Raw genomic sequence first — 72,089 nt, 5'->3', positions numbered from 1 at the left:
GGAAGCCCATGAACTGTGGACTGGTGGCTGTGGAGCCCCCATGGGACTGGACTAGGCCCTCTGGATATGGAAGATGGTTGTTTGGCTCGAACTGTTTGGGGGGCACCCAGGCAGGGGGATCGAGATCTGTCCCTGGTGCATGGGCAGGCTTCTGGGAATCTGGTGCCTGTGGTGTGATGCCTTGCACAGCCTTGATGCAGTGGGAAGGGCCTTGGACCTGCCTAGGCTCAGTGTGCTGGGCTCTGCTGACTCCATATGGGAGACCTTGATTTGGGGGATGTGGGAATGCGGGGTGGCTTGGGAGAGAAGGCTGGGGGTGGGAGAAGGGAGGATGTAGAGTGAGTAGAAAATTTCTTTTTTTTTTTCTTGTCTCATTCCTAGGGATTTTTTTTTTTTTGAAGAAAAGATTTATTTTATTGTACTTTCAGGACATAGTCCACCTTTTATCAGGTGACGAACTCAAGGCAGGAACCAGGAAGCAGGAACTGACACAGAGACCATGGAGGAATGCTGCTTACTGCCTTTCTCCCTCTGACTTGTGCTCAGCCCATTTTCTTTCTTTCTTTCTTTCTTTTTTTTATTTTGCAATACAGTTCAGTTCTATATATCAGCCACGGATTCCCTTGTTCTCCCCTCTCCCGCCCCTCTCACCTTCCCCCCAGCCCTCCCCCCATTCCCATCTCCTCCAGGGCAAAGCCTCCCCCGAGGACTGAGTTCAACCTGGTAGACTCAGTCCAGGCAGGTCCAGTCCCCTCCTCACAGGCCGAGCCAAGCGACCCTGCATAGGCCCCAGGTTTCAAACAGCCAACTCATGCAATGAGCACAGGACCTGGTCCCACTGCCTGGATGCCTCCCAAACAGATCAAGCCAATCAACTGTCTCACCCATTCAGAGGGCCTGATCCAGTTGGGGACCCCTCAGCCATTGGTTCACAGTTCATGTGTTTCCATTCATTTGGCTCTTTGTCCCTGTGCTTTATCCAACCTTGGTCTCAACAATTCTCGCTCATATAAACCCTCCTCATTCTCGCTAATTGGACTCCCAGAGCTCCACCCGGGGCCTAGCCATGGATCTCTGCATCCAGATCCCTCAGTCGTTGGATGGGGTTTCTAGCACGACAATTAGGGTGTTTGGCCATTCTATCACCAGAATAGGTCATGCTCAATCATACCACAAGAGCACTTGTTCAGCTATGTTCATATCAGCTATGTTCATAAAGAAAAATGAAAAAAAAGAAGCAGAGCCAACCAGCAAAAAAAAAAAAAACAAAACAAAAACAAAAACAAAAACAAAAAACCCTACATCGAGTTACATCAATCTTTGCAGTTTCTCAGATCATACATTTTGCAATAGGCCAGTGTTTTCAGACAGAACTTCAAATTAGCTGGAAATGTAAGAAAACATTTTCTAGCCAAAAAAAAAAATAGTGATAGGATAAAATTGATTGCCCTACCTCATTTAGTAGCTCTGTGACTTCTAACAGCTACATATTTCTAGGTTTTTCCTCTTTATGATGAGAATTTTTGAGATTACTAATCACATGTATTGCTGGAGAGACGAATATGACAGTCATTCAAAACCACATCTTATTACCTAGTTGATAATAAGTGTTCAATAAATACTGTGGTTTAGTAGAATAGCTTTATTCAAAATTTATTAGTTCTCATCTTCCATGTTCCATTTCCTTCTCCCAAACTGAGAGCACAGATAGAGTCAAACAGAAAAAAAAGACTCTAATCACATCATGATCTGTAGTTGTCATGGTTAGCTCTTAAATGAGAGTAGAGTTCTTCTATCATGCTTCCAGTCTCATTTGTTCACATTGGTTGAAGTTGCCCTTGTGAGCCTACTCAACACTGCTGTGGTTTTCTATTACTATCAATCAGAGCAACACATGTTAATTAAGTGCTTTGCTGTTTTTGCGCTTGATTTATTGCAGCTCTTCTCATTAATATGTTTGATTAAAATAGAAAAGTAATTAAATGGAGAACAGTAGTAGTAACACATGCCCAGCATCAGTTATTAAATACAAAGGTTCTTAAGATGAGAATCTTATCATTTGTCCTTAAGCCATGTGGGGATCATTAACTAGTAACAAGTCATCTGAACTATTATTACCTCTAATTCATAGATTCACTGTTTGTAGTCAGAAGTTTTCCTGCTTCCCACCTGGCTCCTGTGGCCCTGTAGTCCTGCAGCTGCTCAGACCCAAATAACACACAGAGGCTTATATTAATGTTAACTTATGGCCATGGCAGGCTTCTTGCTAGCTAGCTCTTATATCTTTAATTAACCAATTTCTATAAATCTATACTTTGCCACGTGGCTTGTGGCTTACTAGTATCTTTATGTCTTGCTTCTCATGGCAGCAGCTAGCAGTGTCTCCCTGCTCTGTCTTCTTACTTCCTCTCTCTCTCTTTAGAATGTCCCACCTAACCTTATTCTGCCTCACCATTGGCCAAACAGCTTTATTTATCAACCAATCAGAGCAGCACATTTTCACAGCATTCAGAATGACATAACCCATCAACTGTTCTTTGAAGAATGCTAAAGGGAAATAGAATTTGATATTTATAGTCAAAATACCAGCAGCTGTAAAAGGATGACTGGAATGGCACAATCTTTTCTTTATTCCTAATCATTGAAAATCAGTAAAACTCCTCTCTAGTCAGAAACCTGTGATTTGTCCCTTAAATATCAGTAATATGACTTTGTAGGATAGACTTCTCAGCAAATATCAGTGCACATTTGAAAGGTGAAAAGCAGCCCACTTTAAGAGAAAAAATAAATCTACATTGTATCTTTCTCAAATAACTTGTTTTCCTAATGAATGGATTCAGAACAAGTTGGAAGGCGACATTAAAGGTCATTCTATGTAACCCTCATTTTTCTATACAAGGTTATAAACAAAACCTTCTAGAATTTTCAATAAAAGCATCCAACATGAAGACCATTATTCAAGTTCTAAGATTAATATTGCCATGCTGATGAATCTGTGCAATGAAGGTCATCATCTCCTACTCTCAAAGATATTAATATACTTTTGGTTTTCAATATTTTAATGCCAATGAGTTATAATTTTGGAGTCAATTTAAGGACATTTAGACAGTCATCATAAATTATATTTTGAACAAGGTAGGGTAAAAAGATACAAATAGTTGGATACTGCTATCAAGAAATAGAAAGGTAAAATAATAATTCATCTTTAGACTATTATGATAACAAAAATACATCTCACTATAATAATGAATCTTATTTTTAACCTTGCAATTTACTACTAATTTTATTTACTAGCTCCATTATTCTACCTTTCATTAGAAAAAAATTTCAAGCAAAGGTTGTTAAAAATTGGCCCAAAATATCCAGGTGGTGGCATGAACCTTTAATCCCAGCACTCGGGAGCCAGAGCCAGGCAGATCTCTGTGAGTTCCAGGCCAGCTTGGTCTACAGATTGAGATCCAGGAGAGGCACCAAGACTACACAGAAAAACCCTGTCTCAAAAAACAAAACAACAACAACAAAATGGCCCAAAATGAAAAGGTAGCATTGCCATAAGCAAATTGGAATATGAAACAAACTAAATGAGAAAGACAAATCTTGACTTAAAATGAAAAAAAAAGTTAATTCATGAAACACTTTCAAAATATCAATGGTTGTGAAATTCCTGATTATAAATTTTTATGCTGCTATTAAGCCTTCAAATCATATCCTACAATAAAAGGGTATTGACCTTGAAATTATATAAATGGAAGTTTTTAAAATCAGATTTCTATAAAGTTGAAACAGTAACAAATTAAAAATAATGTTACTCTCCATCTTTTTAAAGTGGGGTTTCAACTTATTCTATAATTAATTTTTGTAACAGGTGATACTATGTTAAAATTGAAACTAGTTCTAAAAACATCTACTTTTCCAGAATAATCTCTGTTGAATCTAGTATGATTCTCCTAACAAAAATGGTCTATATCAAATGAGTTTTGAGAATATATCCAAAGATAATTATCTATACTGAAAGAGACTTCACCTAAAGAATTCAAGAAGCCTGATACTAGTGAAACGTGTATAAGTATATTTAACCAAATATCTACCTATCCATTTGGCCATGGGCAACAATTTCCTACATAACTCCACTTAACCATCCTGTCACACTTTAGAAAACCCTTACCTGGATCAATTCTCTAAAACATTCACATAGCTGTAGCCCCAGATCCAATGGCATTGAAACTCAGATACCCTGACTCCTTGCTAGGTGTTCCTTTTTATTATTTACAAATATTCAACACCTTCACTAGAGTATCAGGAGGTGCCCATTTTTTCCCTTCTGTATTCATCCAAGTTACTTTCTTCGTGTCAAGAAAACAGAGCAGAATTAACTATCATGGCACAGATTTTGTAACTCCTGTACTAAAAAATCTGAAGCAGGAGGTGTGTCACGAATCTGAGTTTGTTTGAACTACAGTGAAATAGCAAGATTCTGTTGCAAAAAGAGAGAAAGTGATGGGGGAAGAAATAAAGAAAGAAGGGAGGAAGGAAAGAGGGGAGGACAGGAGGAGAGAGAAAAAGGAAGAAAGTGAAAGGGAGAGAAGGAAGGAGGAAGGGAAGGAGAAGCAAAAAAGTAGTCACAGGAAAAATTCCTTTAACATTTCCTCCCCTGATTCAAGTCCACCTAATACTGGTGCACTCTAACACTGATGTATCCTCCTGCCTTGGAACATTTGGATATTTGGATGATTATGAACAGACTTGTGCTCATCAACTGACCCACTTAAGAAGGAAAATTCTGTGTCTTTGCACTGGCATAAAAACAACAACAACAACAAAAAAAAACAATGACATCATGAAATTTGCAGGCAAATGGAAGGAACAAGAAAATATCATCCTGAGTGAGGTAACTCAGACTCAAAAAGTCAAACATGGTATGTACTCACTCATAAGTGGATACTAGATGTAAAGCAAAGGATAACCAGACTACAACCCACAGCTCCAGAGAAGCTGTAACAAGGAGAACCCTAAGTGTGATGCATGGATCTCCCTGGGAAGGAGAAATAAATAAGATCTCCTGAGTAAACTGGGGATGGGGTGGGCAATAGAGGGTAGGGTATGGGGAATGAGAGCATAAGGGAATGGGATGGGTGATCTAGAACAGGGACATAGTGAGAAAACAATGAAGGAGATATCTTCACAGAGAGAGACAACATGGAGATAGGGAGAAACCTGGTGCTAGGGAAGTTCCCAGGAACCCACAAGGATGACCCCAGCTTAGACTACTAGTAATAGTGGAGAGGGTGTCTGAGTTGGCCTATGCCAGTAATCAGATTGGTGAATGCCCTAACTGTCATTATAGAGCCTTCATCCAGTAACTGATGGAAACAGATGCAGAGATCCATAGCCAAGCAACCCAGAAGTCCAGTCGAAGAGAGAGAAGAGGGATTCTATGAGCAAGGGACATCAAGATCGTGATGGGGAAACTTACAGATATAACCGATTCAATCTAGTGGCAACTCATGAACTTTAGACCAACTAGCTGTGGAGCCTGCATGGGACTGGACTAGGCCCTCTGCATAAGGAAGATAGTTGTGTAGCTTGATCAGCTTAAGAGGCCCCCTGGCAGTGAGAATAGGATCTATCTCTGGTACATGAACTGGCTTTTTGCAGCCCATTACCTATGGTGGGACACCTTACACAGCCTTGATGCAAGGGGAGGGGCTTGGATCTGCCTCAACTGAATGTACCTTGCTTTGCTGACTCCCCATGGGAAGTCTTACCCTTTTGGAAGAGGGGATGGGGGTGGGGTGGAGGGTGGGGAGTAATAGGAGGAAGGATGAAAGAGGGATCTGTAGTTGGTATGTAAAATGAATTAAAAAAGAAGGAAAAGTCTGCCTTGCCAATTTCTATTCCCATTCCTGTTAATTTGAAATGCCTTCAATAACCTTGAGGTAAAGGATTTTTTTGTCTTAACACTAATGCCTCTTGAAGGCCATTTATGTCACACTTCAGGAGTCTTTTCTCATTATCTGAGGAACCATGAGGGAGTGAAAAATCTCTATCCTTATGGGAACTGAAATGGAATGTATGTTGAGAACATTGACTGTTTATCTCACCTAGTTCTAATGTTTTTTTTTATTGTAAACAGTATTGGAACTCCAACATAATCTACTTCCAATTTGTAGAGTTTGTCCAGTGATAGGAAACTATTTGCTCACTTACTGAACCAGTTTGATATAGTTTAAAAATCCAGACCATCACATATTTCTTCCATTACCCAGTTTCTTTCTCTTTTTACTTTTCCTAATAGTCTAAGATACTTAAGGTTTAGTTAGCATTTCTGTATGACAATATAGCCCTCCTTGTATTATGGTTTTTGGCTATCACTTTGAGAGTAAGAAATGTAGAATCTAAGGTCCCACCCGGTCTGAGATGAACTCCATTTTAATATGATCCCCATGTGATTTGTATAACCATAGAATTAGAGAAGCAATGACAGTGGATACGTTACAAGGCAGTAATGTATTTGGTGAGACAGAGGCTAAAATTAATCACCCTATTTTGTTTTGGAACATACATCAAAGATAATGTATTGGACATTTGTGCTTTTACTTTGAGGAAATAGAAACCAAACTAGAGATTTTTAGAAACATCTCCAAAGGAACATCAAAATATAGCTCACATAACTAAATGAGTCCATTTGTAACTAACTATTTGTAATTGTTATTAGCTGACAGACAGACTTCAATAGGAACTGACAGCCAAATCAGGGAATAAAGCTAAGCATCACTCGGAGTAATATAGAGTTGTAGATGGCATTTACAGAACCATCCTGGGTAAGTCATTAATATGCAGAAAAGAGATGAAAACAGAGCCTAGCTTCAGCCTTCTTGGATATTTCCACCTGATTTCTTTGCAGCTAGTTTCTTGAGACTAAGCAAGGGATGAGAATCAAGTTTTTAATATGTTCTTGATATAAACAAAGTGCGATTATTCTTGGGATACTAAAGAGGTGGTGTATGCAACTCTGCACTAATCTTATTTGATAAGGCTTCGATTGATTTCTTTTTCTGTGCATTTTGAAGTGCTGTATCTTATCAGTAGCTTTCTCTGAGGAGACTTACCAGAGAAGCTCATTACACCACACACATAAAAAAAAAAAAAAAACCTTCCAGTGAGGTAAAGGGATCAATGCTTATTATGCTCAGTCTTAGAGCTGATGGGCATCCATGCGTAGAGAGAGCTACACATGGTAAGTTGAATTTGAGACTACTTGTTCCTTGATAAACACCCTAGGGAGCCCTGCACCCAAACTCCATTTTTTCAGATTTTTTGGAAATTGACTTATTAGTTTTATTCATTTTGTCATCATGTAGTCCTAAGCATTCTCAGTTTAAAACAGAGTAGATGCATACAAAGAAACTATGAGGATGTATTAGTCAAAACAAAGTAATAAACAACTTTCTCATACTCTGATAAATTATATTTATAAAAATCAGTCAATAGGTTTTTCTTTGGAGGAGAAAAGAGCTATCAGTATCTAATTTCTGTCTTAGAGTTCATCAACACACTATTACTAGCTCTTAATTTACACTTGTTCATTTGTGGACAGTGGACATCTCTACATGCTGAACTCTGCACTTAGTGTGGGGACTGCTGATTTTCCCATTAATGTATAGTTAATTTGAAGAGAATGGATATTGTCACACTTATTTCACAGAGCATATTTGTACTTTACCTGGGAACCTCTAAATGCTTAATTTAAAGTAGTGTCTCTTTTGTGGGATTCTTGATTCTCAAAATATAGAAGAACATGAGGCAAGGAGGTTTTGGATTCCTTCACACCATTTAGACAACTGCCACTTCTAACTGTTAAGAATAAGGCTTTCATCAAGTAGAAGATTCTTAAGAGTTTGAGATCCAATTTTTCTCATATCAATGATGGTATATCAGTTTATTAAATCCTGACATTTTTGATACTCTAACTACTAAAGAAGACATAGGCTCAAAGTACATCATATAAACCTACAGAATTTCTAAAGAATAAATGAGAATATTATTAAAAAGAAGACAAGTATTTTAAAATTAGAATTTATTCAAAGAAATATACAAAAGAATTATAGTAATATGCCCAAAGATTTGAAAATTTACATAATTGGAACATTTTCTAAGAAAGTAAAAGTTATTAAATTTGACATGAGTAGAGTTAGAATGACTTAATAGAGCATTAAAGAGTTTTTTGTTCTCAAAATTCTCTTCCCTTTCATAAGCCATTATGACTAGATAATTCTTAGTATTAAGGCTATCAAATCTTTAAAGTAATATCCAGTCTATCCAAGCAGTCCCAACGCTAAGAAAAAGATAAAAGTCCAAATCTACTTCTAAGAGACTCAACAAGCTCTAAGATGTAAATCAGATAATAATAATGTTCCCTTTCTCCAAAAGTTTTTAACAAATTCCATTCATAAATTTAATGTTAAAGTAAATTTTAAAAATTACACATGATATAGAGGATATGTCAAGAAAAGTGTATATTAAAAAATGTTTTCATATCACTAAAAAAGACATTTGATTATCCCAAGAGATTTATGAGCCCTGCATTCTTTATAATTTGTGGGTTAAAATTCATAACAAAAATTTGGTAAGTGATAAATGGGATGTAAATGTGATCATGTTTCATTGTATACATGTATGAATTTTTCAAGAATGATGAACTTTTAATGTATGTCCTAAAATAGAGCAGGCCATTCATCAGGACCATGAGCAAACATTTTACAAAAATGTAAATATAAGAATTTACATTAACAACAGGATCAAGACAATAATCCTCACTGCCAATTCATTTTTCAGCTTCTTTTTGTGCCTTAAGATGCATTCATACTATTTTCAAAATACTTGTTAAAACACATATTATTACTCTGAGTCAGATAAGTAGTTTTTTTTTTACCTTAACACAGTTTCCTTCTAAAAAAATTTGCAAGATAATTTCTTTAATTATCATATTGCTCACTAACTAAAGAGAATTTGTTTCACCTTTTATAGACACATAATATCTTTGCCCCTTGTCATTTTTCGGATGTTTCTCTGAAATCACGCTGACACTGGTTCTATCTTGTCTTGACATGTAGACTATAATTATCTTCTATGTGTCAAATAAATCAAACAGAAGAGTTGAAAGACCTAACCTTACCCTCTCTTACGGTTTTCTAACTTGCGTAATTTCAGAAATAGTAACATCTTTCATTTTCCAAAGCAGGATTTAAATCTTTGATCTACTGTTCTCTGAATTCTCATTATTACTAGAAGTATGATGGCGACTGGTTTAGAAGCAAAGCTACTAGCACCACTGCAAAAGGGGTGAAAACCCACTGTTCCTTGTGAACAAACAGAATACATTTAACTGACAAATTAACAACCAAAAGAAACCCATATATTACAGGCTCAAAATTTACATAGGTGATACACACAAAGTTCCAATCAGAAGCATATTAATTATAAATGCTGAATAAGTAATCTGGGAATAAATTTACTTTAAAAACTTCTGTTTTCTTGGAATGTTATTCTTAAAGATTCTGGTGACTTTAATTTTTACATATTCTTTATTGGTTCTATAATCATAGTAAATTGGAAACAAGTTATAGTCAAACACAGGATAAGCTTATTTCTTGTGTTTTGTTTGTGCTGACAACAGATGATGTTATTTTGTTCTAGTGAAACACATGCAGTTGGAAAGACAGTGGCACTTTGTAAGCATAACCAGGAAAGCAAATGAGGATTACTACAATAAACACTCCAGAAATTAATCCATATATGCACATGCAACTCTTTTTGGCAAAGGCACCAAAATTATGCATTGGGGAAAGTATTCCAATAAAAGATGCTGGGAGCACTGGATAAATTCAAATTAATGAGACTAGTTCCTCCTACCATACAAAAGTATCAACTAAATATGTCAAATAACTAAATATGAAGACCTAAATCTATGAAATTATTGTTAGAAAATATAGAGAAAACATTTTAAAACAAATGGGCAAATATTTTTCTGTTTTTGAGCACATACATGTAAATGTATGCATATTATACAGAGTGTATTATGTTTATATGGGATGCACACATATATGTGCACCTGTTTGAAAGAGGGTAACCTTGGGTGCCATCCACCTTGTTTATTGAGACAGGTTTCTTTCCATTGACCTGGAGATCATCAAGTAGGCTAGACTGGCTGGCCAGAAAGTCTATGAATCTGTGTCCACATTTCCAGCGTAAAAAAAAATTCAGGTGTGTGTTACCACATCTGGCTTTTACTCATGGATCCTGGAAATTGAACTTGGGTCTCATGCTTACATGATGTTCTAGTTTTCTTTCTGTTTTTTTGATAAAACACTCTCACAAAAGCAACTTAGGGGAAGAAAGGATTTATTTGACTTATGGTTCATCATTGAAGGAAGCCTGGGCAGGAACCCAAAGCAGGAATCTGAAATAAAAATTATGCTTGTTGGCTTGCTTATGTTTAGTTATCTTTCCTCTACAGTTCATGATCATTTGCCTAGGGATGGTGCTAATCACAGTGGACTGGGATCTCCTACATCAATTAATAATCAAGGCAATCCCCCATAGACATACCCAAAGGCCAATCTGATCTAGGCAATTCATCAATTGAGATTTCCTTTCAGAGGACTCTTGATTGTGTTAAGTTGACTATTAAAGTTAACTAGTACATATGGTAAGTACTTTATCAACTGAGCTCTCTAGCCTCCCAAAGATGTTTTATAAGACCCCAAATGGACCGTCAACAAAAGCAAAATCAGAGAAATATGATTATGTCAAACTAAGAAATTTCTTTACATCAAAGGAAGCAATCAGTGGATATATGAGACAAACTACAGGTGACTGAAAATACTATTTTATGAGAAGAGATTCATATGCTGAATATATAAAGCACTAAAAATTTTTATACCACCAAGTAAATAGTACAACTGAAAATGGGCTGTGGATCTGAACAGACACTTCCCCCTCGCCAAAAAAAAGACATACATGGCCATCAGGTATGTCAAAAAATATTCAACACCATTAGTCATCAAGGAAATGCAAATCAAAATGAAAATGAGATATCATCTTATCCCAGTTAGAATGGCTATTTCTGAATCCCCTGTCAAAAAATAAAGAAAGAAAAGAAAACCTCACATATCAGTTGTCGAAAATAAAAAATACCAATCTAGTTGGAAAATGGATTGGAACAGGAAGGATAAGTGGGTAGGGATTGGCAAAGGGCATCAAACACAAAAAGGAAGAATTAATTCTGGATTCCCATGACACTAGAAGAGGGACTAGCAATGTCCTATGACATATTTGAAACCAATTAGGAGAGTATTAAAATCCCTGACACATAGAAGTAATTAATATTTGAGGAGCTGGCAGCGATTCTTTTCAAGATTTGATCACTACACATTATATACATGTGTTGTCGTACTCTACCCATAACAGTGTATGAATACTATCTGAATAAAAAATAATTAAAAAATTAGAGAACCTGTGTACCTTGCATCTGATATCACTCAATTATGTCTTGTAAACTGTAGTATAATAACACAACCAGGACACTAATATTGAATGAATGCATCAAAATTGTTCAATTGTCCTTAATTTTACTTTTACTCACTCAAGGTTCTGAGCAACTCCATCGGCACAAAAATGAGTATTCTTAAGACTAGCCCATCTTCCTTAAGCTTCCCTTCCCCGTTTTTAACTAGAGGCAACCAGTATTCTGGTCTCTTTTGATACGATTTTGTTATATTAAGGAATATAACACCAGTAGCACAGACACTGAGAGAAACAATTAATCAATGGGACCTCTTGAAACTGAGAAGCTTTTGTAGAGCAAAGGACATGGTCAACAAAACAAAGCGACAGCTTACAGAATGGGAAAAGATCTTCACCAACCCCACATCTGACAGAGGGCTAATATCCAGAACATATAAAGAACTCAAGAAATTAGACATCAAAATACCCAACAGTCTAATTAAGAAATGGGCTATAGAGCTAAACAGAGAATTCTCAACAGAATAAACTCTAATGGCTGAAAGACATTTAAGGAATTGCTCAACATCCCTAATCATCAGGGAAATGCAAATCAAAATGACTCTGAGATACCATCTTACACCTGTCAGAATGGCTAAGATCAAAACCACTGAAGACAGCTTATGCTGGAGAGGATGTGGAACAAGGAGAACTCTCCTCCACTGTTGGTGGGAATGCAAGCTTGTACAGCCACTTTGGATATCACTATGACAGTTCCTTAGAAAACTGGGAATCAATCTCCCCCAAGACCCAGCTATACCACTCTTGGGCATATTCCCAAGGAATGCTCAATCATACCACAAGGGCACATGCTCAGCTATGTTCATATCAACATTGTTTGTAATAGCCATTACCTGGAAACAACCTAGATGCCCTTCAACTGAAGAATGGATAAATAAATGTGGTACATATACACAATGGAGTACTACTCAGCAGAGAAAAACAAGGACATCATGAGGTTTGCAGGCAAATGGATGGATCTAGAAAAAAATCATCCTGAGTGAGGTAATCCAGACTCAGAAAGACAAACATGGTATGTACTCACTCATAGGTGGATACTAGATGTAAAACAAAGGATGACTAGACTGCTACACACAACTCCAGGGAGGCTACCTAGTAAAGAGGACCCTAAGAAAGACACAGGGATCACCCAGCGACAGAGAAATGGATGAGATCTACATGAGCAAACTGGACATGAGGGGGGGGCGGTGTAACGAAGGGCAAGGGTCGGGGGAAAGAGAGCTTAGGGGAGCGGGAGATCCCAGCTGGATCAAGAACAGAGAAGGAGAACAAGGAAAGAGGTACCATGATAAATGAACATCCCATAGGAATAGTAAGAAGCAAAGTGCTAGAGAGGTCCCCAGAAATCCAGAGATACCTCCACAATAGACTACTGGCAATGATCGAGAGAAAGCCTGAACTGACCTACTCTGGTGATCAAATGGCCAAACACCCTAACTGTTGTGGTAAAACTCTCATCCAGTGACTGATGGAAGCAGATGCAGAGATCCATGGCCAGGCCCCAGGTGGAGCTCCAGGAGTCCAATTGGCAAGAAACAGGAGGGATTGTATGAGCGAGAGATGTTGACACCATCATTGGAAAAAGCACAGCGACAAATAGCCAAACTAGTGGAAACACATGAACTGTGAACCAATGGCTGAGGAGCCCCCAACTGGATCAGGCCCTCTGGATAAGTGAGACAGTTGATTAGCTTGAACTGTTTGGGAGGCCCCCAGGCAGTGGGACCAAGACCTGTCCTTAGTTCATGAGCTGGCTGTTTGGAGCCTGGGGCCTATGCTGGGATACTTTGCTCAGCCTGAGTGAAGGGAGGAGGGGACTCGACCTGCCTTGACTGAATCTACCAGGTTGAGCTGAATCCCCAGGGGAGTCCTTGCCCTGGAGGAGATGAGAATGGGGGGGTGGATTGGGGGGAGGACTGGGGGGGCGTGGTGGGAGGAGGGAGTACAGGGGAATCTGTGGCTGATATGTAAAATTAAATTAAATTATAAAATTAAAAAAATAAAAAAGGATGTTATCTAAATAAAACAAATAATTTTTAAAATAAGAAGCTGGAGAGATAGCTCAATGGTTAAGAGCATATATTGCTATTGTTGCAGACCTAAATCCAATCCACAGTACCCACATCAGGCAACTCACAACAGCTTGGAACTCTGGGTGCTCATGGCTTCTCTGGGCAACTACACTCACAAGTACATACCTACAATAAACATACACAGTGGTGGCTATTCTTGGTTGTCAACTTGACTACAACTGAAATGAACTACAATCCGGAAATAGAGGGCATACCCATGAGAGATTTTTCTGTTTGGTTTGAAGTAGGTGAATCTACTTCTGGTCCAGACCCTTGAGCATATCTATTCCATCAGTGGCATTGGAGCCCACTTTTTTTGAGATTCCAGCATATACTGAAGATCAGCTGAGGCACCTAGCCTTGTGAACTGAGCAACTACTGGATTCTTGGAGTTTTCATTCACAGCCAGCTATTGTTGGATTAGCTGGACTGCAGCCTTAAGCCATTTCAATAAATCCCATACATACATACACACACACACACACACACACACACACACACACACACACACACATATACACATATATATGTATACACACATATATATTAGAGAGACAGTGAGAGAGAGAGTGATTCATTCTATAAGTTCTGTTACTCTAGAGAACCCTAATACATACACATAAATGCAACCAAAAATAATAAAAATAAGTGTCTTAAAATTAAAAAGAATGTTATCTAAATAAGATTTTTTGATGTTATATAAATAACCCTTTTGGAATTTGGTGGGTTTTTTTCACTCAGCATAATTTTCAAAAGATTCATTCTAGTTGTCTGTATTGATAACCAATTCTTTTTATGAGTGAGTAATGGTCCATGGGATGGATAAAAGCATGATTTGTTTAACCATGTACTCATTGTGGGACATCTGTGTTTCCAGTTTTTGGTGCTATGGACAGATCTGCTTTGAATATTTGTGGACAGATTTTTGAAGGTTAAAAAATTTCAATTTCCCTTGAATAAATGCCAAGAGTAAAATTATTACTCTTTGTGTGACAATTACAGGTTTAGTTTTAGAAGAATCTGTCAAGCCATTTTCCCTACAGGCCACACCACTACACATTCCTATAAGAAGTTCATGGTTGATTCTGCTTGGTGTCTTTACATACTTGCCAGCATCTGGAGGGTGACTAAATTTAGTCAATGTAAAAGATTTTGAATGCATTTTTAATTAATACAGTAAGTTCTTTAATTGTCGCTAATTCAAATAGTTAAGGACAATAAACAATGACAATAGCAAACTTGGGACCCAGTACAATCCAACCCCCTTCTTCATCCTTTTTACTTCTTTCTATTTATTCATCTAATGAAAGTTTTTACTCTTTATTAATTTTAAAATTAATTAATCAATTAATTAATTTTCCCCAGCCCAATCAGAGTTTCCCCTCCCTGTTTTCCTCCCTGTCCCTCCCCCTAACCTCTGCCCACCATCCATTCCTCTTCCATTCCCTTCAGAAAAGAGCAGGCCTTCCATGTGTATCAACCAGCAATGGGATGTCAAGTTGCAGCAAGACTAGGTACTTCCCTCCTATCAAGATTGGACAAGGCAACCCAGCAAGAGGAAAGGGGCCCAAGAGCAGGCAACAGAGTCAGACAGCCCCCACTCCCTCTGCCAGGAGTCCTACAAGAAGACCAAGCTATACAGCTATAATGTATGTGTAGATGGCCTAGGTCAGTCCCATGCAAGTTCTCTGGTGGCATTTCAGTCCCTCTTATCCCCCTAAGCCCAGGTCAGTTGACTCTGTGTGTTTTTCCATGGCCACTCTAATCCTTCCTCACCCTATTCTACAGGACTTTCTGAGATCCTCCTAATGTTTGGCTGTGGGTCTCTGCATCTGTTTGCATCAGTTGCTGGGTGAAGCCTCTCTGATGATAATTTTGCTAGGCAATCATCTACAAATAAAACAGAAAATCATTGGGAATCATTTTATTGACTTTTTTCTTTTTTGCTAATCATGTTTGGTTCTATCCTAGGTCTTTGGGCTGCCCAGTCTCTGGGTCCTGTCTCTCTAGACATTGTCGTGGGTGGGCTCCCTCTCATAGTATAGATTTAAAGCTGGACCAGTCATTGGTTAGCCACTCACATAATTTCTGCACCACCTTTACCCCAGCATATCTTGTGGGCAGGGCAAATTGTAGGTCAGAGATTATGTGGCTGGGTTGGGGTCCCGATTCCTCCACTGGAAGTCTTAGCTGGTTATAAGAGATGGTCGGTTCATGTTCGTATCTCCCATCACTAACAGTCTTAGCTAGAGTCATCCTTATAGATTCCTGGGACTTTCCATTACACTAGGTTTCTAGCTTATTCCAGAGATGCTTATGGTTCCAGTTGTCTTTCCCAGTACTCTCTCTGTCCGTTCTCCTCCCCACCTGATCCCTCCTGTTCCCATGTCCACCTCCCCATCTAGACCTCTTCCCCCATCTACTTGTGATGTCTATTCCATTTTAATCAAGGTTTCTCACGTGAAACATTACAGGCCTTTCAAGTGGAGTTGGACAAATGCTTTCTGGTGATTTACAATCTTTAGCAGCATTTTCACCCAACCTCAGTCTACAAGATATGTGCAGCATGCTACAAATCCTCTCCCTTCCATTCTATTAATGTTATGACAACAAAAAAGTGTCTTCAGGAATTGCTGAATGTCCCTGGGGAAGGGGATCTTGTCCATTTAAAAACCCTGTAATCTATTCTGACATTGTAAGTCTACATAAAACAAGAGTATCAATGCCCATTTGTCTCCTTTAGGCTCTTTCTCTTTTTTTTTTTTTTTTTTTTGAAATTAGAAACTTTTCTTAATACCCCACTCTCCTACTCTTTTCCAGCCAAATCCCTCAACTCATCATTCTGATCTGTAAAATCATAAACCTGCTCTGATGACTTACTGGACTAAGACCAAAATGAAATTGCTTTCATATAGTCTTGTACAGGCTATTAACTCTCAAATTTTCTTCATCATCCACAAATGTACCAACCTCAACTTGTTTGGTGGATACTAGTACCAGGGTGGAAGCAAACTCAGAATATTTACAAGATGAAAGGGGAAAACAACCCTGAATTATAAGCTTTAAAAAGTGGGACTGGGACAGATTAGAAAGAAATCATTTTCAAACAGATAATGCTGCAAGTTGGGAAAAACTGTAATTCTAGTCCCTATACCTACAGATTCCCATGGACATCTAATATCACTTTGGATATATGTCAAAACACCAGGCCCCCACTTCTTCATCTATTAAAATGCTTCACATCCTCCAAAACTCAGATCAAGTGCTATCTCTTCTGTAACACCTTCTGCAATCCTCCCAGCCGCAACAAAATAATCCTTTCTTAGGTTTTGCCAACATTTATCTCCACCGTGATCGTTACAGGGACTTATGTCTTTCAGTCCATGCTCTGATTCTGTGCACATCTGTCTCTGTCCTCAGATATCTAGCTTCTCAGGTTATGTTTAACAGTGATTTTAAGAGCAGAGAAAAAATACCTGTGGAGGAGTACAGTAGGCCCCCAGAAATCAGAAAAGGTGGAGAAGCAGCAGGTAGTAGAAAGACAATGAAAGAGACAGGGATTTTTCAAGTGAGAATTTTTGAGGGCCTTTGGTGCTAATCCCTCCTTCAAATTTGGATCCAAGCAATCTTTGAGACAGAGTAGAAATCCTGTTAACTTTTGTTTTCTTTTTGCTGTTTATTTTTGAGATTATAATTTCCCCTTCTCTTTCCTCCCTCCAAACCCTCTCATATATCCCTTAAAATTCATGGCCTCTTTTTTCACTAATAGTTATTGTGTGCATTTATGCATTTATATTTTTTAATATAATCTGTTAAGTCTGTATAGTGTAACTTGTATTATGTTTTCAGGGCTAACCATTTGGACCCCAGTCCCAATGAATATATCTCCCAAATGTTCTAGCACCTATGGCTCAGAAACATTGCAGAAGAAAGAGAGAGGAAAGCTTGTAAGAGCCAGAGGATCACGGAGTTTACTTTGAGATTGTGTCTCCTAAGAATGCCACAAGCTGCACCCATAAAATCTCACCAGCAAGGATTTTCTTAGTCAGTGGTTCTCATCTGTAATCATCTGGACAATTCCATGAAACACAGGTTGCTGGGTAGCACTCTGTGAACCTTTGTTGAGTCTGATATAGGGTTTGAGAATAGGCTATCTTTAGCAGGTTTCCAAGTGATTCTGTTAGTGGTCCAAATTATGAGAACCATTGATTCATCTGATTTGTATTGACTGTATGGGGTTACTTTCATGCTATATCACAACCTGTAAAGACCACCCAAGCTGCATGGCCACTGAAAGCAGTACAAGTAACTGCATAGTAGAACAAAACTGAGAAGCACTTCTTTCCTGAAACAAGTCTAGAATCTTCTATGGGCATGGGAAATGGAGTTGTCTTAATGATTAAACAAGCATTTAGTGCAGGTACCCACATTCATCTATGTATTCCTGAAACACTTTATGCACAATAGTTGGGGAATCATCTGAAAAAATTCATTGCTTTGAATGGAAAGATGAGTTTAAAATCTTTGTAACTCTTGCATAATCCTGTCATAGAGCAATTTCCTAGTCAAATGGTTCTTGCCATTGTTGTTCTTGAAGCAAATAGTCTCATAGTAACAGCCTTTTCAATATAATGTTAAATAAGGAGTTACAAACAAAAAAGAGGACATGTTTGGGAGAATGAATAGTCAGTTTTCAAGAAAAAAAAGTCTGAGGGTGGAGAGACAGAACGCTTAGTAAAGTACTTGCTGACAAGCAGGAGAACCCAGATTCTATGTACCTGTATCTCCACACAAAGCTGGGAAAGCTGGTGCACACCTGTCATCCCAGTACTAGGGAAGTAGAGAGAGGAGGAGTTTGGGGGGTTGCTGGCTAAGCAGCCTAGCTGAATCAGTAAGTGCCAAGTTCCGTGAAACAAACTGCCTCAAAAAATAGAGTAGAGAATGATGGAGAAAAATCCCAATAACATCTCTAGGTCTCCATATACATACACACACACACACACACACACACACACACACACACACACACACACAGGTGCAAATATGCAAAAGATGTAAAGACATAGAAGACTGATGTAGGCTGCAAATAGTGCCATTATGGAATTGGTTGGGGGATGCACATCTTCATGTTCTCTTTCCCTGTATTTCTCTCTCTCTCCCCTTTGTGTGTGCAAAGTGATGTAACTAGCTGCAGCATTGGGTAATGCCCCATCAGGAAGCCATATAGCAAACGAAACCGCAGGCTATCAGCTAAGCATGACACTAACAATCTCAAGAATATATTAAGCAGTATCAGATCCTTCATGTGGAGCCTTGAGATGACACAGTAGAGTCAGTTAAGCCATATGTTGCTCCACAGAAGCTGAAATAATAAATACGAGTTATTTGAAGTCACTCAGTTTGGGGGTAATTTGTCATGCAGAAATATTTTAACTATGCACATTCTCGCCTACAAAATAATGTTTTCTGTAGTGCATTAAAGAAGTGGTGGGAGAGAGGGAGTCTTAAAGAGAAAGCAGTGTGACAAAAACATTTCTGACTTCCCCATAGGAATTCTCTTCTTGCTTGTTACACAAACTTGTTGCTAATCTGGGAAACAACTGCTTAAAACAACTGTTAAGAGATTGCATGAGCAGGGGTGAACAGCCAAGATCATGACGGGGAAACCCACAGAGACAGCGGACCTGAGCTAGTGGGAGCTCATGAACTCTGGACTGACGCTGGGGAACCTGCATGGGACTGATCTAGGCCCTCTTAATGTGGGTGACAGTAGTGTGGTTTGGTCTGTTTGAGGGGCCCCTGACAGTGGGACCAGGATTTATCCCTGGTGCATGAACTGACTTTTGAGAGCCCACTCCCTAGGGTGGGATACTTTGCTCAGCCTTGATGCAGCGGAGAGGGGCTTGGACCACCACAACTTCATGTGCCAGACTTTGTTGACTCCCCATAGGAGGCCTTACCCTCTATGTGGAGTGGGGGGGGGGAGGCAAATGGGGAGAGGTGGAGGGGAGTGGGAGGAGAGGAGAAAGGATAAACTGTGGTTGGTATGTAAAATGAAAAAAAAACCTTAAAATTAAAAAAAATGTTAACACCCACTTTTCGAGAACTAATTAGAGCTGTCCTTATTATTCAAACTCCCCAAACCTAATTCTGCCACACCACTCACCTTATTTCACATCAAGATGACAAAAGTGTAATATTTACAATAAATAAAGGTGACTTGTCTTGCTTACACTTTCTGGTCCATATATAAATTAATTTGTATTTTCTTTCAGTTACACAAGACTCATAAATAATGTAGCTATGACCTGTCCGTGGTTAGAGCCCATAAAGTACTACAACTACTCAAAAAAGTCTCACAAAGAACATTCATTTCTTAGCCATCCAATTTTCATCTCATGTTTATTGACTGCCTATATTGAGAAACACACTGTTCTTTGAACAGCAATGAAAAAATGGCCATGAAATTATTGTACTAATATTTCCTTTCAAAATTACAGTGGATGTCCCATGTTTGCAGTGATTTTGTTTTAGCACTATCTATGTTACCCACATTGTAAGAATATTACCATTTCTGGAAAGCTGTCAGTGAAAAAAAGGGTGATTCTTAGGAATAGAACTCTGGCATTGACAGGTGCTTCAACCAGTTTTTTGAAAACTGAAATGCTAGCAACAGATCCTTTTATTGTTGCTGGTGTGACATTTGACTTGAGATTTGAAACTTTTGGCTGGCTATTTCCCAGGGGGCTACAATGAAAGCTTAAGGGCTTTCTCTGTAAAGATGAACCACAATGAGGTAGACGCCAACGTGTGTCTGACATGAATTCAGCTCTGCTTGCACAGTTGAGCATATAGCACAACAGCTCATAAAAGTGCACATCCCTTAGGGTTCCTAGAGATCACTGGAAGTAAACAAAAGACAGAATGAGCTCATGAGACAAGTTGCTTGTAAGTGGAGAGAGAGAGAGAGAGAGAGAGAGAGAGACTAATTCGAGCAGAGGCAATTTGGCAATGCATGTGAGGAGAATTAATTTGTCATTTGTATAATCTTTTGATCTAACAATCTATTTCTAGGAGTTTATCCTAAGGGGTAAGTGCTATGAAAGGAATCAGAGGGCTTTGAAAATTTTATGGCTATGTGAACATTTACTATAAAATGATGCTTATGAAAAAAGAAATTAGAAAAGCCTAAATGTGCACAAAAGAGACCAGATAAATTAATTACTGCATAATTGCACAGTGGGGTGTAATTCAGTCATTAAAATAATATTGCATAAAATAACTAATAACTAGGTCAATATTAATATTCCATATGTATTATAGACTTAAAAAGCAAGTTAAGAAGTGACAAATACAGTGTATTCATATCCATCAGTAGCTCATAGTTCAGCAGGAAGGGTAGGGCCACATGGATTTCTCTCTACTCTATGACTGACTGTTAACGGGCCCAGTTTAGGCTCATTGTAGGCCACCTCTTCTGCTGTGCAACTGTGATTACATTGGCCATGTCATACTCAAAAGACAGTGTTCCACAGCGCCCACACACACACCTGACGCTCTGGCTCTGATTTTCTTTCTACTGTGCAAAAAGAGAGAATTTCTTAATTAGAGTTCAGTTGAAGCAAAAAAGTATATAAATAGACTAAAATACACAATTTAATAAATACTTTGAGTCAGTTATGCTGCTTCTTTCTAAGAGGCCCAACATAAAGAAAAGGGGATGACATATTGCAATCTTCTATGTATGACAAACCAATTTGGCCTTCAACCCAATGTATAGATGCTTTAATGGGCTAAAGTATGCTGTGAATACTATTAAATCCAGGCGGAGGACATTTTAGAAACACCCAAAATTAGAATTTGTGAAGTTTCTAAAAGAAGAAAGACTTTTGCTGGATCTTGAAAGAATGGATATTTAAATCAGTAATAACTAGGGCTCACGAGTGAGGGCATAAGTGTGTCACTGATGAACTGTAGACTGGACAGACACACACTAAAGAAAGAATTCTCAAAGTGTCATAAAGCCACTCACTAATTCCTGGTGTTTTTACAGCAGCATCTAGCTAAAGAATTAGTCTTAAGTATTTACAAGATTTCCCAAGGATGTTTTATTGGGTTGCTGTTAAAAATTATTCATTCATCTTTCCAGTTCAGAAGGCAGAATACACTTACTCACCCCTTAGTTTTCGATTCATCTACTGACTTGTGTTTCACAACTGAATATCAAGAGATGGGAGGCTGAGACTGGGAAGGCAGCTCTGTTGGCAGAGTACTTGCCAACAATCATAAGGATCAGAGTATGAATCCCCAGTACACACATAAGAATCAGGGTGTAGTGGTGTGCATTTGTAATCCAACCACTGGGAAAGCAGATCCCTGGAGCTTGCAAGTCATTCTTGCCTAGCAGAGTCAGTGAGCTCTGGGTTCAGTGAGAAACCATGTCTTGGAAAATAAGATGGAGAGTAAACACCTGATGCCAGCATCTGGCCTCCACATATGCATGCTCATATATGTATATATACATATACCAGAAGGAGAGAGGAAGTGAAGAGAAGAGAGGAGAGGGGAGGAGAGGAGAGGAGAGGAGAGGAGAGGAGAGAAGGAAGAGTGGAAGAGAGGGGAGGGAAGAGCAAGGGAGGGGAGGAGAGGAGTGAGAAGAGAGGACTTGAAAGGCATTTGTGCAATAGGGTTCTTTTTTTTTCATTGATATCTCCAAAAGAAGAACTCACTGTGGCCAGCTCACTGCTCTTAGGAGGAAACAGAACAGAGTCTTCACACATTAACCACCATCTAGCTAATCTCGAAATTTCTGAGCTTATGGTTGTATGCCTCTAAGGTTCTACAATTTGAAGATTTTGGGGATATGTGAAAGTATTGTGACCATAGTTGCACCAATTAAAGCTATTTCCTGATATAATGTGCATAACTCCAGTATAATTCACATTTCATGAGCAAGTGATTCATCACAGCTTGTATTTTTTATTGTATGATGAATAGGTATGTAATAGAAAGAGGTGTTGTGTTTAGAATTTTTGTGAAAATGAAGATTCCTATGCACCCCAAAGAAATGATAATGCTAATGATCCTGGGTTTCTGAAGGCAGAAGAGGGCAAGAGCGGAATGTGGTGTTGGAGCCAATACTCCAGGATGTATCTGGTACTCAACTAAATGCTTTATTTGGCAAGAAGCAGAGATGCACTACAGATCTTTAAAACCCTTCCAGATACATTATATTTATGGACTAAAAGACTCTAGATTACAATGGCATCATTCCGGCCCAAATGGAACTATAAATTTAAGCTTAGTCATTACACAAATGCACAAATTGATGATAAAATGTAAAAAGAAAAGCAAAGGCCAGGAATAGCCATGGAAAGCTTGAAGAAGCAAAAAGTCAAAGGAGTTTTTAGATGGTAAGACTTCATTAATCTTACAATTAATTCTATATGACACTGTCATAGGCCAATGTAACAAAATAGAGTCCAAAACAAGCCACCCATGTACAGGAACAAGCTTTGTGACAAAAATTGACCCTTAAGTGCAATAGGGAAAATTGTACTTATCTACAAACTATATTGAATTATTTAAAAGTACAACTGAAAAAATATTGATCCATATATGCAAATTAGTATCCAAATCAATTTTAAACAGGTAACAGATTTAAGTGTAAAAGTACAAAAACAAGGATATATAAAATACATTTTTCAAGACTTATGAGTAAGCAAATGCTTCTGAAGAGTAAGCAAAATTGACAATTTTTGCATAATTCTAATTTTTTTTTTTTGATTTTTCGAGACAGGGTTTCTCTGTGTAGTTTTGGTGCTTGTCCTGGATCTTGCTCTGTAGACCAGGCTGGCCTTGAACTCACAGAGATCTGCCTGGCTCTACCTCCCAAGTGCTGGGATTAAAGGCATGTGCCACCACTGCCAGGCTCCATTCTAATTCTTTAGTACCTGTAGCTGGAGTTTTCTCCAGTCCTGCCTGGCCCACAGTCAAGACAAATCTCTCTTACCCTGCCCCTCCCCCAACTTTACAAAGGAACATTAGGTGACTGTCCAGGCTGCCAGCTGTCTCTGTCTACTCTCGCAAGACTCCCGAAAGTTGCTTACATCCTTCTCCCATTTCTTAGGTAATATTATATCCTTCTGAGGTCTTTGATGTAGTTGAAGACAGATAGTTATAATTTTCCTTAGTTATGATAAAAGATAAGTTACATATGAAACCTTAGACTCACAAATATAAGATAGATAGGATATCTTCTTTAATTTTGCCAAATACAAATAGACTAGTTATTATAAATAGACTAGATATTATAACTGTAATTCTTGCTTGATAATTGTTTTGTTATCTGTAATTTTACTATATGAAATTTAAAGCCTTCCTTTTTGAAAAAAAGAAAAGGGGAAGTGCTGTGGGATGTTCTGTATGCTAAATGTGTTGCTCTGATTGGTTAATAAATAAAACACTGATTGGCCAGTAGCCAGGCAGGAAGTATAGGCCAGACAAGGAGAAAGGAGAATTCTAGGAAGTGGAAGGATGAGGCAGAGAGACACTGCCAGCTGCCGCCATGACAAGTGAGATGTAAGGTACCAGTAAGCCACGAGCCACATGGCAACTTATAGACTAATAGAAATGGGTTAATTTAAGATAGAAGAACTAGATAACAAGAAGCCTGCCATGGCCATACAGTTTATAAGCAATATAAGTCTCTGTGTGTTTACTTGGATGGGTCTGAGTAGCTGCAGGACTGGAGGGTAAGAGAGATTTGTCCTGACTGTGGGCCAGGCGAGACTGGAGAAAACTTCAACTACAAGTACCATTTATGGTACTAAAGATTTAGGTCCCATTATGGTACCTCAAGCTTCATTTTATAAGATTTCCACACTCTGATTTAAAAAAAAAATCAAAGTTTTGCTCACTAGTGATATAAGTTGTAGTGAGCATGGAATGAATGAGCTTCATTTACAAGATATTTTATTCACTAGTATTAGGGAGCAATAGTTAAAAAGTTGGGGTTTTCAACACAGTTTTCTCCAATATCAGTATGCTAATGGTGATAAAGTATCATAGAACAAAAAGACACTAACACTGCCTCACTGTTTTCAAACCATTTGCACCATGCCATGTAAGGTCCCAGTCTAACAAACATCCTTGGTACATTATCACAATCTGCAGACCACTGGCTACTTGATCCAACAATGGGGTTAAATCTCAAGTCTTAAGAGACCTGCTAAGCAGAGCTCACCTGGAGTGAAAATAAAAGACCTTTCAGGAGGATCTGAGTCAAGGCCAAAGATCAAGTCCATAGAAGCAATCCTTAATAGCATCTATCACATACTCAGTTTCAGGCATTTCAATAGCTGAATGGTTCTACAGAAAAGGACACTATAAAGATTAACTCCCAAGGACACAAGGAGGTGGACCAAGTAAGAGGAAACCTGAGCAGCAGCCCGATGTCCTCTCTTCTGTTCTGTGATATTCACAAACATGCAGGTGGTTGACCTCACCTGAAGAAGGCAGGATTCTGCCAGAAACGCTGCTGTTGGGTGAACTGTGGGCTATTTTTTCTTCTGCAGATGTGTGTCAGGATGGATTTGTGTCCCAAAGCAAAAAACTGGAGCATCAGCACTAAAGTCATTCCCCAGAGATTTCAGAACACCCCACAGGGAGCCCTCCCTTGCTCTGAGCATGGAAAGCACACTTGCTGATGTCACACAGCCTGGAAAAAGCAGAAAGTTCTGATTGCAGAGGGGGTGTGTGTGTGTGTGTGTGTGTGTGTGTGTGTGTGTGTGTGTGTGTATACTTACACATATATATGCATTACTCTGCCACTGACAACAGATTGAGAAGTATTCTGTAACCTATTACATATAGATACTCAGGTCAGACAAACTTGACCTACATATTAGAAGCTGCCTACTACAATTGTTTTTCTTGTTTCACCAGACAAGAAGGAAGTATTCCTGCCAGGGATAAAACAACAATGCATAGTATCAGTCTTAGAGAAGTGTTTTTCAAAGAGTCATTTTTCCCAATATATTCTCTCCCAAATATTGCTTCTACTGTGATGAATAATATGAGACAACAGATTCTCTGTTGTTCATCTGGCTTACTCAGACCTTGAATTTAGTTAGTTAACTTCTTGGTTCCTTTGACTGAAAAATTAATGCGTTAAAAAAACCATTTATTGCCTTCTTCAAGGTCGCCTGCAAGTAAAGACTCTATGAACATTTTAAACTTAGCCAATTACTTTTTGTTCTTTTGGCTCACTGTATTATGCAATAGCATGCTAATACCCAAATGTACTTAACCTTGCTGAAGACTAATTGATCAACTTTAAAATGATTTCAATTTTTATTTTAAAATGCACAAGTACAAAATATTTGCAGCATTACAGAGAGAGCTTTGATGATTTATTTCTGCAGAGCAGAAGCAAAAGAATTTTCATTAAAAAAAAAGAACCACTTCTTAATCTGAAAATGACTTTTCCCTTTACTAAAAGAAAAAAAAATCAGCCATTCATTTGAAATTTATGCATAACTGGCTATGCGTTAAATACACCAAATAGGCTTGTGATATTAGATATTAGTAATATATTTAGAGGCTTTTTTAGCACAATTAAGGAAACATGTCAACTTTCTTTCCCTTTATGCATCCTCCACATTTTAATTCCCAAATGGAGTCACAAATAGAGAAGAAGACAAGCTGTCGATCCCAAAATGTTTTGCCATAGCAATATTCCTTAGAACAAATGCTGGAGCAAGCTACGATTTCAACCTTTATGCCAGGAAGACAGTTCTGCAATGGACAAAGATCTGAGCAGAAAGTGCCCTTTCTGCTTTGTCTTATCCATTTAAATTGGAGTGGCCCTGGAATCCAAATCTCTCCTCCCAGTCAATTTCCTTCCCTGCTTCTTCTCTTGATTAAATGATGTTGGCTACATTCTGATGGGCAGTAGAGATTAATTCTGGATATGTACAGAATCCACCTGGCAAACCTGATAAAGGCAACTTCCAAGAGCAGAGATGAAACAAAGGCCTGAATAATAGCATAGAGGATTTGCAAAGGACAAAAATATAGGCCACCATTTAATAGTGACAGTAATTACTTAAGTAAAAGTCAAAACACTTGAAAAAAAGAAGAGGAAGGCAAGTAATAAATATTTAAAGCTAAAGCATGCCACTCTATTGATGTGCCACTTGGAACAAGACCCTCCTCAAGTTAGTTCACAACTGGTGTGCTGCCTCTACATCTTTATAATGGGCAAATTGAATTACAATTGATACAAAATGTGCATACGATTTCTTTAATCTCTTAGTGCCTTTTTACTCAAAGTACTGCCTGTGAACTCAGTGGCACTCATATCCAACCCAAATATACAAAATCAGAACCTGCATTTTAACCAGATCCCTAGGTGGTCTACATGTTTGGGATTTCCCTTCTCAGAACAGTTGTAAATGGTCTCCTTTCCTGTACTTACAATACTTTCCTAGATTGTAAAAGGATTGCAGTTGCCTCAGAAGATACAACTCTAAATAATTTGCCCACCTATCAGGTCTGTTCATGAATCAGTAGGGTCCTGGATGGTCCAGTCATATCAAATGTACAAAAAAAACCCAGGAGACTACATCAACTAGTGGAGGATCACAGATTAAGTTTCAAGAAGGCTGAAGTGATTATAGTACTAACTGGAAAATTTCTTGTTGTAAAGAACCATCTCCAGTCTCTTCATTTCCTTAAAAAATTCATGCAGCATATCTTAAAATAAATTTAGATTCCAGTTACTTGTGGGAGATGTTTCCAAATATTTATGACCTCAGACAGGAGACTGAATCAAGTCAGCTTCAAGGAAAATGCAGTGTGCTCAGAGTCGGTAATGATTTGACCCAGCACTTACTTTAGAAAGAAACTAACACATCACTGTGCTATTGTTACTCTGTGGAAAACCAAGCCCATGGTGAAATTATATGTGCAAAATTTTACAAATAATTGATGAGAGAGTTGGAATTAAAGGCCTAGGTTTATGAATCAAATCATTTCTATGTCTCTGCCCAATGTGCATATATGTGATCTGCAAGATTATTTGAGTTGTACAAATGTATGAAGTCTTCAGCTTTTCCTGTGAAGACAATTGCATCATCCAGTGCATTCAACAATGCCTTCACCTGCTCATTTGGAAACAGTTATTTTAAAATGAATTTCAAAAGCCATGTCCAAAAATAAAAAGAGGTGTAGTTCTGAAAAAATAGAGCTGTTTCAAAAGGAGCCAGGTGCCTGTTTGAGTAGTTAATGGATAATTTTAAGCATCTGATTGAAGTTAGCATTTATAACAATTATGGGTACCAATGGAAGCTTTACTGGAGAAGAGAAGAGGTGGTTTGAGTAAATTGCTTTCCAACTTGAGACGTGCAAAGTCACAATGAGGCCTGTTATTTTTCCCCCTGCCTTTGTCAAGCAGAAAAGAGATTTGGAAGGAAATTCGAAGGGCAAGCAAGTTCTCTCCCCTGAGCAAGTGCTAGATACTGAACATTCAGCTAACAGAATGAGATAAGAAAGCTAGTCGGCATGCTGCTCCAAAGCCTTAGAGGAAACACTGTCAGAAGAAGCTCAGAGGAAATCCCTCTATTCAACTTTAGATGGAGCTGAATTAGGCAAGATTATTGTTTAGTGTTCTTTTTCCTTAATCCCCAAAGGGTATCCCCTTAGTATATATCTCCTTGAAATGGTGTGTATCTTTTAAATGAATAAGTTATGTGCTAATCCATAATATTAGCTGTCCTAAAGAAAAACTAAGCTGTCAGCACATCAGCAAGGACTTGTTCCAGTGAACATGGTGGTTCTTATCTAAAACAGTTGAGAGTAACAAGTAACATCCTAAAGGTAAGACATGAGAAAAAACTGCCAAAGCAGCCAAGAATCTGACCCTAGATAGGTCATGGGCATAGGGGAACATCTAATACTATTGTTCTGCTAAAGGAATATAGTAATAAAATGACTCCTAATGACATACAACTATACCCATAGGTCAGTGCCTTGCTCAACTCACCTCAAAGAAGCTTCTTCTTGTAGCAGATGGGAATTAACACAGAGACCCACAACTGGACAACATGCAAAGTGCCAAAGACTTTGGAGCACTCAGTCCTAAATGGGATGTCTTCACCAAAGCCCTCCTGTCAAGGCTTGGGGTTTTATGAGAAAGAGAAGGTAAAAAGAGAATAAAAGCCAGAGGTGATGGATGACTCCAAGGAAATAGTATCTTCCAGACACAAAAGGACTGATGCACATATGAACTCAAAGAGACAGTGGTGGCTCACACAAGTTGTACAAGTTCAAGCCAGATGGCATCGCAACACTGAGAGGGGGAAGTAAACACAAAGCACCACCTCTAACTAAGAAGCTATTTGTAATCAATACTTGCTGGTAAAGAGGAAAGTCAGCTTTCTCCAATGGAGTCTCACCGGATTATATCAGCCACACTCTAGAGCAGGCCCCACACCCAAGAACCGTTGGCCAACACAAAACAAACTTAATGGTATTTTTGTGGACCTTTGGCTTCATTTTACTTTGTTTGGGCATTTTTTGTGTCTTGTTGCTCTTTTGCCTGTTTTGATTTTTATTTTGTGGGCTTTTTGTTTGTTTGATGCTTTTCTGTTGTTTTTGCTTTCCAGGTGGGGAGAATGAGAAAAACTTTTTAAAGACAGGTAAAAGAGAGAGAGAAAGAAAAGGCAGTTGAATATCAAAAGGAAACTGTTTCCCATCAGGTTTTACTGAAAGACTACAGGACAAAACAATCAGTGGCAAGAACCCCCCATTCCAGTATGAGAAAAGAAACTTCTGTAGGGCTAAATAAAGAAACCTCAAAACCTCAATAAGTTTCCTTCTCCCTGGAATTTTGCTCCCCAAAACTAGGGTTCAACTACTACTAGTTTTGCCTTCTACAAGCTAATCCATCATTGCTAGAAAAAGAGTACACAAGCAAGATAATGCTACTCAACTATCCACATAGAAATCAACTGTGGGTTGATTTGGTTTAGTTTCTCTGTAAGAAGCCAGGCATTTATTTATTTGCCTTGAAAGAAAAAAAAAGAATAATGGGTCTGAAATGAACTCCAGCAGCAAACTGGAATAAAAGGTTGATAACGACTTCTTGAGCGGCAGAGAACATTTTTCCTGCATTCTTCAAACCACACCGTATCATCTACTACCTTTACCAAATAGACAGGAGGCCCTGGTTGGTTGTTAAATAATTTCCCCTAATGAATCGCATCTCCCTGAAGTATTGCTTTCTGTAGCCCTCTCCTAAATGAATGTGGGAGTTGGCTCTGTGCCTTGCTTTAGCCATGAAAACATGAGCAAATGGGATTGGAGCAGGGGTTTCACACGTGCTTCAGCACTGAAGTTTGCCCTCTGGGAGACCCGAGAGCATGCCGTGGAGAAGCAGAGCGTTTCCCTGATGAGTCACTTCTCCACAAAGCATGCATGTAGAGAAAGGAAGTCAAAAATTAAAACAATTTGATAATGTGTTTGCACCTCCATGAATAAGATGATCACGAATGATACCACCGATTATCCAGTCTTATATCAAGTGACTGTGACGTAAGTGGACTTGGGTGGGATACCAGCATCATTAATAATTTTTTAAAATTTTATATTCATTTTACATACCAACCACAGATCCCCCTCATCCCTCCTCCTGCTCCCAGCACTGCAGGCCTTCCCCCTCCTCGACCCACCCCTCATCCCTTCCTCCAACAGGGTAAGGGGACATGGGGGGACAGCTAAGCCTGGTACAATCAGTTGAGGGCCAAGCCCCTCCCCGCTGCATCAAGGCTGATCAAGGTATTTTACCATAGGAAATGGGCTCCAAAAAGCCAGCTCATGCACCAGGGACAGATCCTGATTACACTGCCAGGGGCCCCTCAAAACAGACCAAGCTACACAACTCTCTCCTGTACAGCATCAGTAATTCTCAAAAGCTCTCTAGGCTTTTACCTTACAGAAAGCAACATTTTCTATTATTATAGCAGATAACTAAAATTAAGAGATCTTTAAGTTGTTTATTGTCTTAACCAGAGTTAACAGTGTTTTGCTTGTTGATTTTATAGTTCCTCAAGTCATGAGAACACACAGTGTCTCAAGAAAGGAACAAAACTCTTTTCTGTTAAGAATGTCTTTCTACTGGTATCCAATCAGATTTGATAGTAAGTTTAAATTTTCATGATTCATCTTAAGTAATGTCCCATGAAACTATACATACTATCATCATCTTAATTTTGTTTCCTACATTTTTAAAATCACATTATATTGCATTTTATTGTATTGTGGTTGTCCTCACAATTGAGTAATGACTATCCATTTATGAAGAGTGCTCTAAATGTCTCAGTTCAACATTTGTGAAGCAAAACTATTCTTACAACCAAAGTTCAATGTTCCAGCACACGAGTCTCTCATGTTATTTCAAGACTGTGCACTATACATATACTATCTATTTCTGTCCTAGTTCTTTTTTTCTTTTCTGTGACAAAGTACTCAACCAAAAGCAGCTTAAAGAGAGACCAGGTTCATTTTAGCTCACAGTTCGAGGTTATAGCCTCTCACGATGGAGAAGTCTCAGCAATAAGAGCTCGGGGGAACTGATCAAATTGCATCCATATCAGGAATACAGAGTGATCAATGCATGTTTGCTAGAGCTCAGTCTCCTCTCTCTCCTTCACAGGCCAGAAATGAATTTCCAAGCCCAGGGAATGATACCACCCACATAGTTAGATTTTCCTATACCAGTTAACATAATTGTGGCAATCCCTCACATACATTCTCAGAGAACCTTCTCCCAGGTAGACTGTGTCTATAAATAAGGACAATATGCTGTATGTTTCAAAAGCTAGAGGAAAGGACTTTGAAAGTTTACATCAGAAAGAGATGATAAATGATCAAAGATATAGGTAGATACACTTGATCTGACATGATTTGGACATTAAACAGAGCATATATGTCTTAAAACGTCACATGATACCATATTTATATAGATAATGTTCTGTGTATCTAAGATAAATTGAAATAAAACATTTTAAAATAGAGTTAAGAAGAAAATATTTTAACCAGAGGCAGAAATCATACATTTATACAGTGTTTTATATACAAAATAATTATTGAAGTGAAAAACGATTAAAACCATAAATGTTCCAAAAAGATTTTCAATAAGGTATAAATGGACATAATGAAGTTAATTGTGGCGATGAGGAGATTTTGGGAAAAACTGTTAAATGATTTTTACATAACTTCTTTCTGGATTGGGAATGTAGCTATCATATATATAAGGCCCTAGGTTCAATTACCAGCAACACAAAACAAACAATAAAAATACAAATAAATCCAATCAGAAACCAGTCATGGTACTATTGCACCAGTTGTCACATGTTGAGATAGTCCAGGAAGAGATGGGGTGGGCATAAGGAGGGTAGATATGATCATTAGACGTTGTATACATGTATGAAATTCACAAAGAATAAATTAAAAATAAATAAACAAACAAGAATCAGTTCCTCTTTTTCTCAGGACATACTCAGATACATGTTTAGCTAAACAGTTTAAGGGACTATATCAGTTTGTAAATGACAAAAAGTAATATTATCCTTCCTTAAAGAAACTCAATGGTTCATGTGTGATGCTGTTCCCATTAGTATTACAAGCTGGAGTTGCTAGGATTTCTTTATAGAAGTGCAAAACATTTTGCTGTGTATATTATCCATCATCACTCTGAAGGCATGCAAATTCAGAAAAGAAAATTTATTAGATACTGGATGGATTGTGACCCTTTCAGACTGTAGAATATGAAGTGTCAATCTATCATTTATAACCATAGCCATGAACCATCGCACCTCTCAGCTCCATATGTGGTAATTTAAAATTGAAGGTACAATCACTATTTAATATTGCTGTGAGGTGAAAGAGGGATTTTAGAATAAGATTTAAGAGAAGAAAATTATAATCCAAAATTGAGCTATTTGATCTATCTGTGATTACAAGGCACCTAAAAACAAGAATAGACATTTTATTTGTATGGCTACTTAATACCCTGAGCTAAATTCTCCTAAAAGCACAGTAATAAACCCGCTTAGTTCAAAATGATAGACTAGCTCAGTTTGACTTGAATATTGAAATGTGGCAGTTTCAAGAGGACTGTTAAATATCATATTTCAAAAGTTTGTATGAAAGAAGTGTGAATTATTTCATAATTGTTACATTGATTACAGGTTGAAATATTTTGGGTACATAGGATTAAGTTAAAATACATTTTTAAAAATAAGACTGTTCATTTGTCACTATACAAAAAAAATCTGGATCTTAAACCAGTTCTAGGACTGGTGCTTCATGTCTGTCAGCTTGGTCAGCTTCAGTACCTGGGTCATCACTGGAAGCTTCTCCAGAACTACCACCTGCATCATGAAACTCCATGAGTTTTCCCAATTCAAACTCGGGTGTCTCCAGCAATTTTTATTTTCTAAGGAAGACATCATGAAGAGGATAAGTGATTACAAACCTTTTCTATGCTTCCCCAAAGGTGAATAAAATCAATTTATTAACCATTTCTTTCAAGTCCTTTGCCTGAACTTCTCAGGTCATGACTTCCATCATCTTCTTTTGGATCTAACATAACTATTGGTGTTGCTCACAGGACATCTTGCTTATTCTGGTTGTTGAGGTTGAGCAGAGCAGATGGAGCAAACAGCCATCAGTTGTCTTGACATCAACATGGGCTTCAATCACAGACTATCATTTTTTTTTTGACCATGGAAAGTATTTTGTCCTGGTAACATCCATATCATGGAAGTTAGTCAGACAGCTTTCTCCTGAACATCCTCAGTAATTAGCTTGACTTTTCTAAATGCAGTTTCATCATTTTCTAGATCAAGGCTCAATTCAAACACATGACCTCTGATGCAATTTTGGTTCCACGAGTTCCTGTGACAAGTGTTTTTCCAATGTTTCTAATCTTGAACATACCTGAAGCTTTCGCGTCATGCCAAACTTTCTTAGAAAGAGGACCAATCACTTTCTTCTTGGCTCCCTTCCTGCATCCTTTTGTCATGCATTTGTTCTTGCTCACCACCACGGTGCCACTCAGACAGCCAAAACACAAATTAAAATGTTATTACAAATTACTTTAGATCATTCCTATTTTTCCTTTTTTGTATGGTTACCAGAAAAAAAAATAGTTTTCGTATGGTTCGTATTATAATTTATTAAACAACCATTGCATAGACAAATTGATTGAATTGAGTATCATATTGTTTGGGGTTTGATGTGTTTTTTATTGTTGTTTATTTGTTTGTTGTGACAGAATCTCACTATATCACCTAGGCTGGTTTTGACCTCATGGGCTTTAGGAATCCTCCTGCCTCAGTCTCCCAAGTATTGAGCCACAGATACTTGCCACCACACCCAACATTTTTGCCTGCATTTTAATTCTCCCTCTGCACAAAACACCTGTGTGTTCTTTGACAATTTACTAACTTTTTCTATATCTTACTTATTTATATTAGTAACAATAATACAAATAATAATACCTCATTAAGGTGTCTGAGAAGACAAAACAAAATTTTGTACATGAGATGTCTCACTCTGTCCTTAGCTTACAGTAAGAATTTAATATAGGTGAGGAATTTTCCAAACTTTTGAGAGTAGCTTTGTTAGTGATTGTGTCCTTGCCCAGAACCTTCCAGTAGTTTTCCATTGTCCATGAGATATCTTAACTTGTCTGGAAAAAGAAGCCTTACAGATGTTGACCCCAGAGCAACTCTCTTTCTCCCCATTCTACTCTGTTCTTTTTTTTAAAAAAATTAACCTCCTATATTCCACTGTAGCATCCCAACACAGATGATCTCCATTTGCTGTTATAGACTTGACATTGTTAGCCCTTTCTCCAAGTCTTTTCTTCATCCTCTTTGTCTATAAAATTCCTTCCAACACATTTGGAAGGATCACTTCCTTTAGAAAGCTCCATTCATTCTCAAACACATATAGAAATGATTAAGATCTTCATAGTTTCTGTGTAACTTGTGCATACGGATATTGCTGTAAATGATAATCCATAATGTAGTTAGGGGTGTATTTTTAATATTGCTTATACAACATCAATGTTTTTTGAGGGTAGTGGCACACTTTCTATCTTGAGTGCCCAGTATCAAGCACAAGTCTTGATGTATAATCAGTGTATAATAATGCTTAACCTAACTCTTGATATAAACTCAAACTCATTGCTGGTTGAGTCGTTATTTGTCTGCTAGTATGATCTGTGGATTTCTGAGGTTCTTTCAGTCCCCTAAATATATCTCTCTCCAATTCCCAGCTATCTTGCACAATTGTCTATGACTAATTCTAACCAATAAAACAATGCAGCATGAATAAAGGTGTTGTGTTGCCTTTGGTAGCAAATAAATCAATATACATTTCACTGTCCTTCTCTACCTTCTCCCCACCCCCAATTGTCATACAACAAGAAGCCAAAAAACCTGACATTCCTGACTTGCAAAATTAACTCATTAATCCCTGGGGGCAGCACTTGAAAGAAGAAAGGCAAGAGAAAAATGACAAATTTTAACTATACTGTGTTCTAAATGAGGTCTTTGTGGTATCAAGCCACCAAAACCTGGAAACTTGTTAGTGCATCAGAGCTTTGCATGTCCTAACTAATAAACCCATTCTGATGAACATAATTTGAAAGGTTCTTTTGACTGTACATTCTCCTGAGAAGATGAGCAACACATGACAATAACCCACTTTGATAATAGCACCCTTCTCTCCAATCCAGAGAAATCCAAGAAACAGAAGATGACATGTAGTTTAGGAAACTGAAAATGGGATCTCTGAGGGAAAAGGGCTGAGAGGAAGGCATGTAGAGGAAGCCTGGATGTAGGTGGGCAGAGCTGGTCTGAGTAAATGTTTCAAATTATACCAAAGAAAAACAAACCATTAACCAAAAAGAATTAATATGCATATGCCAAGCTCACTCAGAAATACAGTACTGTTTCCTTCTCCTAGAGAATGCTATGCAGTTGTATAAATAGACATGACTGGAGTCCTTATATCTACAGTAGGGTTTATTTATCTTTTTTTTTTTTTTGGCTTCCTGATAAAGCTGAAGGATAAAGTCCTGTTTAGAAAGCTTTTATTTTGGCTCTATTAGGATGTTCTATTCTAAAATATCATCAATATTCTTTAAGGTATCAAAACTAATTTTAGCAAAAAAGCCCCAGGAGTTGACTGTTGCTGGTCTGATAATGGATATCAAATTTTTAAACTGAAAACAACTAAGAGCCTTTTTAAAAATCCTATAAACCAAGCAGACTTCCCTCCTCAAACACTGTGCTCTGTGCTTTTATCATTCCCCACAGTTGTATCTTTTGTTATAAGCTACAAAGGATATAGCTGAACCATGGCAATGATATAATCCCTTTCATCTGAGACTTCTTACATTCACCCACGTCATCTGATCTTGTGGTCAGAGAAGAGTGCGGTATGAGGCCCATAATATTTCCATGGTCAGCAACAGATAGCACAAATGACATTAGTCTACTAAGATAATAAATGGAGCTTTCTTTTTTTTCTGTTAAGAAATTTTTTTAATTTTTATGTAAGAGATTTTCTAGTCGTGTTACACATCAGCCACAGATTCCCCTGTCCTCCCTCCTCCCAACCCCCAACCTTCCCCCCAAATCCACTCCCCATTCCCACCTCCTCCAAGGCAAGGTCTCCACTGGAGAATCAGCAGAGCCTGGTAGATTCAGTTGAGGCAGGTCCAGTCTGCTCCTCCCTGCACCAAGGCTGAGCAAAGTGTCTCAGCATAGGCCCTAGCTTCCAAAAATCCAGCATATGCACCAAGGACGGGTCCTGGTCCCACTGCCTGGGGGCCTCTTAAACAGTTCAAGCTAATCAACTGTCTCACTTATCCAGAGGGCCTAGTCCAGTTCCATGCGGGCTACTCAGCTATTGTTTCACAATTCATGTGTTTCCGTTAGTTTGGCTATTTGTCCCTGTACTTTTTCCAATCATGGTCTAGATATCTCTTGTTCATATAATCCCTCCTCTCTCTCATCGATTGGACTCCTAGAGCTCCACCTGGGGCTTGGTTGTGGATCTCTGCATCTGCTTCCATCAGTCACTGGATGAGAGTTCTATCATGACAGTTAGGGTGTTCGTCCATCTGATCAACAGAGTAGGTCAGCTCAGTCACTCTCTCAACCATTGCCAATAGTCTATAGTGGAAGTATCTTTGTGGATTTCTGGGGACCTCTTTAGCACTCTGCTTCTTTCTATTCCCGTGGAGTTTTCATAGCATAAATGACATTAGTCTACTAAGATAACAATGGAGCTTTCAAAAAAAAAGAAGAAAAAAACAATTGTATCACCTGGTGATGTCCTAGCTGTTGTAATGCAACACATTACTCACTTATGTGTATTGATGCTGGTATAAACTTGCTGGGATGCCATTTAGAAAAGTGTAGCATATGCATGAGACATAATTCTTAATTCTGATAAATGATTGTGGATATTGTATGTATTTACCATACTATGCTTTTAGAGCTATCTCTATGAACTCTGTCTACTTATAAAGAAAATATACTTTATGATATGCACATCATGCTATGCTGGCAGCAGCCTCAGATATTTACCACACTTTGCCTCCCAGAGGTTGAAGTTAAGTCCATATTGTTGAAGACTCTATGCATTTTGGACACAGAATCTGGAAGATACAGAATAGATATGATCAGAAAGTCTCCTCCCCGAGGACTAACTTTCATAGTACAAGAAGGTGCCATGTAAGCATACAAGGGAGGGACATAACCAAAAGTTTTACCCAGCTTACCTAATACCTATGAACTCCAACAATTACCAGCGTGGCATGATTTCCCTAATGGCTCAATAGTGGCATGCATGTCTTGGTGATAATCAACTGCTCTCTAATTGCACTTCAGGCCCACTCAACAGGAAGGAAATAATGCCTGGTACTGGAAACCTAGCCAAACATCTGAGGCTAGTGAGATCATAGATCTTAAAGGAGAATCTACTACTGCCATTTTACTAAACCAGCATAATTCCTATTTACATTCTAAATATGTATACTTATACCCACAGATAAGTATAGCTTTTACTGCTCATCAAAGAAACTTCTCTTTGCAACAGATGGAGACCATTATAGGAAACTACAACTAATCAAAAAGCAGAGAACAAGTAATATATGGTGCCCAACCCCAGATGATACATCTGCTTTCCAACTCTTGCACTTAAGGCTCAGGGAACATCAAAGAAGAGGGGGGAGAAAGACTGTAAAATCCAGAATAGCTGAGTTTATTTTGGGGAATTGTATCTCCTAGAAATAACAAGGAAGCTACACACATAAAGTCTCAATAACATGCTTGCCTAATCAAGACCTGAACAAGGACAATATCAATAGGTATGCCAACAAGGCAGGGACCAATCTTACAGGGCTTCAATCCAGGACAATTAACTAGTCAATTGTGTCTACAAATGGATCTCTAGTAAGAATTCTAAACATTAAATCTCCAGTGAGCTTCCCTGGTTGTTAGTATGCACACATCACACATTAGTACCTGGAGAATAACACTGGGAGTCAGAATAGAGGACAACAGAAACTTCAAATTAAGGACTTGGAGAGATGACTCATCAGTTAGGAACACTTCCTACTTTTACTGGGTACTAGAGTTAGGTTTCTAGCACCCAGATTGGACAGTTCACAAGGGGCTCTGATATCCTTTTTTGGCTTCCATGTATATGGTGCACATACATACAAGGAGATGCACATACATATAAATACAAATAATAAAAAATAAGTGTCCAAAAAGAAGTAGTACCTTTATATTTAAAACTATCATTAACTCTATCTCACACACTTCTTAACTTACTTTAAGCTGAATCCTTGATCTATAATAGACCATAAAATTAATAAACTATAAAGATGGTAGCTTTCAGGAAAGTCTGTATACTCTCCTTGTGAATTGCCAATACTAAGATTAGTTTTAAAGCTACTATTAAAAGCTACTTCACAAAGAAACAAATATTTGAAAAGCTACTTCCATTATCTCAAAAATAAAATAAAATAATACAAAGTAGGAGGAAGGAAGCTACTTCACAGTTTGCCCTAGACTCCTTGTAATAGTAAAATGTATATGCACATGGAAAATTTAGATTGAACAGCAAGTTCAGTAACTTAGCAGCCATGCACATTTGGACAGTTTATGTATTCCTTATACGGCTCGATGGCCTCAACTGTGAAATGGAAAAGAATACCATGTGGAAAGAAGACTGCTACAAAAATCAAACAAGATAACATATATAGAATGCTTAAAATTGTAATGTTTTATATCCATATTGACTATATAAATATCTTCTTGTTGCCTTTGAAATTCCATGTGAAACCATACTCCCTAAACTATTTTCCCACTATATCAAGATTATTTTTCCTAAACATAAAATTATTTTCAAATTATAGGCATTACTGGTAATACCTATAATGTTATCTTATCACAAAGTTATAATACATTTAGATTGAAGGAATACTAGCCATATGCTACAATGGTAGGACATAAAAGACACAGATCAGATGAAATGAATGAGTAAGATTGAATATTCATATTATAGTCATTAGATGAAAACCATAATCTTGTTAATAATGACATCTTAAACTTGCATAGTTCTCTATAGATTTAAAGTTTTTCTAATTATACATTTTTCTCTATCCAAATAATTTTCTGAATTATATATCTAGAATTGCTAGAATATTTACTATTACCCTATTTTATAGACATCTAAAACTGAAATAGAATTTATGTCTCAATGTGTCAGTTATTCATTAAACAAATAGTTATTGCAGAGCATTTGTCTATCCTGTGGGTAGTATTATAGGTGCACCATTTCTCAGTGATAAAGCCTTTTTTCTCATAGATCTTACAGATTCTGTTTTTTGTAAATTTTCCATTAACTAAATAACATAAATTACATCTTAAATATGACTGTTCTAATAGTATATCAAATACTCTTTTCTATCATTTATCTTTAATGTACAGTTAAAATGGCATTGATTTCCAACATAGTCAGACCACAAATTTCATCTCTAAATTAAGTTATACAATTTCAAATCTTCTTTTTTTTTTTTTTTTTTTTTTTTTTTTTTGGTTTTTCGAGACAGGGTTTCTCTGTGTAGCTTTGCGCCTTTCCTGGAACTCACTTGGTAGTCCAGGCTGGCCTCGAACTCACAGAGATCCGCCTGGCTCTGCCTCCCGAGTGCTGGGATTAAAGGCGTGCGCCACCACCGCCCGGCTCAAATCATCTTCTAATGTGATTTTGTAGAGTAGAGAGTGGAAAGATTGTAAATGCCAGAAGTCAGGGTAGGCCAAGCTTTTCAAGGTGTCTTCTGGATATCAGGACTCCTGTACTCATGAACTCACAGAAGCTGTCATTGCCTGAACAACTGCCCAAAAACAAGTTAGTCAATATTCAGCATGGAAGGGCAGGGGCTTTCAAACCCCATCCCCAAATGCATTGCTATGAACAATAGATAGTTTAGAGGACTTGGATTTTTAAGGGTGTGGCCCTAGTGAGATCAATGATGCTTGTACTGGCTAGTTTTTGTGTCAACTTGACACACTACAGTCATCAAAGAGATAGGAGCCTCAGTTGAGGAAATGCCTCCATGAGATCCAGTTTTAAGGCATTTTCTCAGTTAGTGATCAATGAGGAAGGGCCCAGCCCATGGTGGATCTCTGGGCTGGTGGTCCTGGGGTCTATAAGAAAACAGGCTGAGCAAGTCAGGGGAAGAACGCCAATAAGCAGTACACCACCATGGCCTCTGCATCAGCTCCTGTCTCCAAGATCCTGCCCTCTTTGAGTTCCCTATTTAGAAATATAGCCCAATTTGAAAATTAGATTGTTTGGTATTTTGCTGTCTAGTTTCTTGAGTTCTTTATATATTTTGGAGATCAGCTCTTTGTCAGATGTGGGGTTGGTGAAAATCTTTTCCCATTCTGTAGGCTGTTGTTTTGTCTTATTTCCTCTGTCCTTTGGCTTACAGAAGCTTCTCGTTTTTAGGAGGTTCCATTTATTAATTGTTGTTCTCAGTGTCTGTGCTACTGATGATATATTTTGGAAGTGGTTTCCTGTGCCAGTGCTTTCTAGGCTTCTTCCTACTTTCTCCTCTATTAAGTTCAGGGTAGCTGGATTTATGTTGAAGTCTTTGATCCACCTGGATTTGAGTTTTGTACATGGTGATAAATATGAATGCATTTGCAGTCTTCTACATGTTGATATCCAGTTGTGCCGGAACTATCTGTTGAAGATGCTTTCTTTTTTTAATTTTTTTGGTTTCTTTGTCAAAAATCAGGTGTTCATCGGTGTGTAGAATAATGTCAGGATATTCAGTTCGATTGTATTGGTCCACATGTTGCTTTTTATGCCAATAACAAGCTATTTGTTTTATTATGATAGCCCTATAGTAGAATTTGAAGTCAGGGATGGTGATGACTCCAGAAATTGCTTTATTGTAAATGATTGTTTTAGATATCCTAGGTTTTATGTTTTCCATATGAAATTAAGTATTGTTCTTTCAAGGTCTGTAAAGAATTGTGCTGCAATTTTGATGGGGGTTGCATTGAATCTGTAGATTGCTTTTCGTAAGATTGCCATTTTTACTATGTTAATCCTACCTATCCATGAGCGTGGGAGATCTTTCCATTTTCTGATATCTTCTTCAATTTCTTTTTCAAAGACTTAAAGTTTTTATCATACAAGTATTTTACTTGTTTGGTTGGAGTTACCCCAAGGTATTTTATATTATTGTGATTATTGTAAAGGGTGATGTTTCTTTGATTTCTTTCTTGGCCCATTTATCATTTGTGTATAGGAGGGCTACTGATTATTTTTTGAGTTAATCTTGTATCCTGCCACATTACTGAAGGTGTTTATGAGTTGTAGGAGTACCCTGGTAGAATTTCTGGGGTCACTTATGTATACTATCATATCATCTGCAAATAGAGAAAGTTTGACTTTTTCCTTCCAATTTGTATCACTTTGATCTCCTTTTGTCTTATTGCTCTAGCTAGAACTTCGAGTACTGTATTGAATAGATACTGGGAGAGTGAACAGCCCTGTCTTGTTCTGAATTTTAGTGGAAACACTGAGTTTCTGTACATTTTATTTGATGTTGGCTGTCAGCTTGCTGTAAATTGCCTTTATTATATTTAGGTATGTTCTTTTTATTCTTGGTCTCTCCAGGACCTTTATCATGAAGAATTGTTGGATTTTTACCATAGGCTTTTTCAGCATCTAATGAGATTATCATGTGTTTTTTTTCTTTCAGTTTTTTTACATGATGGATTACATCAACAGATTTTCATATGTTGAACCATCCCTGCATCTTAGGGATGAAGCCTATTTGATCATAATGGATGATTTTTTTGATTGTGTTCTTGGATTCAGTTTGCCAGTATTTTATTGAGTATTTTTGCATCAATGCTCATGAGGGAGATTGGTCTGTAATTATCTTTCTTTGTTGCATCTTTGTGTGGTTTAGGTATCAGGGTAATTGTAGCCTCATAGAGTTTGGTAATGATCCTTCTGTTTCTATTGTGTGGAACAATTGAAAAGCATTGGTACTAGTTCTTCTTTGAAATTCTGGTAGAATTCTGCACTGAAACCATCTGGTCCTGGGATTTTTTGGTTAGGAGACTTTTAATGACTGCTTCTATTTCCATAGGAGTTATAGATCTATTTAAATTGTTTATCTGGCCTTGATTTAATTTGGCTATATGGTACCAATCCAAAAAATGGCCATTTCTTTTAGATTTTCCAATTTTGTGGAGCACACATTTTTTAATTATGACCTGATGATTCTCTGGATTTCCTCATTGTCAGTTGTTATGTCTCTCTTTTCATTTCTGACTTTGATAATATAGATACTCTCTTTCTGCCTTTTAGTTAGTTTGAATAATGGTTTGTCTGTCTAGTTGATTTTCTCAAAGAACCAACTCTTTGTTTCATTGATTCTTTGTACTATTCTCTTTGTTACTATTTTAATGATTTCAGCCCTGAATTTGATTATTTCCTGGCATCTACTCCTAGGTGAGTTTACTTTTTCTTCTAGAGCTTTGAGTTGTGCTGTTAAATTGCTAGTGTGAAATTTTTCCAACTTCTTTGTGTAGGCATTTAGTGCTATGAGCTTTCCTCTTAGTATTGCCGTTATAGTGTCCCATAAGTTTGGGTCGGTTGTACATTCATTTTCATTGAATTATAGGAAGTCTTTAATTTCTTTCTTTATTTCTTCCTTGACCCATTGGTGATTCAGTTAAGCATTGTTCAGTTTCCATGAGTTTGTAGGTTTCTGTAATTTGTGTTGTTGTTGAAGTCTAACTTTAAGCCATGGTAGTCCAATAGAATACAGGAGGTTATTTCAATTTTTTTTTTATCTGTTGAGATTTGCTTTGTGACCAAGCATGTGGTCAATTTTAGAGAAGGTTTCATGGGATGCTTAGAAGAAGGTATATTCTCTTGTTTTAGGTGGAATGTTCTGTAGATATTTACTAAGTCTATTTGTGTCATAGCGTCTGTTAGGTTCATTATTTCTCTGTTAAGTTTTTGTCTGGCAGACCTGTCCATTGATGAGAGTGGGGAGTTGAAGTCTCCCACTATTAAGGTGTGTGTGTGATTTGATGTTTGACTTAAGCTTTAGTAATTTTTCTTTTACATATGTGGGTGCCCTTGCATTTGGGGCATAAATGTTCAGAATTGAGACCTCATCTTTTTGGATTTTTCTTGTGATGAATATGTAATGTCCTTCTTGATCTCTATTGATTAATTTTAGTTTGAAGTCTATTTTGCTAGATATTAGGATAGCTACACCAGCTTGCTTCTTAAGTCCATTTGACCGGAAAGACTTTTCCCAACCATTTACTCTGAGGTAGTATCTGTCTTTGAAGTTGAGGTGTGTTTCTTGTGTGCACAGAAAGATGAATTCTGTTTTTTTTATCCATTCTGTTAGCCTGTGTCTTTTTATAGACAAATTGAGTCCATTGATATTAAGGGATATTAATGACAAGTCATTATTAATTCCTGTTTTTTTTTTTTTTTGGTAGCAGTGTTGTGTGTTTGCATTCTTTGGTGTTTCTTGGTGTGGGATTATCTATTGCCTGTATTTTCATGATTGTATCTAACTTCCTTAGGTTACATTTTTTCTTCTAGTGCTTTCTGTAGGGCTCGAACTGTGCATAGGTATTGTATAAATCTGGTTTTATCATGGAATATTTTGTTTATTCTGTCTATGGTGAGTGAGAGTTTTGCTGAATATAATAGTCTGGGCTAGCATCCATGGTCTTTTAGTGTCCATACAACATCTGTCCAGGACTTTCTGGCTTTCAGAGTTTCCATTGAGAAGTCAGGTGTTATTCTGATGGATCTACTTTTATATGTTACTTGGCCTTTTTTCTTTGCAACTCTTAATGTTTTTTCTTTATTCTGTATGTTTAGTGGTTTGATTATTATGTGGCAAAGGGATTTCTCTTTTGGGTCCAGTCTATTTGGTGTTCTGTAACCTTCTTGTATCTTCATAGGCATTTCCTTCTTTAGGTTGGGAAAGTTTTCTTCTATGATTTTGTTGAATATATTTTCTATGCATTTGAGTTGGTATTCCTCTCCTTCTTCTATCCCTATTATTCTTGGGTTTGGTTTTTTCATGGTGTCCCAGATTTCCTGGACATTTTGTGTTATGACATTTTTGGCTTTAGTATTTTCTTTGACTGATGAATCTACTTCCTCTATTGTATCCTCTACACCAGAGAGTCTCTCTTCCATCTCTTGTATTCTGTTGGTTATGTTTGCATCTATAGTTCCTGTTCATTTACTCAGATTTTCTATTTCCAGCATTCCTTCAGTTTGTGTATTCTTCATTGTCTCTATTTCAATTTTCAGGTCTTGAACTTCTTCCATCACCTGTTTAACTATTTTTTCTTTGTTTTCTTGGCTTTCTTTAAGAGATTTACTGATTTCTTCCATTTTTTGTTTGTCTTTTCCTCAATTTTTTAAGGGAATTTTTCATTTCCTCTTTAAAGACCTCTATCATCTTCTTAAAGTCATTTTTTTTAAATTTTTCCAGAGCTGAGGACCGAACCCAGGGCCTTGTGCTTGCTAGGCAAGCGCTCTACCACTGAGCTAAATCCCCAGCCCCCTTAAAGTCATTTTTAAGGTAATTTTATTTTGCTTCTTCTATGTTGGGATATTCAGGCCTTGCTGATGTAGAACCACTAGGTTCTGGTGGTGCCATATTGCTCTTTATGTTGTTGAATGTATTCTTGCACTGGCATCTACCCATCTCTTCCTTCTAATTGGAGCTAATGGAGTCTGTGTCTCATGGAGCAGCTGCAATCTTGGAGGATGGGTGGGTTTACAGGATCTTGTGCCTTTAATCCCAGCACTAGGGAGATAGAAACAGGAAGTGATATCGCTGAGCAGAGAAAGGAACATACGGTGGGAGAAGACAGGAGCTCAGTCCTTTTCAGGCTGAGGAATTAGTAGAAGTAAGATCTCTAGTGATTGGCTGATTTGTTTCTCTGATTTTTCAGCACTTTCCCCAGTATCTGACTCTGGATTTTTATTATTAAGACCAATTAGAATCCATGCTACAGAAGTGTATCAAGATTTTTCTCAATTAGTGATTGATGGGAGAGAGCCCATCCCATGGTGGGTGGTGCCATCCCTGGGCTGGTGGTCCTGGATTCTATAAGAAAGTAGGCTGAGCAACCCATGGGAATCAAGCCTGTAATGAGCTCCTCCCTTCCATGGACTCTGCATCCACTCCTGTTTCCAGGTTCCTGCCCTGTTTTAGTTCCTGTCCTGACTTATTTCAGTGATGAACAGCTATGCTGAAATGTAAACTATTAGGTAAACCCTTTCCTCTACAACTTGCTTTAAGGTCATGTTGTCTCTTCATAGCAATAGAAACCCTAACTAAGAAAATTCTCTAGTGTATTTTAGATCCATGAGTACATGGGTAGCACAAATTGGATGCAGTGGGTTATACAAAGAAAAAGATACTAAGTTGGAATAGAGGTGGAGTTGATGCATGGATCCAGGGGGGCTTAGAGGAAAAGACTGGGATATATGATCAAAACACATTACATGCATATACAAAACTCTTAAAAAGTAATAAAATGCTGCATTATAAATTGATATCTTCAAAAATCCCATCCGAAAGTAAATGAAAAATTTTAGATTTTGAAACTAAGGAAGCACCTGCTGAGTGGTCTATAGTCCCAAATTAGTAGAAATGCAGGCAATCTTTCAAAATATGAAAACTGATCAGAAAAAAAAGAAAGAAGAAAGAAGTTAGGGGTGAGTTAAAAATTGGGATATTTCCAATATTTGAAATAACAATAGGCCACTTATTAATTCATCACATTGCATATAAAAATAGGAACATTATGGGCTCTGAAATCCATAATATTTGTGGGTAGCTAATAATATATTTTTCTGAAGTTATACATACTGTGTCATTCCCTAAAAGAGATTTATTGGTTTCTACCAACGTCATTGATGGATGGTGTATAGATAAATAAATGATGACTAGATAGATAAATATACAATTAAAATATTAGCCCATTTAACAATTACTTATGGAGCATCAATTATGCCCCAGGAATTGTGCTGAGTATACACAACTGGGCATACTATAAATGCAGCAGTATATGAAGTTGTACTGGGTAAACTAGAAATGCAGCAGTTTGTGAATAGCTGAATAACCTCTACTTTCTTCAGTCCTACAGCATATGATTGGACAAAAAATGCCCTTCAAATGGAATATGAGTGCAAAAATTAACCAGGTGAATAGGGACAGAGATGCGAGGAGAAAACAATAAGTATGGGGCCACAGAGGCACTGGGGCATTCAAGAAAGTTCCAAAGAGCTAAGCAATGTAGGCAAATAGAATGGACAGGTCATCATCAGATCATGAAAGGCTTTATGTACTGAATTAAGGTATCTAGTTTTGTTATACGGTGTTTAAAATACAACATGGAATTTTTGTAGGAAATAGAAAGGGAAATGATTTAATAATATTTTAATTTCAAAAATAAAAAAAATGTATATTCCACTGAAGAGAATCAAAACCTCAGGGTAGGTTAGGAGGCCATCCCAGTGGATCTGTTTTTACACACACACACACACACACACACACACACACAAAGACAAAGAATACATGGCCTGAATCTGGATTGCTGTGTGTATGAGAGGAAGATAAGTAGGAGATACATGTATGTAAGTAGAAATATACACAGGTCTTAGACATAAATTGAACCAAAAGTGTGTTAGGTTCAGTTTGGTGCATTGTACTTCATTTAAACAACTATGGGACACTAAAGAAGATGTATCAGAATTTGATGACTTGGTCTGAGATTCAAATTTGAGATCGTTGTAGAGAAATATGGAAGTGATCAGATGACCATTGGTAATAGTCTTATTGCTATTCTCATATAAGTCATGAAAGAGGCATTAACACTTTTTTAAACTATCCAAAGAAAACATTGCTTTCTTAAATAAGCTAAAGTGTTGTTATCTGTTTTTTTTAATTATCTACAATAGTTACCCCTTAAGCAACATCTTGGGCTGGGCACAAGGACCATGACCTGAGGGCATTTTGTTCCTTGAGGCATTGACTCTTTCAAAGCTACTAAAGGAATTTATCTAAATCTAAAGAACTCGGGATTCAATGGTTTAGGTGGAATTCTGCTTGCTCAGAGAGACAGAATAGCTAGTAGCTATACCTTTGGTCGTGTCTTCTAAAAAACCTAGAGTCCTTCTCTCAGCCCCCCACCCCTGAAAAATCCCTTGCTTCACATGATTCCCTTTTACCACTTCCTGTCTGCTACTTGCTGACTCAGCATCCTGCTCATAGGTTAACTTTATTTAATCAAATACATCTTTGAATTGTTAACAAAAACAATAGAAGCCGGGCGGTGGTGGCGCACGCCTTTAATCCCAGCACTCGGGAGGCAGAGCCAGGTGGATCTCTGTGAGTTCGAGGCCAGCCTGGTCTCCAAAGCGAGTTCCAGGAAAGGCGCAAAGCTACACAGAGAAACCCTGTCTTGAAAAACCAAAAAAAAAAAAAAAAACAATAGAAAAAAATACAACACACTTTAGAATAATATTCCCCACCACTAAAGTCCTCTTTATGTCTTCATCACTTGAATTTGACCCTAACTCTCTTCTAATTGTGACAATTATAAACAAATAATCCAAATTGATAGACAGTAGAAATATTCTCCCAAATGCATATTTATCATTTGACATTTGTATCATTTGGAATTTAATGCCTTCCACATATTCAAATGGGCCCAACTTAGTACTGCATGTTTAATTTATTACAACCTGTTTGAGAGAAACCTTTAAAAAGTTGATCCAAGGATATTTCAAAAAAATATTCTTAAGTTCCTACAACACAACATTCCCAGCTACTTTTGAGTTTGTTTTCTTTCTGCATAAGAGACCACAATATGTGTATGAAAGACAGTGAGTATACTATATAGTATTATCCATGACAACTCAAATGAAAGCAAGATAACATAAAAGACTCAAACCAGGGCCCTAGGGAGATGAATCAGTGGGTAAGAACACTTACTGTACATGAATATGTGAATTATATATAAATTAAAATCCTCAGAATTCATATCTGAATTCAAATTACAAGTGTCCCCATAAAAATCTGGGCATGGCTGTGTATGCCTGTAACCCTAGATATAGGATCAGAGACAAGCCGACCCTGGGAACTCACTGGCCATCCAGCCTAGTAGAAACAGCCAGTCTCCAGCTCAGTGAAAGATCTGACCTTAAAGAAATCAGACAGAAAATGATGAAGACTATACCAGCATGCGCGCGCGCGCGCAGCGCGCGCACACACACACACACACACACACACACACACACACACACACACACACCCCACACACTTCAAGCCACTGATATAAGACAGGGAAAAAAAACTTTTCCTCCAAAGTTCATGTATTCAGATTCAATTACCTTGCCGTAATATGAAACCTTAGAATTTCACTTTATTTATTCCTCGTGGCAACTCTTGGTATAATGTCTTAGTTCCCTTTCCTGTTGCTGTGATAAAATACCCAGACAAAAGCAACTTAAGTGAGAAAGGGTTTATTTTGGCTCACAGTTACAGGGTATTGTCCATTATCACAGGGAAATCCCAGCAAAGGAACTTGAGATAGCTGATCATATTTCATCCACAATCATGAAGCTGAGAATAGTGCTTGCTAGTGCTCAGCTCATTTCTTTTTTATATAGTCCAGTACATAAGCCAAGGAATGCTGCTGCCCTCCTAATCAAGATAGTCCCTCTAAGGCTTTTGGAGAGGCTATCCTAGTCTAAATCTCTCACAGGTGTGCCTGAAGGCCTACTTCTTAGTGATTATAGATCCTGTCAAGTTGATAATCAATACTAACCATCATATACTGAGCCATATTTTATCATAAGAAACAATGTTTTTAATTTACATTATTGCTCCATATATAGACACATCTTTGGTTTTCCTTCCTTTATTTTTGTCCAAGTATCATCATATAATTTGACACTGAAGTACATTAACTATCAGGTGTGTCAGACCCAGGGTCTGTGGTCTTCTTGGTCACAGATCATCTGTGAATTCAGCCCAATGCAATATCATAAAGTTACTAAAAAAAATCATATGATTTTAAAAATTCTTCTTGTAGTTAAATTGCATGGTTCAGAAGCATGAACTTCATAGATAACAACTTGGTATCACATTTTCAAAAGATTGAGCATGCTTAGCTCATTAACAGTCAACAAACTATATAACCCAACACCCAAATGAAGCCCATTTTTTGGCTTTTAAATATGATTTTATTGAAACATGGCCATGTTCATTTGTACACTATAATGCCGGAGTTGAATATTTCTGATAGACCACATGGCTCACAAAAGCTAAAATGTTTATTTTCTGATTCTTTTACAGAAAAAACAAAAAACAAAAACAAAAAACAAAAAAAACCCACCATCCTTGGTCTGAATGATCTCTTTTTGTCTCTACCTGTTACCATTTACTTAAAGACAAAAAAGACACCAAGGCTGGAAACATGGCTCAGTAGGTAAGAACACTGGTTGCTTGAACATGAGGACATGAATAATAATCCCTAGCACCCACAAAAAAAAGTTAGGTGTAGAACTGAACTGTATTGCAAAATAAAAAAAATTAAAAAATAAATAAATACCAAGGCAAAAGTGATTAAATATTAAAAAAAAGTTAGGTGTGGCCATGTGCTGTGGGCCACAGAAATATGAAGCAGGAATTCAGATAACTACAGCAAAGGCTAATACCTAGAAGAAGCAGGAAAAAGCCAAGTCTCAAGGAGTCTTGGTGATACTAGCATAATATATATATATATTAGCTGGTTCTTGCAATGATTTTATTGTGTGCTATGGCAGCTTCCCAATTGGTTCTTTTCGTAAGAACTTCTAAACAGTGTGGACTGATCATTCCTTGGGCATATACAACTAAGGTATTTGGATACAGTCATGCAGGCAAGGCTTCCTGCTTCCAGGCTTTCTGCTGCTTCGTTTTAGCATTAGAATTCAGTTGTCTGCCTTCTGCAATTATCTTCTTTAGCAAGCACACAAAGCCAGGGCCAGCTCTGGAAAAAGGATCCAAGAACAGATGGCAGACAGAATAAGCTCTCCAGATCCATACAGAGACACTACCTAGGTCAGGTGGACATTAGGTGCACAGCTTTGCTTCTTGTGCAAATTAAGCTCAGACCCCCCTTTTCTCTCACAGCCCAAGTGGCACCCTTGAGCAACTTACTAAGAACAAAGGGGTTTTTACATACCAGGTGCATCAAGCAATGAGGCAGGTTTCCTAGCTCGAAGCAGACTTATGCTGCCAGACTAGAAAGCGACAGGGCCAGCGTGTAGCTGATGTTAGGTGTATGGACTTGGGTGACAGGGGAAGGAGAGGAAGGAATAAGGATGGAGAGAGGAATGAAGATGAGAACAGGATGGAAAGAACTTAGAACTATGAGAGGCCAGGAGGAGAAGGGACAGAGAGGAGCTAAGTATGAGAACAGAATTGAAGCTGTATAGATAGAATTTCATCTCAGAAGAATAAGGTGAGTGGACTAAGTGTAAGTAGATTCATTTGATATCCTTCAGATTAGTAACCCCTGCTGTGCATAGCATCTTCCCTAGGACTCTGGGAGAAATCCACTCAGGGCAGGCACCTGAGGTGATTTTGATAGCCATGGGCCTGAAAACCTAGCACTTGGGAGAGGAAGGGACTAGGATGGGAGGACTATTAGGCTTGTGGCCAACAGCTTAGCTCCAGTTTCAATGAGAGACCCTGTCTCAAGGCACAGAGCAATGGAGGACTATTTCAAACTTCCTCTTCTGCCCTACTCATACTCATTTACACACACACACACACACACACACACACACACACACACACACACACACAAACACACACACACACACCATATATTCAATAAAACATAAATAATGAATAAATAATAGTAAACCCCAAAATTTTCCCAAAGAAATGCCAAAGAACACAGAGATACAAACTATCTAGCAGTTGATCTAGATTCCTATAAGCGTGCCAGCAATATCAAGGAATGAGACAATACAGATAATTATAAAGCTTTAAAGTTTTCCCCCAAAGCTCTTTAGATTTTCCTGTTATGAGCCATAGTGCCATGATCAATTTTTCATAGGCAATTCGATGTTGAATTAACACCTTTTAAAGGGCTTGTATTTGTATAATTATAGTAGGTTGGATTTCTCACTAGTCTTAGTTTCTCAGTTGGAACCCCCTGAATCTATGCCCTTTACTATGTCTCTTTGCAGTTTCAATTACCAAAGACATGAGTATATATACTCCTTTCTTTTATTTGCTTTGGCTAGTAGAATGTGATGATGGTAATGGTGTGGCCATTTGTGGTACTCAAGAGACCCTTTGTGTGTCTGTTCTCCCCTTTGTACCTCTTATTTTCCTGGTTAGCTTTAACTGTCAACTTGATACACCCTAGAATCAACTGAGTGTAAAGCCTCAAGGAACTGAGGAACTGCCTAGATCAGACTGGCCTGTGGCCATGACAATGGGGGATTGTGTTGAGATTAACTGATGTATGAGGACCCAACCAGCTGTGAGTAGTACCCTCCCTAAGCAGGTGTTCCTGAACTACATAATAAAGTTACTTAAGTATAAGCCATGTTGCAAGCCATCTAGTAATCAGATTTCTTTGCGATCCCTGCTACTTTGGTTGTGAAGTGAGTTGAAAGTTATGCTGTACTGAATAGCAAGAAAGCCTGCCTTCAAGTTTCTGACTTGAGTTACTGCTTCGACTTCCCTCAATAACAGACCTGGGAGTATATGCCAAATATATCCTTTCCTCCCCAAAGTTGTTTTTGGTCAGGTTGTTTTATAACATCAACATAAAATAAACTAGAATATCACTCTTACCATAAAAATATCTCAGGAGGATGAAAGACACATAGAGCAATTTTGAGTTGTCCAATTTTCACAGCCAAGAGCAACCAATAATGAGAAATATGCACTCATGTGAGTGAACCCAGTTTAGAACAGCAGGGCCACCTCAATCAATTACTCCACATTTACAAGCAATGGACATTTTTAAAATGTCACTGACAGGTTTTGGGCATAAAACAGTACAACAGCAGAAAAACTGATATAAAAACATAAATGATTTATCTCAGTGTTGCACCAATCTATCTTTATAAAAATTATGAATGTTTGAAAATACAACAAAAATTGATACTGAGAAAATTTGGGATGCATAAAAGTTAACCTCAAAAATTCGAGTAGAGTAATTTTTATCAATTGTCTGAATTCTACCAGGACAACTCAAGAAACACTACTACATTTGGATTATGACGCATTTCATTTCCAATTCAGTAATCACATTACATTTGCATATCTCCAAACCCTTTGCAACTAATTCATCAACGTTTTTGGACTCTATCCCAGAAGTTTTATTCTCTGCATAACATAAATATAAAACTTTGCAAGTTGTGACTATAGAATATTTTGTTGCAATTACCAAACGTTTTGTACATTCTTCAGCCCTTCTAACTATATATATATGTAATATATATATATATTAATATAGTACAGATAGGTAATAATCAGAACTTTCGTCTGCATATCTCATGAATAGGGCAGAGATATAGACTTGCACAATAGAAACAAATGTATTACATGCTGGGGTTCTCTCTAGAGTCCTGAAGGGGCTAGAAACAAGTAATTCATTAACAAATCAATAGTCCTCATGGTCCAGATCTTCTGCTCCCCAACAATTTAATTGATTTGGAGGCTACTTGCTTGATCTTGGGTGAGAGATTCTTACCTAACACACTTGATTGGCATCTGAGAGTTCTGCGATTTTAGTCACAGGCATCCTGTGCTATTATTGCTGTTCTTATGGAGACAGGAGTCTCTGGCTTCAGTTTGTCCTTCTAAAAGGACTTGATCCTTCCTCTTGTGGAATCTAATGTTCTAGAACTTTTCTTATTTGAGCCGATCTTTCTTGCTGCTTATTCATCCTTTCTTCCTTGGGAACATTTTTAATTTGCATGCAGAAACTAGAGAATTTATCGCTCCTGAGTATTATAATATAAAATCTTTTATAGTTAAACTCCTCTTTCAGAGTTTCCTCATTGTGAATCATTTTTCATTAAAAGGGTGAGTGGGAGGGGGAAATTGTTGCCCATCCTACCCTTACCTAGATCCTATCATTTCAAGTTTGAATTTAAATGGTTCCAGAAAGGAAAAAAAAAGCAGTAGTTATTTTCCCCCAAGATTTTGGAACATCTGGGCTTTTTATACCAACATTTCCTTCTTTATCTTTATTTGGCTGTATACTACAAAGGTCATTTTAATCTACATATAATTTGGTCTGCAAATATCAGGTATTTGACACTTCAGTTTCACTGTCTTGATATAACTTCAAACCATTATGCCTAGCAATCATGGATTATCCTGGACATAATAATGAATATAGCCTGCACTTCCTTGATATTCTTTTTTTTTTTTTGGTTTTTCGAGATATTCTTAATCATGTTTTTCATGGAATTCATGTAGGGCCCTTCTGAATGTTTCCTCTAATTGTTCTTTCTTAAATTTTACCACTAGGAGCTTCCTATCTCAATTAAATTGTTTTGAATTTCCACTTTGAGTGGAAATTATTTCTCAGTCTCAAATTTCTGTATGACATTGGCACATTTTGTAAGTGTCCAAATCATAGTGCTCCACATGCACAAGCACATCTTGAGGACATTAATAAACAACACATTCTCTACACATGAGCACCACTGAAGGTAGATATGAGACTCATCAGTTTGTTTTTATTCTTTTTCAAATATGGTTCCCCAAGTTAGTGAGAATATGCATGCCTCATCTCATTTCTTTCCTTCTCACATGTGGAACATAATTTGACCTAGCAATTGCCTCTTGGAAGACTACAAAATGCTTGTTTGAGAAGATACTTCCTTCTTCCTCAGTCTGCTTTTCTCTCTTTCTTTCCTTTTCCGTCCTTCCTTCCTTTCTTTCTTTCTTTCTTTCTTTCATTTCTTTCTCTTTCTTTCTTTCTTTCTTTCTTTCTTCTTCTTTCTTCTTCCTTTCTTCCTTTCTTTCTTTCTTTTCTTTTTTCTTTCTTTCTTTCTTTCTTTCTGTGGAAACTGAAAGTTGAAGCTAGACCCCTGCACATGTCAGGCAAACACTTCTACTAATAAACTCTAGCCCCAGCCCTCTCAGGGCTGCTGTGTCCTGATGGTTCTATCCTTACTAGGCAGATATGTGAAGGCACGTGGCTCACTGCTTCAAGTTCTGATGAAAAATTCGAAGCCTGACTAGAAACAATGGAGGAAAAATCAAGCAGCTATAATTTAACCACATTCAAAATTGTAAGGCATTTTCTGTTTATAGAGACAAGAAACTCAGAGTTAATGAATGGGTAAACATCACCAGGGATAATTCTTCCTTTGTTACTTACTACACAGGTATTTTTTCTGAGGGCCAAGGAAGATCTCCCTGGAATTTTGGCATCAACATAGCTTGTTACACTATCTTTCCCCCATAGTGTTGGTCATTAGGACTGATGTCTTTGTATCAATGTTACTTTTGACATTACTTAGTATTAATATCATAATGGGGCAATAATCTGAGTGATGGAAAGATAGTAATAAATTTAGTTAAATGATATCAAGCTTATTTTGTAGGGAAGATTATAAAGATGAAATGAGAAATGGGAGAAACTCACACATGCAGAAAGAAGCTCCCAGTGGGGGAGGGTGGGCTGGAATATAACCGAGTGGTAGAATGTGTGCTTAGCATGCATAAGGCCCATGGTTCAATCCCCAATACCACATAAAAAAAAAGAAGCTCCCAGTATTCACGTAAGTTACTCCAAGAAAATGAAGTTTCAAGTGAAACTACAAACAGCAATAATTCTGCAAGACTTTAGAAGCTCACAACATGATGTTCTCAGGTATATTTTCCAGTTCCTACAACTGCCAGTTCATATCCATATGCACAGCTGATTGCAAAATACCACACCAAAGAGCACATAACTTGTACCAAAGGATTCCTGTTTATTTCCCGATGTATGCTGCTAGACCACCCCTTAGAGGAAAAAGTATAGTTTTAAAAGAATGTACACACTCATTTGTGTATATATTTAGAATGAAAATAAAATAAGACCTAGGGCAAATATGGGAAGTACCTGAATGTAGAGATGAATATAGAAATAAAAGACTATAGAAGAGACTGAGAGGAGCCCAGCGGAACAAAAGAAAAGCAAAGGCATATGGGCAGGTAGTGGGAGCTATCACAGAATTCAAGAAAGAAGTGACATACTCCCAACTTACACTGCTGTTTAGTTTTTGTTTGCTATCTCTCAGCCTCCTGAGTGCTTGATAAGGTGGATAGTAAAAATAATTCTAAGTAGGGCTTGATCAGAAATATGGTGGAGATACCTTGCGGGCTGCAAGAATATATTATAGAGATTCAGCTGTGTATTAAAGCTATACTTTGACCGGCCAAGGGTCTGTCAAATGGGAAGCCATTTATCATAGAATATTTGGTGTTATATAGCCTTAATATTTCAGCTGTCTTCTGCTATGAAATTCTTGCGTGCCCAAATACTTCCAGACCATTTTGGCAAACAGCTAAGCTTCTCAGACACTATTCCACTAGGTACCAACACCCCCTACAGAGCCTAGGAAACAAGCAGAGGCATAGCTTTGTTTCTTGTGCAAATGAAGCTCAGTCCATCCCCCTTCCTTCCTGGCCTAGGGGCCTGGCAGAGAGATTGACCAAGGACAAAAAGGCTTTTTGCTTAACCAGGTGCAGTAAGGACTGCAGTGAAATTCCAGAGGCAGACACAGAACCACTTGGCCAGAGAGAGGAGAGGAAGACAGAGATTCTGTAGAGGGTAAAGCAGATCTCTTGTAGAGGTTTATCAGGGCCAGGGGTAAGGAGCCAGGAGGGATAGATGGAGGATGAAGAAAACAGAGGATGAAGATCAGGTCAAAAGCATAGGAGCTAACTAAAAGTATGAGGGACAGGAAAACTGGGCACAGAGAGGAGCTGAATGTGAGGACAGAGCTAAAGCTGTATAGATAGAATTTTGTCATAGAGGAATAAAGTTAACGGACAAGAGAGTGTAGTGTATGTAGATTCCTTTCCCTCAGATACCACATGCTGTAGGTAACATTTTTCCCAGGACTCTGGGAGGAATTTTCTCAAGGCAGGAACTTGGGAAAGCTCCATTATCTTTAGAGAAAGCCAGTGACAAAGGAGGGAACTGAGACCTCAAGCAAGTGTGAAAATAAAGCTTGAAAGAGTAAGGACAAAATAGGGGATGGACTTAAAGGGAAAATTTAAGACAAGAAAATCAAGAAAGGAGTGGTCAACTAAGTAAATTATCACCCACACCCAACAGTCAAGTAAAAGAAAGGGGCTGAAATAAGTTCAGTAGATCAGTTAGTGGTGTAGCTGGAGAGCTTTTCTCTCTGGGTCCCGCCAAGTACTACAGCCCACTTATAAAATAAACACACAGACGCTTACATTATTTAAACTGCTTGGCCATTAGCTCAAGCCTATCATTGTCTAGCTCTTACTCTTATATTTAGGCCCATTTCTATTAATCTATACTTTACCACATGGCTCGTGGCTTACTGGTACCTTACATCTTGCTTGTTCTGGTGGTGGCTCCAGAGGCAGTCTCCTGCTCTGCCTTCCTGTTCCCTCAATTCTCCTCTCTGTTAGTCCTGCCTATACCTCCTGTCTGGCTACCGGCCAATCAGTGTTTATTTATACAGAGTGATATCCACAGCAAGTGGCATGGAACCTATCTCCAAAAAACACAGCTCAAGGGATGAGACTTACCGGAATACTGAGAGAAATGCAAGGAAATGAAATGTGGACTACATTTACTTTTTAGCACCCAGAATGAGAGATTAGAGATAGGATCTTGACTAGATAATTGCCTAAAATCAAAAACAGATACTACATATGTTTTGTAAGATTGTTTTGTTTATAGATTGTTGTTAGGGATTATGCTGGTTTAGTACATTAGTAGTTGTACATTCTCCACAAATAACCATGAATTCACTGGGCCCTGAGTAGTTAGCTAGGTTTCTAGTACCAGGTATGGTATCCCTCTTATTGAGGGGATCTTAAGTCCAATTAGAGAGCTATTGGTTACTGCTATACATGCTACTACTGCAACCTAAGGTCATCATGCCATGCTACTTATTGATGTGGTTCACAGGCATCATAGCTTGGTAGGACTACTGGTTTGGAAGTAGTGTAAAGATTCTGTCCGTATTACGTCATCAGCCTGCAATGGCATCCCAGCCTAAAAAGCGAATGTGCCCTCCCAGTGCTCTCCTCTGTGTTCTCTCTCTCCGTATTCTCTCTGTATCTCCCCTCCGCGTGGTCTCCCTGTCTCTGTCTCTGTCTCTCTCTTTCTCTCCTTCCTCCTAATAAAGCTCTAAAAGGGTAACCATGGCTCGTGATTCTTCCGCCACCGCAGCATCCAGAGCTCTCTTCCACCGCCGTGGCTGCTGTGATAGCCAAGGTCAGCCAAGAGTGCCACTGCTCTACCCCTTCAAGTAGTCCTCCCTCCTTTGGAAGCTTGCATGGTGCTTTCTGATATCATGACAGCTAATCCTCAGGGAGTGGGAATTTAAGTCAGTTTCAGCTCAGTGTCTCTGAGCCCTGTTTCTGGAGCACATGGTGTCTTAAGCAGTAGAGACTATACCTTCTACCTCTGGGGAGTAACCAAGGGTGACAAGAATAGGCCTGTACATTTTAGAAATCTCTTAGGTAGCTCCTAGCCAACAGTGCAGAATGAGAGTTATCATGTATGGTATTGGGGTTTTTGTCAGATGTTTTTGACTCTTAGAGGGATACCATTAGCCCCGATGAGAAAAGTTCATTAAAACTAATATATGTGTATTTGTTTCCTTGTGGCTTTTCAGTCGTCCATATTGTTATTTTACCTACTACCTACATACCTACATTTAGTATTTACTACCTTTGCCGTCCCTAAGGATCCCCCATTTTTCCATTTCCCCTCAGATCACTTTTATCCTGCTCTTCCCCTTTATATTCTTCCCACAATCTCCTGCATTTACCTCACTCCCCCTCTCTAAGAAAGCCCTCCATCCCTCATTTCTCTGACTAGATTACTTGAACCCTGTACTCCCCTCTCTATTGCTTCCCAACCCCCATTCCCTGGCCATGGTCTTGTTTTCCTTTCCTGATTTCTGTAGTTAGTACAGGCTATGGATTCAACGTTGAAGATTTGAAAATAGGAGCCTCCGATAAGACAGCATGAAATGTTTGTCTTTCTGAGTCTGGGTCAAATATGATCTTTTCTAATGCCATCCATTTACCTACAAAGTCATGATTTCATTATTCATTACAACTAAATGGTATTCTATAGAGTATATGTACCCCATTTTCATTATCCATTTAGATTCTTTCAATGTGAAACAACAATGAACATGACTAAACAAATACTTGTAGAGCATAATGTCAAGTCCTTTGGGTATATGCCAAGAAGTGGTATACGCTGGGTCATAAGGTAGATTTACTTTTGGCTTCTTCAGAATCTTCACACTGATTTCCATAATGGATGAACCAGTTTGCAGTCCTACCAACAGTGAATAAAAATTCCTTTCTCTCTGCATTCCATCTAACATTTGTTGTTGGTTGTTCCATTGGTCTTTGCCACTCTAACTGGGTTTAGATGAAATCTCAAACTTATTTTGATTTGTGTTTTCCTATTGCTAGTGATGATAAACGTTTTGGAGATATTTCTTAGCCATTCTTTTCCTTCTTTTGAAAATTCTCTGTTCATGTTCCAGACCCATTTTTAATGGGTCATTTGGGGTTTTTCTTTGTTTGGTTGGTTTTGGTTTAGTTTTTGTTTAGTTTTGTTTTAGACTCTGTTTCTTTGGGTTCTTTGTTTATTTTGGATATTAAATGTCTGTCAGACATATAGCTGGCTTCCATTCTGTGGGCTTCCTTGTCACCTGGTTGATTGATTCTCTTGCTATGCAGAAGGTTTTAGTTTTATGAAGTCCCAGTTGTCAGTTGTTGACCTTAATTCCTAAGAAAATGGAGTTCTATTCTGGACATCCTTTCCTACACTTACATCATGTACTGCCTATGTTTCTTCTAGCAGTTCAAGTGTTTCAGGTTTAAGTTTAGGTCTTAGATCCTCTTTGGAGTTAGCATTGTTCAAAGTGATAGATATGGACCTAATTTCTGTCCTCTGCATATGGACACCCACTTTTACCAGAATCATTAGGTGAAGATACTTTCTTTTCTCTAGAATATGTTTTTTGCATCTTTGTCAAATATTAATTGGTAAAAACAGATACTTCAAGAAAGGAAAGGACTTCAAATGTCTAAATTATAAGAGAGAAGAGATAATGAAAATTAATAAAATGAAGACACAAAAGAGAATAAATATGACAATTAGCTCAAGATATTTGAGTAGAAGTAAGAAGATTGTTTGTCAATTATTGAAGTGTTTCTTCTACTACAGTAGAATGGAGGGTAAATTTATAGGATGTATGGTTGAAAGTTAAAGATGTTTCATCTGAAAGCTCCAACTTTACCAGAGCTAAACTAAAGAATGAGTAAACATACACTGAAAGTGAGGAAACAACTAGTAAGATTTGATGATTTGAGAAGAATGGAGGTATAGTCATTTTACAAAAGAAATGAATAGCTACGGAGGGACCTAGATGAGGATTTACAGCTGACAGGCTGGGCCTATAATTGTTGGTGATCTAGAAACTATGACATGCCCCCAGCCTGCACTACTATTTGGTTTTTGTTTGCTAGCTCTCAGCCTCCTTGGTGCTGATGAAGTGGATAGTAAAAGGAATTCTAAGTAGGATTTGATCAGAAATATAGAAGAGAAAAACAGTAACTAAAGAGGGGATTAAAAACTCAAGCATGGAAATAAAGCTTGAAAGAGCAAGAGGAGATGTGGATGGTGTTAACAGGAGAATATAAGATTAGAAAACAAAGAAGTAATTTGATCACATGGGAATTAATACATTTTTTAAAATTTGAATCTGACTATAAGATTCCTGGAAGAATGTAACAAAAATTAAATAATATAAAAACAAACATGGTGCACATACTCACTTGCAGGCAAAATACTCATACACATAAATCAATAATAAAAAGAGGGCCAGGGCATAGAGTAAATACCTTTAGAAAATAAATAGATATTGCATTATAAGACTTACTTAAATTTTACCTTATCAAGGAAAAATGTACGTTGCAAAGTAAGGGAGTCTCCTACTCTTCATAGCAGCATTCTGGAATTTCCCAGGTATTCCTGATTAGTACCAGAAGAACTGAAATGGGAAACCAGAGAACCCATGACGATCAAGCACGAGTGAAAATTGCATTCCATGGCATATCTTTATTGTTACAGCTCCTTTGATAATAGAGTTAAGAGTGTACAGTTCAGCGAGGAAACTTGATTCTCAGGCCAGCATGTTCATGGTTATATAAACCAGAAAAACATCTGCAGTAAATGAACATCATTTACCCTGACTATTCTTGAGAAATTGAAGAATGCCTATGTTTCTACCCATGTCTGTTGATATTCCAAATTCCCTTATTGAGCAATATCAACATCTGATATTCCCATGCACATGTCACAAATTCATTGTAGCTTCACATAACCTTAATTCAAACTCCTACATCCTGTACAGATGTTGAAATGCACTGCCATTGGATATAATGTACACTGTATAGTACCTTCAGATACTGGGAAAGCTCGTGTTCAGGGAAGAAGTTTCCAGGTTAGTTCTGCTCCATTCCTCCAAGTCCTGTGCCTGAAGTGTGTGGTGTCATCAGCAAAACTGTTTTACCCTTCAAGTTCTAGAAGAAAATCAAGAGCAATGGCAATTACCAATATTGTTCTTGGTATCTAATATAATCTCCTGGCTTTCCCATGTCTGATACTGAGGATTTTGTTAGATACTCTATGGCTCTTGGGGAAAGCATTATCAACCCCAAGTGGTGTAACTTCATTTAAACTATTATATGTACATAGACATATACTTACATATATTATATATGCATTTATATAAGTAAACAAAATGTTTTCCTACAGGGATTTTATTTTTTAAATTAAAATAGAATCCTCCTTTTCCTTTCCCACATTCCAACTCTTCTCATGTACCTCTCCTTGCTCTCTCAAATTCATGGCCTCTATTCCCTTAATTGTTGAGATATATATCCTGATCAAACTGTAAAATGTTACTTGTACATATATGATTTCAGGGAAATATTCCTCCTTTCCTCAATTTAAGCCCTGTGCTCTTCTATAGAGCTCTTTTCTCTTGTACTAGCTCCAGGGAATCTATCATTCTCTGCCAGAACTTACACACATACATGTATACATGTACACACGTACACACACACACACACACACACACACACACACACACATACACACACAAACACACACACACTCGCACATATACACACACAAAGACCCACACACATGCACATGAATAAAAATAAAATAAATCTGGTACCATGAAAGGAGGTTCATTAGGGAGGGTTCATTTAGGACAGCTCCAGCTCTGGGACATCTAGGACCAGTTCCTGCAGTGCATATTGTCTTCAGCAACAGAGACTTCTTACCTTCCACCTGTGGAAGGACAAAGAAGGGCAATATTAATAGCCTGTAATGTTTTGAGAGTCTCTTGGATAACTCTGACTAACTCAGAAGAAGGCTTTTCTGCCTGGTCTTAGGATTTTATTAGAAGATCTTTTGGTTCTTACAGAGAGTGTTGTCAGCCCAGATGGAAACATTTCATTTAAATTATATATATATTTACGTGTATTATAGGTTATTTTTAGGTAGATAGTTACTAGTTTATTTCCTAATGACTTTTTTCCCAGACACCATTACTGTAATTTTACCATCCTCTCTACCTCCCTACTCCCTAATCATAGCTCCCCATTTTTCCCTTCAGATCATTTTACCCTGCTGTTTACCTTCTTTATTATTTTCTCAGCACCCCCAACCACCTTGGCAATGCTCACATTTTACTTACTTAGTTTCTGCAGTTACTCCAGGATATCTACTCATATCTGATGATTTGGAGCTAGGAGTCTCCCATGAGAAAGAACATGTGATGTTTGTCTTTCTAAGTCTGTATTATCTTGTTCAGTATCATCTTTTCTAATTTTATTCATTTACCTGAAAGTTCCTCAATTCATTTTTTAACAGCTGAATGTTATTCCATAGTGTATATGCACCACATTTTCATTATCCATTCATTGGCTTAAGAACATTTTGGGTGTTTCCATTTCCTAGCTGTTATGAATAGGGTAGTAATAAACATCTGTAAAGTAGGATGTAAAGTCCTTTGGGCACATGCCAAGGAGTTGTATATCTAGGTGATTTAATTTTAGCTTTTGAGAATTCTCTACACTGATTTCCATAGTGGCTGCACCATTTTGCAATCCCAACAGTGGATGAGGGTCCACTTTTCCTCATATCCTCATTGTCATGGTGAAATCTGTAAATTTATAATAATAAAAGGAATAAAAATAAAAATACTATCTATCTAAGGGAAGTAACCAACGGTTATAACCAGTTATGATGCATGTAACCTCAGCAATGACCAGCATAGCAAATCACCATAACGGTGCAGTAGTGGCATGAATGCTTTGGCAGGAACCAATAGTTCTCCAATCAGCCCTACAAGATCTTCTCAACAAGAGAAATCATGCCTAGTCCTGAAACTTAGCCAAATACCAAGGGCTAGTTGCTGTGGGATGGGCTGTATGTCAAATGTGTTGCTCTTATTGGTCAATAAATAAAACACTAATTGGCCAGTAGCCGGGCAGGAAGTATAGGCAGGACTAACAGAGAGGAGAATTGAGAGAACAGGAAGGCAGAGGGAGACACTGCCAGCCGCCACCATGACAAGCAGCATGTGAAGATGCTGGTAAGCCATGAGCCACGTGGAAAGGTATAGATTTATAGAAAGGGATTAATTTAAGATATAAGAACAGTTAGCAAGAAGCCTGCCACGGCCATACAGTTTGTAAGCAATATAAGTCTCTGTGTTTACTTGGATGGGTCTGAGAGGCTGTGGGACTGGTGGGTGACAGAGATTTGTCCTGACTGTGGGCCAGGCAGGAAAACTCTAGCTACAGGTAGTGAAGTCATAGACAGTAGAGGACAACCTATAACCACACTTCACTAAATCAACATAATCCCTAACCACATTCTAAATGTCTGCCCTTATACCCACAGATAAGTTTAGTCTTCACTCATAAGAAAAAAAAACAAAAACAAAAACAAACAAACAAAAAAACCTTTTTGCAACACACAAAGACCATTACAAGAAACCAGAACAATCAAAATGTAGAATTTTGGAGCCCAATCCTTATGGATACATCTACAAAGGCTGAAAAATACTGAGGAAGATCAAACAGAAAGATGGTAAGAGGCAGAGGATCAGGGAATTCCTGTGAGACTGTGTTTCCTAAGAATATCATAAGCTATACCAATAAAGTCTCACCAACATGACTGCCTAAACATGAGCTGAACAAAGACAACAATAGACATGCTCAAGTTGACAAGGGAAAGCTTAGGAAGCCTCAACCTTACACAAGAATTATAGGCAACTAAAGAAAGCTGAGCATTGTTAAAATAGTCTTCCCCAGGAAAAAGCTCACCGATTAGTTATCCAATATCAAATCGTCAGTCCTGAAAATATACATACAAGTAACATTATACAGATTGAACATGTAACAACAACTAAGGTAAAAAGAAGAGCATGTGAAAGAGAACAAAGGAGGGGGTGTATGGGGGTGTGGTCGGAAGGAGGAAAGCAAAGAGAAAAATGATATAATAATATTATAATCTCAAAAAGTAAAAGAAATATTTTTTAAAAAATAAAATGAATTGGGTCCGCAGCTAGGGCTGGGGCAGCCAGGAAGATGATATCTAAGCACCTGCCCTGGCAGACTGGGGCAGCAGGGGCCACTATGATGAACAAAAATGTGATGGAGAGATGAGGAAGATAGAGTATGTGGCAGAGAAATGGGAGAGAAAGAGAATGGGAATGGTTCATTCCCTGTGGGGAGAGGTGGAACTGGAAACTTCATTGGCAGTAAAGAACAGGCCAATATGAGGAGCTTATGTTTCCATCTGAGGCCATGTTGATGTCAGAGAGCCATGCTGCCACCAGGAGCCATACTGATCTGAGTGGCCTGTGCTGCCACCTGAGGCCATGGTGACATCTAGGCCCATGCTGCTGTGGAGGGTCATGTCTGTAGCAAGCTTTTTTTTTTTTGAACCATCAGCCCACAAATAATGACCTGGAGATTATTAATTATGAAAGCTTGGCTTTAGCTTAAACTTTTTCCCAACTAGTGCTTATAACTTCATCAACCCATATTTTTAAATCTACATTCTGCCACGTGGATCAGTTACCTCTTCTTAGAATGGCATATCCAACTTGCTCAACAAATATCCCACAACATGTACCTGGGTCCATAGCCCTACCACAGCCAGGGTCTGTATTTGTGTTAGCGGCATGTGTTGCCACTGACGGCCATTTGAATTGTCCATGGTCTAGGCTATCACCTGAATCAATGTTGATTTCTGGGCCTGACCTGCCACTGAAGGCCATGTCTGGGTTGATTCTACCACAGCCAGGGTCTGTGATGATGTCTGAGGCCCATGTTACCACCAAAGGCCATGCAGATATCTGTAGTCTGGGCTACCACCTGAAGCCATTTGAGGTCCGAGCACTATGCTTGGCTGGCCCCACCCCTCACCAACCACTGTATTCTGCACTCAGGAGATCTGGCCCAGAGTGAAATGGGTATGGGAGAGCTGGCCCCACCCTTTGCTGAAGGGGAGGGGAGACCCAGCCAGGACCTGAACTGACCAACTCAGCTACCACTCAGGCCCAGTTCCAGGGACTTGAGCTGGCCCACCCCAAACATGTACTCTTATCTGTGAGCTGCTGGAGAAGGTGAAGGGGTCAATCCTGTGGAACCATAGCCACAGTATCTCCATGATTCTGGGCAACAGCAGGATATTTGAGAAGAGTCTTGTTGAAGGTCGAGTATTGATAGGGTAGGAGAAGCCAGAGGCCTTGAACCAGATCAACAACTCATTGCAATGAACATTTGCAAGTAAAGCTGTTGGGGCAAAAGGGTATACTATGTGACACAGCAGAGCTTCTAATACCACTACAATGAATGAATATGTGATGGAGGGGCAGGAAAGATGTAGAAGTGGAGGGGTACATGTATGGAAGAACTGGAGATATTATAGCTGTGACTTGTATGAGAAAAGGCAGAAATTGATAGAGAAACAGGTAATTTCCCAGAGGGATCAGCAAGATGGCTTTTTCTTTTCTTTTCTTTATTTAAATTTAAATTTTTATTTCTTATTTTCTTTTGTGGAAGAGGTTACAAGGGTGGAGGGCAGATATAGAAGGACTGGGAAATGAGTGGGATTGGGATCTATGATATGAAATTTCTAAAGAATCAATAAAAATACGTTTTTTTATATTTGTAACAATTTTGTGTATTGCACAATATACAATGATCAAATCATGGTAATTAATATTTCTCTTTCTTTAAACATTTGTCATTTCTTTATATCAAGACATTCTGAACTCTTTTCTATAGTGGGTAGCTGTTCCAGCTTTGACCTGGAAGTACTACCCCCATTGAGGCTTCCAGTAACTGTCATGCCTATGAGGCAGGGCCAAGACTGGGGGGAGGGGGGCTTAAGACCCGAGATCTGGATGTGCTGGCTCTCTTGGTTCCTGGTAAGCCTGGATGTTGAATGGTAGATCTAGCAGAGTTCTCCAGAGAACACCGCTGGACTGCACTTCACCTCTCCCAGACCTTGTAACCTATCCCTTTACTTCTAAGTTACCCCACAAAATAAACCTGCATTTTAACTATGTGGAATTGCCTTAATACTTCCACCAATATCTTGCACCCAATGTGGGGCTAAAACCTATGACCCGGGTGATTAAGAGTCCCATGGCAGGCGAGAATTCTACCACTGAACCACCCATGCTAAACCTCCGTTTTAACTATGTGGAGTTGCCTTAATACATCCACCAATACTTTTCTTTTAGTTTATATAAAGTACATACCAAAATGTTGTCAACTATAGTCAATCCTGCTGTGCTGTAGAAATGTAGACCTTCCTTCTGTAAGTTGTATTTTCATACTTGTTAGTAAATCTCCTGATATCCCTTCCCTTTTTTTAAATTTTATAATTTGATTTAATTTTACATGTCAGCCACAGATTCCCCGTCCTCTCTCCTCCCCCCCCGCCCTCCCCCCAGCCCATCCCCCATTCCCATCTCCTCCAGGGCAAGGACTCCCCTGGGGATTCAGCTCAACCTGGTAGATTCAGTCAAGGCAGGTCCAGTCCCCTCCCCCCAGGCTGAGCAAAGTGTCCCTGCATAGGCCCCACGTTCCTTCCAAACAGCTAGCTCACGCACTAAGGACAGGTCTTGGTCCCACTGCCTGGGGGCCTCCCAAACAGTTCAAGCTAATCAACTGTCTCACTTATCCAGAGGGCCTGATCCAGTTGGAGGCTCCTCAGCTATTGGTTCATAGTTCATGTGTTTGCACTAGTTTGGCTATTTGTCCCTGTGCTTTTTCCAATCTTGGTCTCAACAATTCTCGTTCATATAATCCCTCCTCTTTCTCACCAATTGGACTCCCGGAGCTCCACCTGGGGCCTGGCCGTGGATCTCTGCATCTGCTTCCATCAGTCATTGGATGAGACTTCTAGAAGAATGGATAAATAAAATGTGGTACATATACACAATGGAACACTACTCAGCAGAGAAAAACAATGACATCATGAGGTTTGCAGGCAAATGGATGGATCTAGAAAAAATCATCCTGAGTGAGGTAACCAAGACTCAGAAAGACAAACATGGTATGTACTCACTCATAGGAGGATACTAGATGTAAAACAAAGGAAGACTAGACTGCTACTCACAACTCCAGGGAGGCTACCTAGAAAACAGGACCCTAAGAAAGACACAGGGATTGCCCAATGACAGAGAAATGGATGAGATCTACATGAGCAAACTGGACATGGGGGGTGGGTAATGAAGGGCAAGGGTCGAGGGAAAGAGAGCTTAGGGGAGCGGGAGATCCCAGCTGGATCAAGAACAGAGAGGGAGAACAAGGAAAAAGAGACCATAATAAATGAATACCCCATGGGAATAGGAAGAAGCAAAGTGTTAGAGAGGTCCCCAGAAATCCACAAAGATACCTCCACAATAGACTACTGGCAATGGTCGAGAGAAAGCCCGAACTGACCTACTCTGGTGATAGGATGGCCAAACACCCTGCCGTGCTAAAAATACGTTTTTAAAATAATACATATATAATAAAATGAATCTAAAAATGTAATGAATTAGTATAATTCAGAAATACAATACACAAAACCCCCTTAGCTTTGTATAATCATCACTACAGCTCACTTTGGGGCATGAATACGCCTTATGCCTGAGGAGCAACTGTTTTCTATTAGAATATGATGGGTGGTTCTTACTGCAGCATAAGTGGACATATCCTGAACAGTTAAATTGTCTTTACTATGAATTATATAATGCTTGATGGTTAAGACATTTGAGTTCAATATATGGAATATATATATATATATATATATATATATATATGAAATTGTGATATGAATACACACATACATATAATGCAATTCTATTCAGCTATAATGAAGAACAAAAGTATGTGGTAAGTAGAAAAATGTATGCCATAGAGAGCATCATATTAAACTAATTAAGACAAGCTAAAAAAATCACATGGTTTTCTTATTTGTTGATTCTAGGTCTTTATATAAATACATAAAATTATGTACACATGTATGACACTAAAGTGGAACTAAAACTGTCTAGGGAACAAAGGGACATAACAGAAGAAGAAAGGGAGAAAAATAAAGGGTAGATTGTATGGGATAGGTAGTCAAAGTGCTTTATGTCCCTAAACAAAATTATCCTTATGGAACCCAGTATTATATACAATGACTATATTATGCCAATAGCAAATCAAAAATCTGACATAGAGCTTAATATCACTCAACTTTAGCCTTTTTTTCTATGAGTGTCATAAGTATACCTCTGATGGTTTCTTAAGCAAGACAATGTGTTGTTCAATAGCACTGTGCATGCCACATAGTGTACTCTTCAGAAATGATTGTTAGTAAAAGAAAGGGTGTGAATTGAAGAAGTTAGCTTGATGTAGAAAGTGATGAAGCAGATATTGAAAAAACAACATATAGAAGCAGAGAGACAGAGAAAGGAGTGATAGGTTTTTCTCTGGGTAGTTAGTTTGTGCTTTACAGCAAGTTTCCCTAACAAGAATTCCTTCTCATGTAAGAAGCATACCAATATAACATACCAGAAGGACCTTCTTCTCTTCTGCATCTTGATTTTTGTTCCCAGAAGATATGAAATGGCTTCAGTGTTCTGATTCATTTCACAGAACAAGAAGCACACACTATGGAATGTGATTACATTGCAAATATGCTGGAAAATGATTTCATGAATCTGAAATTTTCAATCACTCTTCAGAATGACAGGCAAACGGGAAGATGCCGAAACAAGTTCCCTTGAGAACATTTAAAATCAATATGAAGTCTATTTTTCCTCTATATGCATACTTTCCTTGCGATTTAATGAGACAAAAGATAATCAAGAAAATTAATTAAGAGTATATATGTTTTTATACATAGTAAGGGGACAAGTTGGTAAACCAAAACAGCCATTACCATCCATCTGGGCATGGGAAACCATGTATTACCTTTTTCCTGGCTTCCTTCCATAATATTCCTTCCTATTGTTAACTGGTCTTCTCTATTCCTCCATCTGTTTAAATATAGGTATTCTATGGTCCATATTCTTAGTGGTATTCATCAGCCTTATTCTCTTCTAACCCTACTAACATCCCTCCTAAGTTCCCATGTTTGCTATGGTTTTTGTTTCCCTGTAAATAGATGCCTTCTCCTTCTGCCATCTTGTCTCTACCTGCTTCCATCTGTTTTGCAGAAACCTCTACATAGATGTCCTACCATATTTATCATATTCTCTTCCTGTTTATTGCATCTGAACCATTATTCTTTAATATTGGCCACTATAATTCTTTTGGATCTTAAAAACAATGTTTTACACTATGAGGGAGACATTGCTCTTTGAGACTGAGACTACTCCAAGTCTCCTTGTGTGTATCCAAACAACCTATTGTTTTGCCTCCAGCAATCCAAAGCCATTTGACTTAAATTATACATATTTAAGATTATTTCACTTTATCTCTTCCATGCTAGATTTTTTAAACCCAGAAAGGCTAGTATAGTATCTGTTTTGATCTCTTCCCATTCCCTACCATATGGTAGGCATTCAATAAAAATTATTAAATGAATGAATGTGTTGGTACAATCAGAGCATATAATGTTCCCTAGCTTTTTGTATTCTTAAAAATAACAAATGGTCTTGAAAATCACCTCATTATTTCTCCCAGAATCTAGGGAGCTCCTTAGATATAACCACCTCCCTCACTCCTGACCTCTACACACTCACCATTGTTTAGCACTATTACCTTGAGAATGCATAACCTTTCTCCATCCCTACTATTACTTCATTGTTTAGATTCTCATCATTGTTTTCTGAATTCATTATGCTCTTCTAATCCTTTGCTATCACTGCAGGATATTTTCTCAAAGTGCAAAACTAACCACTTTACTCTGGTGTTTAAAATCTTTCAGCAGACTCCCTATTGCTTTGAAGATGCAATTCATATGTTTAAACCTATCTACAAAGCTTTCCACAAGCTAGCAATCTCCTCTCAGCATTCCTTGCCCTATCCCCTTTCTCCATCTCCACCCTCTCTTATCATCCAGCACTAACAGTATCCCAAATCATGGTCTTGCCTTTGCACGTAATCTTTTTGTCTAGAATGTTTTTTTTAACCTATCTAGCGCCTCACTTATTCAAACAAAATGAAAAAGATCCTTCCTCCTCTGAGAAACCTTACAAAACCCTCCCAGACAAAAAGCTTTGTACTTTATAGTTAGAACTCTAAAAGGTCTTGATTGTAGCCCCAAATGTCTTCAACAACTACTTCTTACTGTCTTGGCTCTTTTTGTTCATTGACCTGTCCTGTAGGCAAGGTCCAAGTCTTATTCACCATAGGTTCCCTTGACTTCCAGCCCCATATCTACAAGTCATTTCTGCAATAAAAAATGTATGTCCAAAATACATAAAGAGCTCCCAATAAAAATTTAACACATACTCAATATAAAATAACCAAAAGATGTTTTAAATGTCATTGTAAAAGAAGATATAAAGATAAGACCTCTGATGACTCTATATTATTAATCTTAAAGGACATGCAAATTAAAACCATGAAGAAATAGTGTATACATTTATTCAGTGGTTTAAAATAATAAAGTGAGCCGTTCAAGTATTGGCAGGGAGGTAAATGGAAAACAGATGGCAATTTGTCAATAAGTTAAGCTAATTGCCCCCATATGCTATGGCCATTCCACTCCTACAATTTTTTCCAAAGAAAGGAAAGCATATGTCTATACAAAGATTATCATAGAACCTTTATTCATGATGACCTAAAATTTGAATCGACCCCATTTCTTATCAGCAGGTTATGCAGCAAAGAATGAGCACACAACAAAATTTCAAAATGATGATGTTGTGGGAAAAACAGCCAAAATGAACTCATATTATAAGATTCTATGTATACATACTATTATAAAGATGACAATCAACCTAGAGTGATAGAAAGTAGAGCAGATTATCTGTGGGTATGATGGCTGGGATGGAAAGAATAAGAAAAAGAATCACAAAATGGCACAAAATTTTTGAGGGGTGATGTTTTCATTATTTTTATAGCAATAATGGTTTCAAAGTATATACTTGTATGATACTCCTTCATTATTTATTCATTTTGCCTCAATAAATATGTTTTAAAGTACCCCCAGTTATTTTAATCATGATGTCAAGAATCAGTCTGCTAAATTATTATAGGATAATGATTCTTAACATGCTTATTTTAATTCATTTAACAAGCTCAGTGAAGCTTGCACTCACTTGTCCATTGACATCCACTTCGCTGTCTGGCTCAACAAAGGAACATTAGACCAATTCCTCTGCCCTTTGTCACATTCTGTCCATCCTGCTCTTTTGGTTGTTCTTATTCTCTTTCCTAGAATGTCTTTTGTGTAATTGGTACCTAACAGGACACTTCAAACATATGCATAGAGTCATGGAGAGCATATTGTCATGAATGGAATGGTTCTGATTTCCCAGATGATTAAAATGCATGAACTCTCTCAGTTCTAAGGATGCTTTTAATCTCATGTATACTAGCACTGCGTCTTTAAATACAGAATAATGACTGTATAAATTACATTATATGTCATTAACACTACATCTGTATTTGAGACTGCATAAGTTCCCTAAGCATATAAAATGTTATCATTACAAGGAAGAAACAGAAATATTGAAAAATGAGACAATGAGTAGGAAGAGAAGTAAAAGTGGCATATGGATGAAAGCAAGCCTTTAGAAATGAGGCTCATTTACAGTTACAGAAATGGAGTAAAATGATAGAACATTGAAAAGAAGAGCTCATTTCCTTAAAACAAGACTCCATTGTGTTTCTAGACCAATGAAAAAGGAGCAAAGCACAGCAAGCACACACAGTATTGAGACTAGTAGCACTTCTACAAGGAAATAATCAGCCAT

General features: G+C 38.0%; 1 pseudogene; it reads right to left on the bottom strand.

The window, feature by feature from the left end:
• Positions 1–32,999: 32,999 nt before the first annotated feature.
• LOC128114011 (40S ribosomal protein S3a-like) lies at positions 33,000–64,955 on the bottom strand (annotated as a pseudogene).
• Positions 64,956–72,089: the final 7,134 nt, after the last annotated feature.

This window comes from Peromyscus californicus, unplaced genomic scaffold (genome assembly GCF_007827085.1).
Source record: "Peromyscus californicus insignis strain IS unplaced genomic scaffold, ASM782708v3 Scaffold_10__1_contigs__length_136768540, whole genome shotgun sequence".
Taxonomy (NCBI): domain Eukaryota; kingdom Metazoa; phylum Chordata; class Mammalia; order Rodentia; family Cricetidae; genus Peromyscus; species Peromyscus californicus.
Note: the sequence above shows the minus strand (reverse complement) of the source record. Positions and strands in the feature narration are given on the sequence as shown.